General features: G+C 41.6%; 4 protein-coding genes across 9 annotated transcripts in view; 3 read left to right on the forward strand and 1 right to left on the reverse strand.

Annotated features, from left to right (window-relative positions):
• The first annotated feature begins 6,448 nt into the window (after nucleotides 1-6,448).
• Nucleotides 6,449-16,213, forward strand: LOC131235043 (phosphatidylinositol transfer protein CSR1). Of its 4 annotated transcripts, none has more exons than XM_058232136.1 (6): nucleotides 6,464-6,646; nucleotides 10,151-10,303; nucleotides 10,815-10,961; nucleotides 11,391-11,543; nucleotides 12,512-12,634; nucleotides 15,950-16,213. In XM_058232136.1, exons 1-6 carry the CDS (start codon nucleotides 6,521-6,523, stop codon nucleotides 16,025-16,027), a joined length of 780 nt encoding a protein of 259 aa, XP_058088119.1. In that variant the 5' UTR covers nucleotides 6,464-6,520; the 3' UTR covers nucleotides 16,028-16,213. The 4 variants fall into 4 exon arrangements, with proteins under 4 accessions (XP_058088120.1, XP_058088121.1, XP_058088119.1 ...); XM_058232135.1 differs by having other exon boundaries at nucleotides 6,465-6,646; nucleotides 11,388-11,543; XM_058232137.1 differs by lacking the exons at nucleotides 12,512-12,634; nucleotides 15,950-16,213 and adding an exon at nucleotides 11,160-11,235 and having other exon boundaries at nucleotides 6,449-6,646; nucleotides 10,815-11,073; nucleotides 11,391-11,524.
• Nucleotides 16,214-24,618: 8,405 nt separating this feature from the next.
• Nucleotides 24,619-26,292, forward strand: LOC131234881 (uncharacterized). Its single transcript, XM_058231869.1, has 2 exons — nucleotides 24,619-24,835; nucleotides 25,701-26,292. Exons 1-2 carry the CDS (start codon nucleotides 24,624-24,626, stop codon nucleotides 26,122-26,124), a joined length of 636 nt encoding a protein of 211 aa, XP_058087852.1. The 5' UTR covers nucleotides 24,619-24,623; the 3' UTR covers nucleotides 26,125-26,292.
• Nucleotides 26,293-32,496: 6,204 nt separating this feature from the next.
• Nucleotides 32,497-49,871, forward strand: LOC131235233 (protein PHOTOPERIOD-INDEPENDENT EARLY FLOWERING 1-like). Of its 2 annotated transcripts, none has more exons than XM_058232374.1 (20): nucleotides 32,497-32,687; nucleotides 35,127-35,221; nucleotides 35,471-35,551; nucleotides 35,688-35,795; nucleotides 36,307-36,387; nucleotides 36,511-36,599; nucleotides 36,739-36,881; nucleotides 36,959-37,014; nucleotides 37,930-38,065; nucleotides 38,177-38,502; nucleotides 38,590-38,724; nucleotides 38,813-38,851; nucleotides 40,142-40,210; nucleotides 40,403-40,465; nucleotides 40,547-43,670; nucleotides 44,622-44,686; nucleotides 44,789-44,859; nucleotides 45,616-46,396; nucleotides 48,185-48,705; nucleotides 49,384-49,871. In XM_058232374.1, exons 2-20 carry the CDS (start codon nucleotides 35,162-35,164, stop codon nucleotides 49,823-49,825), a joined length of 6,390 nt encoding a protein of 2,129 aa, XP_058088357.1. In that variant the 5' UTR covers nucleotides 32,497-32,687; nucleotides 35,127-35,161; the 3' UTR covers nucleotides 49,826-49,871. The 2 variants fall into 2 exon arrangements, with proteins under 2 accessions (XP_058088357.1, XP_058088358.1); XM_058232375.1 differs by having other exon boundaries at nucleotides 48,185-48,699; nucleotides 49,378-49,871.
• A 21,044-nt stretch (nucleotides 49,872-70,915) lies between these two features.
• The window catches only part of LOC131234780 (universal stress protein PHOS34-like), a 4,310-nt gene continuing 3,618 nt past the window's right edge, over nucleotides 70,916-71,607 (reverse strand). For both annotated transcript variants that reach the window (XM_058231736.1, XM_058231737.1), the window contains exons 3-4: nucleotides 71,475-71,593; nucleotides 70,916-71,217 (exon numbers count right to left, since the gene is read on the reverse strand). In XM_058231736.1, coding sequence (XP_058087719.1) covers nucleotides 71,142-71,217; nucleotides 71,475-71,593 — 195 coding nt within the window. In that variant the 3' untranslated portion in view covers nucleotides 70,916-71,141. The remainder of the gene's footprint in view (nucleotides 71,218-71,474; nucleotides 71,594-71,607) is intronic.

The raw sequence follows: 71,607 nt of genomic DNA on the forward strand, positions 1-71,607 counted from the left end.
TCTCTCTCTCTCTCTCACTACCCTCTACAAGTGGACCCCACATGGAGGATTGACCGAGGATCGAAACTAGGATTCTTCTAGTTCAACACGCGTGTAGAGCCATGCATACCCACACGCAGGTGGACTCCCAAATATGTAAGTTTTGTGTGAGATCTGAGCCTTCGGTAAGGTTGAAAATAGTATTTTAATTCTTATTCTAAAAAAATCAGATAATTTCACTGTTTAGGTGGGACACAACTTACAGAGAGAATTGATAGTTATATTTTCTTTTGTAGCCATTCATTTGTTTTGATATGCTATTGGTCCTCTTGAGGTGCCAAATAGCACGAACGTTTTTTTGCAAGAGGATCTAAGCAGCACAGCTCATCTGATGGAAACCTCAGATCTCATGCATGTATGCTGTGAAACTTCCGCGCGTGTGTGGATGTGTAGGGCTCCCTCACACGTGAGTAATTAGTAAACATCTCCTGTAGAATAATTGATAGTTAAGTCTCTTTCTTTGTTTATGAGTCTATCTCTCTTCAAAAAGTACAATCCTATCCTTTCAATTTTTTTGCCTGAAACTGAAAATAGACGGTCAAGAAAACAAATCTTAAAGGCTCACGATTTGGGAAATGTTACATCCACGTCCACTCACATCAGACCAACGGTCCAGATCATTCAACCATGGAACCCATTTTGACCAGACTGAAAATCCCAAGTATACTTTTGTTTGGATCATGTCATCCTACACAGGAAAAGTGTAGATGGATGGATAGTCCAATGGAGTAAAAGATTAGTAGAGATGCATCTCTTTACCCTCCCTAAAAACCAATTAATTGGTGCACATGGGACTGAATCTGTACCGTCCAATAGTGGGCCATGGCCCAAAAAACCACATCAAATGGAATTTTCAGAAACATTTCCATCATCCAACTTTGGATGCTCAGCAAAAGTTAAGAAATCTCTACCGAGAAAAAGAAAAAAAAGAAAAAAGGCATCCTATCATTGCAACTTATGAGTAATGGTCCATCAATTGTCCATTTGGATTGGCCCACTTATGCTCTAATCTTATTCATTCATAGGCATTTTAAAAAAAACATATATGGGCCCAACGAATTTATGGCCATCCTAACCGTCGATTTGATATCCCACGATTGATCAGTTGAATAGTTGATACCATACAAATTGATTTGATCGGACCATCTTGACCATCTAAACTGGAAAACACACTAATTTAATATTTTATTTTATTTTGACTATCCAAACAAATCTACCACTAAAGAATATTTCTATCTTTCATGTATTGAGAGGCTAAGATCATTCATACACTCTGATTTTTATACAAAGGACCACTGACACGTGGACACGTATGTGTTAATGCGTGCGTGTGTATAGTTCTCTTGTATGGGAAGTCAAAAGATTGTTTGGTTACATAGGACCCAAAAGCCGCAATTGGCCCACTCAAAAAAGGGCTAACACCTATGTTCGTTTGGCACCACTTAAAAAATGATGATGACTCATTTTCTTCACATGTGGCACTGATGAAAAGCTATCTAGACCATCCAAATTGTGGGTCCTGCGGTGAATGAATCATATCTCTAAAATCATACTGATTAAGCAATCCTAACCAACCAATTAATGGCTATCAAATGGATGGTTAAAAGTAAAATAATAAGTGGTCCAAATTAAAGGGAAAAAAAAAATAGATGGGTAATATTATCTTCTCAATGCAACTTTTCTATTATGCTCCATCCACAGTTTGGACGGTCCGGATTGCCTTACAACCATGCAATGTATGCATTTAAGTACCCACCATCATTTTTCTTTCTCTAAAAGTGGTGCAAAATTAACATTGGAGCACAACCATCTTGTCAATCAAGGTCCATCTCTCTCTCTCTACACTTATGTGTGTCAAAATCTCTAAGTTCCCAAAAGGCTACTAAGGCATGGGAATGTTGGCATGAAAGAATGATTATGTCTAGGGCCATGGCCAACTTTCTTACTAAAAAATAGTCAGTTGTCCACCAAAGAGTCTGCAAAGAGACACAAACCATAGAAAAAATGTCTCTGACCATCCCCTTTAAAATTGAAAAATAGTACTCACCTCACCATACTTATAAAAAATAAAAATAAAAAAGGACTGCATGTCTACCAAAAAAATGTTCTATGCCATTAATTAGGTATGTGGCACGCTAGGGCATCATGATGATGTTACCCCATGGGGCATCCCAATCTATCATCATGTGAATGGTCATGATGTTACATTACCTCTACATGCCTTCCTAATATATATGATAGTGTGCATCATCATCATGATGGTTATGGAAAGTCAGTCCACATGAAGGAATTGGATGATTCCATCATTTGAGATGATGGTGGGACTCCGTTTTTTGGGATAAAGGTTCATAGACTAAAAAGGAGTTTTTATTAGTTCTGACCGGAGTTTTGAAACTCGGCCGAGTTGACTCGACAAGTCCACAAGTGTTCTAGCTTAGTCATTAGAGTTTCTGGGCACATGTATCTTTCTTTCTCCATTTGAAGATCGTTGCTAGGAATCCATGCAGCATTTCAAAAAATCACACTTTCAAAATGGCCAAAATCCCATTTTGAAATGTTTGTTGAGACACCCGCCAACCAGTGGATGGTGGCCGATGTGTTTGTGTATAGAACTGTTAACGGGCCCGGCTTGGGTTGGGTTGATCTTAGCCCGTTTAGGATTTCAAGGGAACTTTTGTCATTTATCATGCACGATCCAAACTCAGCTAATCGCCCCAGATCTTGTGCCATTGTGGGCGGGCTCGGCCAGTTCGTTTTGATCCGACGTGAGACCGGGCCAAGCTTGGGCCTAGGTTTTACTTTGTGAGCCGGGCTTGGACAGACCTTGGGCTGGCCCATTAACAGCCTTATTTGTGTGCGTATGCCAATGCTATGCACCGACGGTCGGTGTAACCACTGGCTAAAACGGTTACTGGTTCTTTTCCACCACATGATTTCCATCGTATTCCTGAGAGGAATCCACAAATGGCAATCCATCCATCGACGCGCCAATGTGGGCCCCACAATGTTCGAATATCTGAAAATCTGGTTTTTGGAAAATATCCCATCCCAAACTCTACCTTGCCCTATGTATTCATCAGACCCCGATACTTGTAATAGAGTATACTAACGTTTTATTTTGGGTTTTGGGTTTTGGGCTGGGTTAGGTCATCCGGCCCAGCTTATCGATAACCCATGCACAGGGGTTGGGTCCGCTAAAGCCCAACCAGCGGCTAACCCATTTACTTAAATAAACCTCATTTTCTAGCCCAAGCCTGGCATGGTCACCCATAAAGCTAGGTAACGAGTCAAATCGGACCGAGTTAGGGTTGACCTAACTCGACCCAGTATGAAATAGACCTTATCCGAACTCAACCCGACTCGGTACGAAGTCCAGCATGCCTAACCCGATCCGAGTATGAGTTTGGCCTCGACTAACCTGGACCGAGTACGATCCAATCTCAGGTACCAAGTCAAGTCAAGTCAGCACTGAGTCGGATCGGGTGCGACAAGTATCTGCGGGTTGAAATCAAAGCACAGAACCTAGGTGCACCTACAGGAATTGCAACCACTCCATCAGCAACACGGCATCTCAGATCTGAAACATCAAATATAAGGTTTTTAAAAAAAAATAAAAAAAATATGTGACTCGGATTTTGGATCGAGTTGAGTCAGTACCAAGTCGGATTTCATGTCAAGTGAAATTGAGTTACTGGGTGACCCGAACTCAACTTGGTTTGAGTTTGGATGGGATGAAGTCTACTCGGTTTGAATTGACTCACTTAGTCTGGTTCAGGTCATGTCAAGTCTAAAGGAGTTGGACGAGTTGAGTCTACCAAGCCGAGTCGAGTCAAGTCATCCCATGCCCAGCTCTAGCCACCCACTATAACAGCCCAAACTCAGATCAGAAGTGGGCTGGGCCAGTTGACTGGCTGTACACCAAGAGTCATGCCCACATCTCATCCTAATGAGGCGTCTTTTTCAAAATGGGAATTTTAATCCTCGTTTTTCAAATTAGTTATAGATTCCCGCCACCATCTTTGGACGGTGGAGGACATGTATTGACAGTAAAACAAAGGTGGTTGAATAAGAAAGGTCCATGATTCAAAGAGGGCCTCTTAAGGTTCAATTCGTATAAGTGGGTCCTTGTTTCGATGGACCCATAACAGGACATGAAATGCGTGCGTTCTTGGCCTGAATCCAGGCTTTGGGGGCACTGACATGTCGTTAAGGTGTACTAGATGCAAGGCTGACCCATCCGAGTCAACTCAGATTTTGTCAAGTACAATTCACTGACCCCCTTAAAAATGTCCAATTTGAAACATGATTTCGGACTAGATGATTTGGTACGAGTCTCTCAACTCACCTGACTTCAAAGAAAAGAGGAGATCAGGCAAATAGTGTTAAAGTATCTTAATAACTTACCAGACTTCAAAGAAAAGAGGAGATGAGACAAATAGTGTCAAAGTATCTTAACATATATTGTTACGGGTAAAAATGAGCTGGTTAGATATAGGAGGTCAGGTCAGACATTTGTGCAGGTTGTATGGTCGGCCCACACCTATCATGATTAAAGAACTCCTCAATGACCAGGAAGCGATACTGTTGTACTTTACTGTACGACGTTGAACTCGACACCAAGCTCTTCCATGGCCTCGTCCACGTCTGAGCTAATGTTCGGATACCTAGGCAGGCCGAGCATGCCCTGCCCAGAAGACTCCCAAGGGAGTCCCTGCACGACACGATAAGATGAAGAGAATGATTATCTACGATTTCGTTTACATTCTATTAAGAAAAGGGAGTTTGGTCTCGGTGCTCGAATACATCATTCATGAGGCAAGTCGGCAGGTTGGTAATTTACTCGAATGTTAAAGGAGAGGCTCGGCCACGGCATCATCAGAAAGCCAAAATAGGCCTCAGCCTTCTAATACATGTTTCCTCTAATTCCAACTATTCAGATTTTGTCGAAAAGATTTGTTCAAGATCTAAGTCGAAGATCTCGGAAGATATTCACGGCACACTTGGGATACGATTCCTTATACAATACTCACCTATTAAATATGAAGATTGTCGTTTACGCTACCATCCCTTCCAACTATAAATAAGAGCATCTCAATTGTGAAAGGTACATACAATTCACACCCAAAAATTCAACGTTCTATTAGACCCAACTCCTACGTTCTATTAGAGCTAACTTATATATGTGACTTTATCATTGGAGAATCCAATGTTGCAAGCAGGGTCTCCATCTTTATCTTCTCTTACACGTCTCAGGTGATCTAAGGAAGACGTCCAAATTTATATATCAACATATATATTAATGCAACATTTTTTGACAAATGATTATTTAACATGATACCATACCAAAAGATCCTATGTTCCATAGCAAATATGCCCTGATGGATGGATAGGAATTCAGGTTTATGTGAAAAATGGGCTGGATCTTACTTTGTGCACAGCCGAACACCTGACGCATGTCTTCATGCCTGGGCAAGTGGACCTAACTATGGGTGGCCCATGTAAAAAGCTTAAACCAAAACAGATGCTAGTGAAACATCAGATTGGTGTCCTTGCGGCTGCTCTTCAGGGAAAACGGATTAGCTGTTACCCAGCTCACCTAAGGGCATTATCCCAAAACTTATATCCAAATTTCTGGTGGACCACACTACTGAAAGTGGCGAATGAACCACTAAAAACTTTTTGCATGCCACAACTTTTGGATTAAACTAGTCTATGTATTGTTCCTTTATTTAGGGTTGACCTCATTAATGAGTTAAATGGCAAATAAACATCATGGGTCTACTAACAACGCCCTCGAGAAGTTTTTAATGATGAATGTTCAATCATCACTCTAGCTTGTGGTGTAGTCCACCTGAGATTTGGATATATTTAATTTTTAGAATTAGTACCACATGCTAAAATGGGCTTGGAAAAATGGATGAATGGAGCGGATATACAACATATTATCAAGGTGGGGCCTTGTCTATTTAGGCGTTTTTGGATATCATTTTAGAACGTGATCCCAAACTTAAGACGATCGAATTATCAGGTGAAACACACTATTAAAACCGTGGTGGATGAATATTAAAAACTTTCTATGGGCCACAAAAATTTTGGATTAAGCTGGAATTTGTATTTTCCCTTAATCAAAGTCTGCTTGGCCATATCAGGATGGCAAATAAAATTTCAGTGGACCTTAGGAAGTTTTTTACGGTGACCGTTCAATCACCACTTTTTCCTCTGGCGTGGATTTGGATCTACTTAACTTTTGGGACCACGTCTTAAAATGGGCTGGAAAACAGATGGACGGGGTCCCACGGTCAGGGCGATGTTACCGGGTGACCCTATCGAACGCATATGTGTATGCCACGTGTACAGTGGCGTGCGCACGAGCATGGAGATCATAGTCTGGCAGAGCATGAAATAACTCCCCGTCTCCCCCCATCCAGAAAACCCAGTCCGGTGAAGGGGGAAAAAAAAACCCACCATTTTTGAGAAAGCGATGGCCGTCCGTCTCTCTCATCCCTTCCTCTCCTCCTCTCTTTCCTTCCCCGCCCGAAGAAGATCCCTTCAAATCTGCAAATTTTCCGTCCAAAATCCAATCCCGAGATCGATCGAAACTCAAAAGGTATGCATCTCTCCACTGCAAGCTCTCGATTCGGGAATGCTGTTAGGGTTTCTTGCATTTGTGGTAATCTATGGTTTTTGAAGTCCAAAAAAGTGCTTCTGGTAGCGTAAAATCTACTACTTTTTAAACTTACGGTGTCTGCTTTGTTTCTTTTGATGAATTTCTGTAGCTTTTTTTCCGCAATCATTTGGAGAGCTAAGATCTAGTACGAATTCTCCGTGCCAATTTATGTTATGCCTAGGTGGGCCCACATACAATCACGGAGGACCACTGGCTATGCGTGGTCCACCGTAGATTGCACATGGTGTCAATATCTCCTTGATCGAACGATCACAGCCATTCCAATAAGGGGCTGCAAAATGTTTGGTAAGATCATTTCTACTATTTGCATTTCCTTAATTGTATGGCTGTGATTATCCAATCCATGGTTATCTTTGGATCATGTGGAATCTATGGTTGGTTCCTCCTATCCAATGGTCTTTCTTGATCATTGGTGGGCTCACTTGGGCCCCACATAGGAGTTTGTACTGTAATAGTATGGAGAATTTTTCTAGATCATACCTCATCATTTCAATCAGTTATTAAAACTGCTGATGTACTCACGATGTTTTTTTCCCTTCATAGTCACGTATGTCAGGTTTATTTTTAATCATGGACCGCACTCTAGATGGTTCATGACTGATTATCCTGATCGGCTGGCCGATGTCTGTCTAATTATGTTTGAAAGTTTTCAATCAATCAAATTCAACTATTAAGTGCCATTAAAATAATGGTATATAGCATCCAATCGGTCTGATTCAGGACTATGCCCCATTATAGTTTGACCCACAACTTGGGCAGTTTGGATCGATGTGTAAGCCATGTTGGCTATGGACCTGCATATTGATTGCCATAGTCTGCCATATCAAGTAACTCTGCTTTTATTTTACTAATTCACAGTCATATTGGTTTGCTACTTCCTGTCATCCTCTATGAACAGTCTAGTTGCCAGAAAAGGAATAAAAATAAAATTAAAAATAAAAAGAGCTTTCTCTATGAAATACATGTTGGATTGGGCCTGTGGGGCCCACTTGCGGGCAACCACTAGTGTGTCCCACACATAATTTGAAATTGAGTTTTAAATTCAAAATTAAAACTCAAATTTGATTCTAGAATGGGGTGAGATTGGATGAGATGGAGGTAACCCTTGCCTCATCCAAACTCTCCGGATTCCTCCCTTGTAAATAGGAGAGGGATCCCTTGTATTATTCCATGTCCTCAAACAATAGTAGGAAAGGAGAGTTCAATACCCATTGTCCATCTGGCCCGCCCCATAGACGATCCAGGCCATTAATCACAATTTGGGGGCCGTCTTAACTATAGAATTAGAGGGGTCATAAAATCCTCTCTGCTCCCATAGTGGTTAGGCAAACCTCTATCCTTTCATTGTCCATCTTCAGCTTTTGTAAAGGTTGCAAGATTGTGTAGACTATTGGACCCACTCATCTGTCCAACTTTCAGTACACAATGCTTTAGCTACTGTCTTTCTTGAACAACATTTATCAATTTTGTTAAATGGCAGAAGCGATCCTGTGCGACCCAAGGGGGTTGTGTGCTTATGTGATGGCATAATCACATAAGCTATCGCACAAACCCCCAAAGCTCTTTTTTTTTATATTTTTTTTTAAACAATGAAAATTTCAAGTAAAAAAAAAAGAAGAAAAGTTATGTAGAAATACAAGTATAGGGAATTGTTTTTTCTTTTCTTTTCTTTCTCCATAGGTTTACTAGACTATAACAAGTCAACTACTCAAATGATTGCATATACTAAAAAATGTGAAAAAACAACATGGAAATTTTTATGGATGTCAGTTTAAGAGAAAATGAGAGTAATAGAATGTGAGAGAGTAAGAGAGTTAAAAGAGGAGAGGGAGGGAGGGAGGGAGGGAGAATTGTGAAATAGCGGGATAGGCAAAAAATGAGATGAAGCAAAGAAAAAAAAAGAAAAGAAAGAAGAAGTCTCAGTTGGGAGGTTATGCCATTGAATACTGTGCATAACTATTGCTTATGTGGTGGCATACTTCTCTGCGCAACCACATAAGCCCCAAGGCACAAAAGGCCCTATGTGCCACCATGGCATATGTCCATTAGTACAAAATGTCATATGCAATGGCATAATTGCTCATGTGATTGCATATGACAACACCGGCATTTATAGAATGTTTATCTTGAGTCAGTCAGCCTTAAGAGATGGATACACTCTGAACAACACAAATTCTACCTCCATGCACTAGAGCATTTATAAGTATGAGATGGGAACTATGTCTAGATGTGTTAAAGTAAGCAATTATAAAAGTTTCCTTGCCCAATATACGTGGATAAGCCCCTCAATGTGAAATGAAAGCCATCTATCAGTGGGACCCTCCATATAGATGCTCTGGCCCAAAAATCTTGCTGGTTCACTAATCAATAGGGCCGTAGTGTTGGAAATGAATGTCAACAGGTTAGGAAAACTTGTCCAAGTTTTTTTTGGTCAGGCACTTGTTTCATAAACCACTGCACATTGATGAATGAAGCAACCTGATTTCTGGGCCAACGAATCTACGTAGTGGGTCCCATTAGATGGATGGCACCCAAAATTCTGAATATTGGTATCAGGGGGCATATTGGCCCAAAAGTTTTATGATATGGTGTGTATCAGACCTGTATCAGTTTTTATTTATTTATTTATTTTATATAACCCATAAATTTTTGAAAAGTTATTAGGAAAATAGAAGGAAAATGTAAAACACCAAAAACCATCTTTTTTAATAAAAAAAAACACATAAACAAATGTTTATCAAATGCTGTTTGCGGGAGTGACCGGTTGAAAGTCAAATAAACTGCCCCCCCCCCCCCCCTCCCTCGTATGTAGTCCTTAGCTGGGTGTTGCCACAACCTTTCCCTCCATTTGTAGCCTGCAGATGACATTTATGATACCCTTGCAAAAGAAGGGTACAACTGGCCAGTGACAGCACTTCATGTATCGAGATGAAATTCAGTGTATTCTTCATGAAGCAAATGACATTTACCCTTGCAAAAGAAGGGGATAGCCACCCTACATGTATGGGGCTATCCCTGCTCCTTTGTATTTCGGTGTTATTAATAAAGCTTTGTGGTTTTTGAAAGAAAGGAATATCTTTTTCTTTCTTAATAGTGTTTGCAAGTATTATTTCTATACTCACAATGACAAGTCATGCTCAACTTCATTGGTTTTTTTTTTCCCTTTCTGTTACTAGTTTCGAACTATTGAAACACAACCTTGTGAATGGCTCCTTGTTCTAATGGCAACAGAATATGTAATTTTTGGTTACTTGATAATTAGTTTAGATCAATTTCTTTGCTTAGTTTTCGGGAGAGGGAGACCTTCACCTTCAATTTAACGCCCTTATTCTCTGTTGCTGGTTTTAATAATGTCGTTCTTAATAGCATTGAGATAAAGCTTTGATAGATCCTTAACAGCCTTGAGTTTATTGAACTCTGCAGCTAGTGTTGGAGGTAAAAGAAAAGCTTGAAATAGAGCATCCCAGCCTCCCCATAGGAAGAAATGGAAGAGATGATGAAGATATGATCCTATGGTTTCTGAAGGACCGAAAGTTTCAAGTTGAAGATGCAGTCTCAAAATTAACAAAAGCTATTGTATCCATGACTAACACATCCTTGCTTTGTGGAAGATAGTCTAAGTCTAGCACTATTTGTGAAATAAGATTTGTTAGCATTGTTCCAAATGATTCATTCAAGAAAGAACCTTCGTTTTTTTTTTGTGAGAAAGTTAAGCACCTTGATTTTGGTCTTAAATTGTTGATATTGGCTGGCATTGTGACCGGTCAGAAAAGTATGTTGACTATGTTCAAATTCTTAAAAATAAGTCAAGGGTATCCATTGTTTCATTTTGAGGTCTAATCTTTTGATCAAAAACTTAGATTTTTCAACATCCAGTCATCTTCTTGTTGGAACCTAAACTGTATATAATGCTATCTAGTAAAAAAATAATTGTATAAAATGCTAGAATTTATATCTACTTTTCTCCTTGAAAATTCAGTGACACTTAGGTGAAAGGCTTTAATTTGTGCTATGAAATGAAATGAAATGGTCAAACTTATTTTTCCAAGCACTGAATTATTTCTTTAGCTTTCCTTATCTATATAAGAAATGGCGTCAAGAATTTGGCGTGTCGGAATTGTCAGAAGAATCCGTGAAGAACATAGCTGGAACAGGAAAAGCCTACTTGCACGACTTTCTCGATGTCAATGGTAGACCAGTACTGGTAGTGGTAGCATCCAAGCATTTCCCAACAGTAAGTCTGAAAGTTGAGTTACCACAGAATCTTAGCACCTTTTTGGGCATACTTGAAAAATGCAGGCAGACCTGTGCATCCACCTCCCAAAATAAGAATTGGGAGATAACAGGTCGAGCCCATTATCATTACATTCTCATTTTTGGGTGTCTTTTCTGACGGGAGTGTTACAGTGTCCTGGCATCCTGCATTTTGCAGCATGTGAAGGCCTCCTCCACAAAAGATGCATGGATGATGGGTTAGACCACTTTCCATTCTGCATTTATGATCACAGGTTATGTTTATCATTTTCTAAAACTGACAATCTTGTGGCAGTTTAAATTCATGAATATTTCTGGAACTATGTTACTCTGATTTGGTTTTCAAAATTAACCAAACACTTCCTCCGGCAGTGGCGTTAATGACATGCCAGTAACGGTTTGACAGCAGAACCAGGATCCCATTGAGAGCCAGAAGCTTTGCGCCTTCCTGATCGAGAAGGCATTGAGTAAACTTCCTACTGGCAAAGAAGAAATACTTGGAATCTTCGATCTCCGCGGATTCGGTACAGAAAATGGGGATATTCTGTTCCTGAAGTTCTTGGTAATTCTACTGCCTGCTCTCTTCTTTACCTCGATACTTATTCTGTTTCAGTTTTTTTCACCTTTCCTGCTATTTAAATTGAAACTAGAATTGGGATTTTAATCTCAAGTGGACTTGCATTTTGGAATTTCTCGCTAATTGGGAGGAATGACCATTACACTTCACATTTTGTGACAGTGGCAAATAGAACCTACCTCTTTGAAATGACCTGGTGATAGCAGAATCAGTTGTTTGATTGATTTCTCTTTTTCAGTGATTGAAAGACAAACTCCTTTTTTTTTTCCATTGCTTTTGACGGATAACAAGATACAAAAGGTTCTGGATAAACAATTTTGTTATTCAAGGGCCTGTCTGGGGCAAGAACAAGATATTCCGAATGGTAACGGTGGCCGTAACGGCCACCACCATTGTCATTATCATACGGGCTGGTCGTTTTTATGTTTGAAAAGAAAAAAAGCCTGTATCGGCCTTTACTGGTCATTTTTTCCGTAACAGCCATTACAACCCCATAATGTGTAACAGTTGCCACTGTTACCATTACAGAACACCATAGGCAAGAACGATTGTGTTCCCATTTCTCATCGTGCCATAAGCAGGGGAGCTGGCCCTGCCAGGATGAACTTGGCATTTGGTTGTAGTCTATCAGGAGCACCCACACATTTCTGGAATGCAGGAACTTCCTCTTTCTTTTGTTCTTTTAAAATTTTAAAAAATAAAATAAAATTCATGGTTCAGAGGTGTGAGGGTCCGTCCCGCTTCTCAACAGCTAAATGCTGAGTCATCGTTGGACGTCTGGGTTTCTCAGCCCAAATAGACTTAAAGTGGTCAGTTAAATGGTTTTCTCGCACCAAACAGACTTAAAGTTGTCAGTTAGATAGTTTTCTTTGGAGATTTGAAAATTAAAATAATGAGCTACTAAACATATCATGCAAACTCAATTGGTTGATTTGATTTCTATTTTTTGGCAGATTGATATGTTCTATACATACTATCCGAAGCGGTTGGGTCAGGTCCTTTTTGTGGATGCTCCATTTGTGTTTCAGCCAATTTGGCAGCTGGTCAAGCCGTTATTGAAATCATATGCTTCTTTGGTAAGTGCCCATTCTCCAATAAAATCATAATGATTTTGCATTACCAGTTACTTTTTCAGTCGTTGTTCTTTTGTGGTAAACTTGTTCAAACCATGGACTAGTTTTTCATATTTCTTTGATTGACCAGAATTCTTAAAAAGAGGAATTATATGATACGGGCCCCCAAGGTGTTCGTATAGACCATGCCCCAAAAATATGTACAGTTTATTAACGACTCTTTGGGCTTTATGGTGGGAAAGAAACCAGCGCTGCTTCAGCAACAAAATGAATGGACTGGCGCAAGTTTTTAATAGGGCAATTCTTAATATGAAGGATTGGGTGGAAGCATAGATTTTTCAATCTCGTCTTCCTGTTCTCTCGAGGGAGCTTTTGTTGGGGATGTTGTATTTTTGTATATTAATATGCTTTGGCTTTGGCTTTTTTTTATAATATATCATCATTGTTCAATATATATATAGAGTCATGCTCACCTACGCACGTGCACACTTTTGCACACGTGTCATGGGCGTCTAATCCGAACTGTCCATGTGATGCAGAATCCCATGAAACCCCAAGGGACAAACTTTCACCCTAATCTAAAATTCTGATGGGCCATATTAAAGAGAAATGCAAATCAAGGGAGGAAAGTGTTTTCATTTTTCATGGCCCACCAAAGTTTTTGATCAAAGTAAAAATTGGGCCCGGGGGGTTTCATGAGGTGCTGCTTCACGTAGACTGTTCAGATTTTGGAGTCACATCACATATGATGAGTTCTAAAAAAAGTTCGCACGAGTTCCATGCGAACTGGTGCGCAGCTAAGCATTCGTCTATATATATTTATATATATATATATATATATACACACACACACACACACACACACACACACACACACACACACACAGCTGGAGCCCATGACTTGATAATCCAAACTGCCATCTGATGGTCCCTCAGCAAATAGAACAGGCCCCAAAAATATCCTATAAAATGCCCCTTGGGGGACTAGAGCCTCGGACTGAGGTTGGGTGGAAGCTTGTGTCATCAGATAATCTGGCTAGAAGAAATAAAAGTATCTTTTGCCAAGATGAGGAAAGGAAAGGTTGTGGGGACCGGCGATATACCTATGGAAGTGTGGATAATGGGCAAAATTGTAATAACTTGGTTACTTAGCCTTTTCTGTAAATTTTTACTCGCAAAGAAAATGCCAGATGAATATACACCTATGGAAGTGGGGAGGATAGTGGGTGAAATCATGGTAGATTAGTTTACCGGTCTTCAATAGAATTTGCAGGCAAAGAAAATGGCAGATGAGTTAATAAGGAGATGTTCCATAATATCTATTTATAAGATCAAAGGAGACGCATGAAGTTGCATGAATTTTCCAGGGATCAAACTTATGATTCACGCTATGAAACTCTGGGAGAGGGCTGTGGAACAATGATTAAACCAGAAACAAGAAAATAAAAAACCAGTATAGCTTCATGCCAATGAGATCAACAATGGAAGCCTTGAAGATATTTTTCTACTTGGACCATTGATAGAGAAGTATGGATGTAACAGGAAGAATCTCCACATTGTTTTTATAGATTTGGAGAAAAATCTTTTGATTGAGTACCTAGTGTGCTCGTGTGGTAGGTGGTGCAGAGGAAATGGGTCCGAGGAGGATCCTTAAAGACAGGTACAAAGATGTTGTTACAGGAGTGTGGCCTGCATTGAGACGGATGAGTTCTTAATAGCCCATAAAGGGTCAGCATTAGCCCTTACCTTCTTGCCTTTTTATAGATGAATTAACCGCTAGGGTCCAGGATGAGTTCCCTTGATGCAAGTTGCTTGGGGGTGACATGGCATTGGCTGCCAACATTAGAGAGAGTGCACTGCAAGTGGAGGTTTGTGGGAACTCTTTGAGTCTAAAGGCATAAAATTAGCAGATCCAAAATGGATTATTAGGAATATGACTTTAGTAAGAACAATTACTAGACAAGGCTTTAGTTAAAACCAGTGGTCAATAAATTCCTCAATGCAACTTTTATTACCTTAAGAGGGCAGGGAATTTTTTTTAGTACCTTACATCCATTCAAAAGGATACGGTTGGAGGTAGTAGGAAAAGACTTGATGACCTATGATCTAACTGAACGTCTGGCCCTTGATAGAGTGGAATGGTGGAACAGGATTTATATAGCCAACCCCAATTAATGGGGATGAGGGTGGGGATATTTATGAGGATGTTTCCAATAGAATTATGACTGAGTAGATGAAGTGAACATGTGTTGTTGGATCATTACGTGATTGCCACATGTTTATGAAACTTGAGGGGAAATTTTATAAGACTGTATTTCGACCAAGTACACTATATTATCAGTGAGTGGATGGTGTATATATTATCAGTGATTTTAGTTGTCCTTTCTTGATATGTCAATGCTCAAGCAGTATTACCTAAATCATCCACCCCCTATGTTTTCTATTCTGAATCCCTCAATGTAGATTATCCATTGTTTGCAATCCGGATCGCTATCTTTTACCAATTAGAAACTATGGCCCTTGATAAAGTGGAATAGCTTAAGCTGGCCCCAATTAATTGGGATAAGGCTTAGATAATGATGGTGATGATGATGACTCCTAGTGTAAGTTGACTTTGTAATATCAATCATATTCAGAACATTGAGATTGATTTATATAACATCATGCATATATATGATATTATGTATGCCGGATCTATAATAAATAATAGTCATCATTTCATGTATAAATTACAAAATCATTTTGTATATAGAACTACACTTGTATACGACTAGTGTATGAACTGGAGCAACCTGCATGATCCTGCCCTTAGTGTACCACTCATTGCAGGAAGTAGCATACCCTTCACCTGTACCATACCATGCAACAAAGCTACCCATGACCCAGGTAACCTTGTGCTGAAGTTCAACTGATTTTTGATAAAGAGGAATGATGGCCTACAAGTGGGTGGTACGCTACAACCTGTTCTTCTTTGCTTCCAGAATTTTTTTCCCCAATTATGCCTCAAAAACATTATATATTTCTTTTTTTTTTTTTTTTTGGAAATGATGTCAAAAATATCATATATTTTCAAATGCAAATGGTTTTAAAAACAGGTTGCAGATTAACTAACGAGTGGCTGTACTTGACCAGTCTATACTCTCTAGAAAACAAAATGATCAAAAATAAATTGACAAAAAGTCCAAAGCAGAAAGGATGACAACAGATGCTTGATTTCGAGCTTCATTAAAGAAAGCTGAGGGATTTTCTGGTCTGACATTTTGTACTAGTGTATATTCTTTGAACTTATTCTCGTTTTTCTTTTTCTTTTTTCTGAAGGTGAGATTTTGTTCGGCGGAAACAGTTAGAAAGGAATATTTTACAGAAGAGACGGTGCCAGCAGACTTCAGAGGCTGAGAATGCCTCGACCCAAACTCCAGTTTTTGATATATAAATCTCAATCAACCCTGCAATGATCTTTGGAATGCCAAGATAATGGTCTATTTATTAAATGCTGTTGCATAAGCATTCCTTCTGGGAAATGTCACGGATAAACTGCTCATTTCAAAGCATCATGGCTAGCCTGTCATGACTCACGACATACACGATTATATGTTGCTCTGAAAGGGTGTGATGGATATCCTAACCCAAGTAGGGAGCAACGTCAATTGCATATTCTTAGAGAAAAACTTTGATACTCTAGCAAGGTGCGGCTCTTAGAAATCACACCCGCCACCTATGAGTAAAATGAAACTATCCAAATTATGTTTCCTAGCATGACTGTATCTGAACCAAAAGTTATGGCTATTTGATTGATGACCATTGGATCCGTGGACCTTTATTGGACGGTTGGAAATGAAAAATATCCAATGGTCCTATTTCAATAAAGGGAAAATGTGTGCAATGACTCTCCACTCAGGGATATTTATTATTATTATTATTTAAACACTCACACCCACACACAACACAATGGGTACTTGAACCCTGGCCTAAGGGATATTTTAGTTAAATGACCTTAAAATTATCCAAGTTTTATGTAAAGTGACGTTCGAACAAAAGTTCAAAGGCTACTTTTAAATAACCAAAGTGCCCTGGGGCTCTTGTTATTTGTTCCCATTTAACCGTATCATCTTTCTTGCCAACATGCTACTTGTGTAGGGAGTTGGTTCCATGAAATTGATAGGAGCCACCATGGAAATCCATACTTTCAAAAAATTAGGCTGATCCACCCATTTGGTGGGCCACGCCTGTATGTCGAGTCGGGCCATTGTTTGCCCAGTGATTCCGGCATTTTTTTAGTTTGGTCAACTGGACTTCATGGTGGGCCCTACCCTTTTCATGACATTGATGACCATCCACAGATTCGTTGTTGGTGTAAAATATGGTATGGTAGAGAAAATTTTGATACTCTTGGCATAGAGTGATGGATGATACGCAGGCACTAAGATGTAATTCAAAAATTACATACATAGCATACTAGTATTCAAAATAGACGGACAAAGTTATGGCTCCTAGTTTAGATGTGTCATGGAGCAATATGTAAGTTTATTTGGTTGGCTGATTATCCGGTTCTTGGATATCTATTGGACGGTTAGAAATGAAAAATATTCAATGCCCATATTTCAACAAATCAGGCGTTAGGATTTTTGAGACAATCTGAGCTTGAGAATGTAACTTATCGAGTTCCACAATTTAGTTCGTTTAAATCGAGTTAATTTATGATGTTATACAATTCTTTAAGTGCTTGAATATCAAGTGTCACGTTATGCCAGAGTATCAAATAATTGAGAGGGACTTCATTGACGAAGGTTTCCTAGAATATATCCGAACTTATTCCTACGGTGCGTCTGAGACCATCTTTCAAGGATCCAAACAGTTTATGAGATGAGGCAGACTCTCTTAAATCGGAATATTTTAACCATTCAACTATTTTTTTCTTTTCCTTTGAATGTGAGTGGCCTCGTTGATGTTTGAATAATCAAAGAATTTATATAATATCAATCCTAGTGTTTTGTTAGGATGCCCAATCCACTTGTGGGGCATGCTGTGATGTATGTGCCCTACAGCTACTCTACGCTGTCCATCCGTTTCGGTAGCTCATTTTAGGGCATGATACCAAAAATCAAGCAGAACCAAACCTTGGGTGGACAAAACAGAGGAAACAGTGCCAATTGAATACCTACCATTAAAAGCTTCTTCGGGCCCACTGGAATGTTTATTTTTCATCCAACCTGTTGATAAGGTTACAAAGGCCTGGATGAAGGGGCCAACAAATATCAGCTTGATCCATAGCTTTTGTGGCCCTCAACAAGTTTTTAATGGTCAATCACCACCATTTCCTGTGGTATGGTCCACCTGAGATTTGGGTCTGCTTCATCGTTGGGATCATGACTTAAAATGAGCTGTCAAAACTGATGGACAGAGTGGATGTAGGCTACATAAATCACAGTGGGCCCCAAAATCAGGTATCCACTGAAACCACGCCCTTGTTAGTTGTCCCCATCCAATGTGAGGCCCATCACATAAACGGATTGGATCAAATCGTTTGAAGTCCTGATGTATCCTACTTCAATACGTGGGGATATATTCTTGCAAACTTCCCCATTTACGATGAGTGGATGTGATAATCATGTATGGCTATCCAGACCATCCAAATCCTCGGCCATTATGGATGGAGCACACCTCTAAATCACAACGACCAAGTAATCCTTACCATTAAAAAAATAAATAAATAAATTTTTGACTAACGGTCAAAGGTTGTTCAACAAAAAGACTTACTGAATTTGGGACATATGACTATCATACTTAGAGAATTATTCACCAAAACTACCCCTAGAGAGAGAGAGAGAGAGAGAGAGAGCCCTATATATATATATATATAGAGAGAGAGAGAGAGAGAGAGAGAGAGAGAGAGAGTCATCCCTCATGTTCTTCCTATTAAGAAACAAGTGTCTATGAATCAGAGGTTAACATTGCTCAACCAATCACGGCTTGAATGTGGACGCTGTCACTCTCTTCTTTATTGTCTATCTGCAAACCGTTGATCAAATGGTTGGGTTACCATATCTCAACAATGGGGACTATCTGATGGACGGTCAGGATCATGTTCATATGGTGTGTATTAGCCGCCATCAAGAGGTCTGATAGTGCCTGATCTGCCTGCATTAATGGCATATTGATGTGATATGTGCACTGTCGCCATTTTTATTTATTTATTAATGGTCCATTTTGCCTGATCTGCCTGCATTAATGGCATATTGATGTGATATGTGCACTGTCGCCATTTGTATTTATTTATTAATGGTCCATTTTCTGGAGACAATATGAATGGGTGAGATCTTTCGATCTTGGAGATTTTCAGGATAGCGTACATCCAAAGTGGGTCCGACCAGATCTAGGGCCTGGATCACGGCTAACCATATATTGGCTAATGAGTAGGGCCAGTAATTCCTCTGTTGATACCATCATCCTAGAACAGGTGTACACCACTATCAGGAGACTGCGTGAAAGATACCTCGTTTCAACGCCGAGGTCTTGGTATCGATTCCCACGTGGGGGTGGCTAACCGTGAAGTGTGAACTGACAGTGTTGTACTAACAAGCTAACTAAAAATAAAAAACTATGCGCTTCATCTAGTTAGTGTTGGCCCCGTCATTGATCTCTACAATTCTGCAATCTTTGCCCATTTGGAGGGCCAAAATTGGTTTGCTGGGATCATTCAATTGAAATTTTCTGGCCCATCACATGATGGGTCCCACCAAACCAATGGTCTGGACCCCAAAGCAACATTCTTCAATTGTTTTCTTACCTATGCTAGAAAGCTATCGAATTTGCTGCAACTATGGGTGCACACGGTTCAGTTCTAGGGTGAAACCGAACCATTCCTGCCGGTTCTAGGAAAATCGAAACTAGAACCGGACTGTTTGCACCCTGTAACTAAGTCGTACCGGACTGTAAAAACTAGTTTTGTTCTACATTGTGGGCTTTTTATAATCCAGTCCAATTGCTTGTTTTTTTTCTTTTTCTTTTTTTAATCCAGATCATGTCCATTCGTGTTGTGATCCATTTGATGAATGGTCTAGATATCGTGTTATAATCCAGCCCATGAGAGATGAGAATGGGACTGAGTGGCATGAGGTGCTTGAGAGATTAGTATTTTTTTTCTTTTTATGTTTATCTTTTAAAATATTTATTAATTGGATGGTCCGGTTCCAGGTTCGGTTCTACAAAACCCCAAACTAAGAATTGAACGGAGCTAACTGGTTCTTTGATTTTTGGAACCGGAACTGAAACCGGTGCACTTCAGAACCGGAGTGTGGTCCGTTCTGGCACCCCTAGCTGTAACTGTCTATTTACAGCCCACCCATAGCGTGGCTAACACAATGCAACTTGGGCCCCGGCTCACCAAGTCAACAGTCTTGATCAGCTCACACAAATACCAAGTAAAATGCTAGAAGTAGGTTTCTAGATGGCTGTTAGGATCCATATATTAGTGGGCATATAAGCTTCTTAATCAATAGAAAACAAAAAATGTGGAAACTGATCAAATGGCAGACAAGATTGTCATTACCGGATTCTGCGATCTGGTCCGCTGCATGCGTGTCCCTCGAAGATTTTTGAAATCATTAAGCCAATTGATCAAACCACTCAAACCCCACTTGATCATTTTAATACATATATCAGTACACGTTCATGAAAGTGGGCCATCACCACTCAATTATCATACTTTAGAAGCTGGAGTTTGAGTGTCTTTTTTGTTGTTTTTATTCATATCCGTAGACAGATATCTCTCCCCACTCAATAAATGGCTACAGAATCCTTGTTTGATTAGCTATAAGCTTGAATTTAAGCTCTTTTTATAAGCAATGTGCTCTCTCTCTTTTCCAACTATGAAATGTAGGCCTTACAGCTGCCACACCGTCCGATCAAGCCATGGGGTGGGCCCCATTCGCGGGTTAAATGCTTGACGTTGATTATGGGTTCGTTGGGTCATGATCATTTGGAGATATGGCTTGACCCTTTATTATGGTGGGTCTTGTTGATGAACATCATTCACCTGAATACTAACTTCTATTGAATGTAATCAACCCAAACTCAGCCCAGTGGACCAATGTCTCGAGAAGCTTACCATACTTTTGATAAAGGGAATTTTACTTTAATATGGTGTTTACATTTCAATACCTTTTTAAATTACATTTTCATTAAGCTATTTCATTAATCAAGTTGTCAAAGGGGTACTTTCCGATAGTTTTATATAACTTTGGTAAGATTAATTTGGTATTTTTTTTTTCTAAAATGACAAAAAATGCCCACTAATTCATGAGGTTGCTCAAGAAAAATTAAAAAGGTACTTAGATATAAATATCATAATAATGTGCTACTATATATATATATATATATATATTAGAATTTTCAGTCTTGAATCAAGTCTTCCAGTAAATACTCCTTTCTTTCAACCTTCCTTCTTGTGCAGGAGAAAACCTTATTCTTTCAACCCTCCTTGTGTAAAGAAAATATCCTTCTTTTACACTCTAAAATTTACAAAACAAATCAAAACAAGTTTCACATCTGATGTAAAAATCTTCGTAAAATCAATACATTTCTTTTGTAACAATTTTTCTTTAACTGACCGATCTTACAACATACCTAAAAAGCGTCTTTGCCACTTCTTGATGTTGAATAGCTCCGAGACTTTTTGAAAATTCTACAATTTCCTACCAAGGTCGTTCAGCCTTCCTCTTGTCATAAGAGCTTTCACTTTTGACCCACTTGAACTTTCTAAAGATTTTTTTTATTGAATTTCAACGGCAAGTAATGCATTACAAATTGTATCCCAACCGAGTAGAATTTTCCTTAGTACAACTCAATAATGTAACCAAATTACCATAAAATTGAGGTAACGTATATAACAATGTCACCGCCTTGTCTTGCTATTCCATTCTCACGCCTATGCTTTCAAGTTGATAGATGATATTGTTGACTATATTTAAATGATTTAGAATTTTTGTACTATCATTTATCTATTGGTAGAGGTGTACATAAGTCGAGTCAAGCCGAGCCAAGCTTTGCCCAGCTCGTGCTCGACTCGAATTGCTCGAGTCCTAGCTCGTGCTCGGCTCAGCTCAACCTTCGAGCTCGGAACAACAACTTGTGCTCAGCTCGGCCGAGTTCAAGCAGAGTTTGAGCCTGGACTGACAGAGAGGGAGGAAGACGGGCCGTGTGCCGGTGCGGCCGTGCCGGTAAGGGAGGATTGAGGGAGAGAGTAGAGAGAGGGAGAGGGAGGAGCTTCGCCGGTTGGACTAATAGAGAGGGAGGAAGACTGTCGTGCGGGTAAGGGAGGATGAGGGAGAGTCAGAGAGTAGAGAGAGAGGGAGGAGCTTCGCTAGCCGGACTAACAGAGAAGGAGGAAGAGAGGGAGGAAGAGGTGGGGTAGGGTTAAGGTCGTGCGGGCGGGATATATTTTGAAAAGGAGGTAGGGTCTTTTTTTTTTTTTGGAAGAGTATATATACCCTGTACCGAGTCGAGCCGATTAGAGCCGAGTTCGAGCAGTATTCGGGTCTAGTCAAGTCGAGCTGGGGCAAGATTGAACTCGGCTCGAATTCATTTCGAGCTTCAAAAATCAGCTCGACTCAGTTTGAACTCAGCTTTGATCCGAGTCGAGTCGAGCGAGCTACCGAGCTAACTCTGCTCGTGTATAGCTCTATCTATTGGGTATATAATTTCCTCTTCAAGAAATCTGGTTTGTGAGAGAATTTATTTGATATAAGATTTCTAGCTTTTTCTATAAACTTGTCGTAGTCTTCTCGCTAATTATGTTGAATGACACATGATCCGCCAAACGCAAGCGAATAGTAGACAATGCCTTGAGATTCATCTCATCCTAATCATCATTGATCATAAATTTCGGTTTCTTTACCTTATCGAGCAATGCCTTATGTTGCCCTTGTTGAACCAACAAATCTTGAACTTTTAATTTCCAAAGCTCAAAATTCTTGTCTATCAGATTTCTTCACCTCAAATCTATTACTAGCCATCTCTTCCAATTTATTACATAAATTCCAGAGCACTTATACTACTTGAAGTGATTAAAACTATTGTCAACTACTTGATGCGACTAAATCACGGCTTAAGAAACACACCACCAAAATCAAACACCCATTTGATTCCAATGGCACACGGAATATATGATGATCATGTGTAATAAATAAAAAGAAAATAACGGAGAAAAAACCTAAAACCACAATCACACAAGAACATATGATATACGCGATTCGCCACTTAAGCTACATCTACGGGTGATACAAAGAAAATTCACCGTAACAATAAAAGATTATGAAGAAACAAGGAGCAAAGTACCTTCCTCAACAATACAATATAACCCCATTGATTATGAGTTTTAAAGAAAATCATTCACCATTGCAATGCTATCAATAAATCTTCTTACATTGGATACCTTAAGAAAAAAACATTTGAACACCTCCTAGAAAGCTTCGGAGTCTTGAATCAAGACTTTAGGAGACCAAAAAAAAAAAAAACCCTCCATTAGTTCAACCCTTTTCTTTATGAAAGAGAAAATCCATCTTTTACCCTATGAAATTTTATCTCTCTCTTTTCTTTTTTTGTTTTCTTTTTTTACACACGCACAGACACCCCCACACACTCACGCCATAGTGGGATTTCACCACCTATGGATACTCGAACCCTTGACCGGGTGTTAAAACGCCTGGGAGTCTTATCACATGAGGAAGAGTATGGATCCAAATTTTAGCTCTTTCTAAAGTCTAATGCAACTTGCACTAAATAGATGAAAGTAGTCATTATTATTATTAATTTACACGTGGTGTAAATTGAAAATCAGAGAGTCCTAAAAGACTCATTTTAATAAGTGAAATGTCAAAAATATCCCTCCAAAAGTCTACTAACACATGGGAATAAATCCACCACGATTTTGATGTCACTATTTTCTGCTAAACTAGATTAGTTAATATATATTCCATAAACCAAATGTTTAATTGGACCCAACCCGGACCGGACCCGCTGGCATGGATTTTTAAACCTGATCCTGACTTGAACACGTCCTGATTTGTAACAAGGTCCGAGATTTGGACCCGAGGACCGTTGTAATTGGGTCTTGTCCATCGGGTACCCTGCGGGTCCAGGTATCCATCAATATCCACAAATGGACCTCTATGAAAAGCCCAAGTTTATATGGGCCTTAGTCAAAGCAAGCGTTTGGGTGTCTTCAAATGATGATTTTGGGTGGGTTAGATGAAAATGGATGGCCCACTCAAATGCCAAAATCACCTTAAAAATGGGACTCCATGTAGAGTTTTGTTAAAGTGACCATGGATAGGTGATCCAAACCGTTGATCCGATGGGCCACAATTTCGATGGGGGATGCCCCCAAAATAGCCGAAACTGGAAAAATTCTAACCTTTAGATACTTTCACTGGTTTCCTTAACTATCTATCTGTAATTCACTGATTGAAGGGCTAGGATATCCAATATAAAAGATTTTCAGCAAATCCCTTTTACCGCAGTGGGGCCAATATATCAACGGTTTGGATCACTAAATCATACCCTAGATGTGCCAATTTAGGAATCGAAAATTCGAAACCGTAGGTTTTCCAAAGGACCCAATAATTCTTCAAAATCAATGGATTTGATCGTGCACTCCCATGTGAGTTTGATACATGTTAAAAATGGTTGCTGTTGCTGACTCATCCATCACCTACACGTAGCATGCTTGTATGTCAATCCATGGCATCTAAATTATATGAATCGCACTGATCGGATTATCTCCACCGTCTGATTTAGTTAGTCAGTACATTCATGCCAAGTGTATGGCGATGAATCACCACCATTTAAGAACTAATGAAAAGGGCACCATAACATACAGGGGCAATATAGTAATTCAAAGAGCAGGGAGAAAACCGTAATTTCAGTTCATTCCCGCCATCTATATACAGGTAAAGAGTGGAAGTTCCAACTGGAATTCCCACCACATGAGAAGATGAAGAGACAGCTCTCCTTCTCTCTCTTCTTCTTCTCATTTACTTTCTTGTGCTTATCTCTCTTCTTCTGTCATGGAATTGAATCCCCCCAATTCACTGTTGTTCGCTCCGAATCCGATTTCGAGATCAGATTGCATGGAGAATCGTCATGGATGACGGCACCTGTTCAAACGGATTCTTTCGAAACGGCCACGAAAGAAGGCTTCCATAGGTATTTCTATCTTGCATAGATTTTATTTTTTTGGGCTTTTTGGGTTTTTCTCAGTGATGATTTTTTCTGTTCTTTTATGTGGAATTGGAAGAAATTTCGCTTGGTTTTTAGTGAAATTCGAAAAGTAAAATGATTGAATTAGATAGTGTGTTTTGCTTAGATAACAAATGATACTAAGATTTGTAAGGATTAGTCGATTAATCATGCTTTTATGGAGTTTAATTTGAACTAAAGAATCAATACAGATTGGTTTTTAGTCTGTTACAGAACCCAAATGTGGAAATTGATTGCATGCATGTTATTTGCAATTTGAAGATTGTTCTTGATTTTTTTGGGGTTCTAAGAGCCATCCACCTGGAAAAGAAGTAGAAGAAGAAATATGCTTTTCTATGGAATTAGTATTTAGAACCCATCTTCGATAATTCAATTTCTTCGCGCTTGTTGGGATTTTAATGACTAACTGAATTTCTGCAGAGCTTAATCAAGCAATGTCTGAGTGTTTCCTTTGAATAGAATGTACTTCTATCTATTTCTCTATATGCTTCTTTATTACTTTTAATCATACAATCCAGACTGTTCAACTGATAGGCCACATCATGGATAGACCCTCAGTAAAAAATTTACAGCGATCGGATGTTTCCAACCATTCGATGCTGGCCAACTCAAAAATTTTGAGATAGAACAGATAGCTATGAACTTCTAAATGCCTTTAGTTTTGAGCCACGACTCATCCGTAGGCGGTCTACTTGATAGGATGTAGGAATCAACCGATCCATTTGAATCGTCCTTGCATTTCCCTATTTCCATCATAGCTAGGAATTTTTTTCTGCTTGCAATTCATGAATCCTGGTGTTGCTTTCCTCAGGTTGTATATATACATCCATGGTGGTAACGAGGATTCTTATCATCTTGCAATGACCGCTCCCGTCTTAACAAGCATCGACCCGGATGCCCAGTCATCATCAGAGTATTCTGTGAGATTATATCTGTCCACAAATATTAACGGCGGCCCACCTCATCCCCTTCCCAATCTGAATCTGAAGTTCACCAAATGGGGGAGTCGTTGTGTAGCAGTTAGGAAGTTCTCCGGATTTGCTAAGGATGACAATATCATCAAAGAAGCAGAAAATCTTTCAGTCAGCTTACAAAGATCCAACTCAACCAATCCATTAATTTTAGAAGATAAGCACGCTTACACGATTGCTCAGTACAATTCCTCGTCTCACCTTGTTGGACGCTTGAATGAAGTGTGGATGAATGTTGTCGGACATGCAAATAAGGCTTGCTAATCTGATCAATGGTTATACCGAAATGTAAAAATGCTGGTTTGATGGGTATGATTAAATCAAATGTCGTGTATGTGTGAATATGATGCTTTAAGTTTCAAATGTTCTAATGTCTAAAAGTCGATTTCGGGTTTGTTTCTCACGAATAAAATCACCTTTTATCGAATTTTTACTGCATGATCTTGATTACCGTATTAGAATGCGATAGAACAAGAAAAATGCATGTTGGCTTGGTTTGCGTTTGGGAGACATGAGTTGCAACGGCGCGTGTTTTGAAATACACTAGATTGAGCTTCACATTTGAGTACTTGTTGATTTTGGGTGGGTTTGGATTAGGATGCAAATGGTGATTGCGCCGTATTTAAATGCTACCCACTTCAAATTGAAGATGGAAACTGCAGAAACTACGTTTAGAATGCAGCTGAGAATGTGCATCCAACCGACCTCCAAAATGGCAAGTGAGATCGATTCTTCGGAATGGGTGTTTGGCAATGGATGTTCTGCTTAATGACAATATAGCATCGCTCTTAAGCGTCTATTTGTAGGCTACAATTCAAAAGGTTAAGATCATCCCATGGAAGAAGAGATTTTTGGGGCATGGTCCCAAAAATCTCATTTTGAATATGGACCTGAAACGAGACATACATGGAATTGGCTTACAAAATGGCAAAGAGAGTTTGATTCTTCGAAATGGGCATTTGGGTAATGAATATTCCGCTTGATGCAACTATAGTAGAGAGTTTAAGCATCTATTTTTGGGCCACGAATTGAAAGGTTTAGATTCTACATAGTAGAGCACTTAAGCATCTATTTGTGGACCACAAACCAAAAGATTGAGATTGTACCATTGAAGAGATTTTTGGGATATGTGGTGTTGATGTCTTAAATCTTTCAGTAGGGTCTATCGATACCATCAATAGAACATTCGATGGCATTGATAGTTGTTCGATGCTATCAAGAAAATCTGAAAAATTCTATGTTGTTTGTTGGACACTTTGTGGGTCATACTCGATGTTAACGAGGGGGTTCGATGACATAGATGGGTCATCAACGCCATCGAAAAAATCTATAAAATCCATATTTTAATGCTAGAATGTTTCAATGACATTGACAGACTGTTGATGCCATCAAATTGCCATCGAAGGTGCAATCAAGCGTGCGCGCAAGATTGCGTAAGTGCGGGATTTATTTCCTCTCTCGATTGTGATTCTCATGCAAGCTATATATATGTGTATAATTAGGATTTAGGTAATAAGAGGGCTTTTTAATTCGTTCTAAGGTTTCAAGGCCATAACTTGGGGAGATTTGAGACTTGTTCAAATCAGGTAATCTCTATCTGTTATAATTTTCTACTTTCATAGTGCATTATTGTCGCTTTGTGTCGTGGTTTTTTCTCCTAAGGGTTCTTCCATGTTAAACTTGATTTGTTTGTGTTTGAACTTGGTTGTGCGATTGGAGTACTTTGCTTGATTCATGTCTGCGTGCTTGTGCGGTTCCCTAACAAGTGGTATCAGAGCGTAACATTAAAAAGCATATTGAATTTGAAAGCATATTATCAATGACTTTTATTCCAAAGTTCAATGTTGAGAAATATTTCGAGAAAAATAATTTTGAACTATGGAAGGTCAAGATAACCGGTCTCCTAGTTTAGCAAGGATTGAACGATGCTCTCCTTGAAAAGCGATCGAAATCTATGACAGATGATGAATTAAACAAGATGGATAAGAAAGCAAGAACCTCTATCCAATTATGCTTAATAGATGAGGTCCTCTATAATGTTGAGAGTGAAAACTACAGCGAGTACATGGGCGAAGTTAGAGAACATCTATGCGAAGAAATATTTTGAGAATCTCTTATACTTGAAGCTTCAGTTCTTCAATCTGAAGATGGCGAAGGGGGTTGATGTTAACACCCAATCCATAGCTCAACTGGTAGACTGAGTGGAGATACCTCGTTTCAACACTTGAGGTATTGGTATCGATCCCTGGTGAGGGTGGCTAACATGGAGTGTGTGTACTGACATGGGTGTGTACTAACAAGCTAACCTTTTTTTAAAAATTGCTGGATATAGAGGAAATGATGAAAGACAGGGACCAGGCATGCATCTTATTGAATTCTCTCCCAGCTTTGTATGAGTCGTTCATGGACTCATCATGCACCAGTAGAATTACCATCAGCATCGATATCATTAATGAGAAAGAAAAGCGGTGACATGAGTGCCTCTACAGATGCACTGGTTACGAGGGGGTGGAAGTCTGAACGGGACAATGGATCTTTACGATTTACGTCTAAATCTAAAAGTAAAGACAAAGGTAAGTTAAAGTGCTGAAATTGTGGGATGTCTAGGCACATAAAGAAGAATTGCACAAATCCTAAGGCAAGAAAAGAGAATTCATAAAAATTTTCCAGGGAGGTCGACACTGCTTAATCCAGTCAGAAAGTGAACAGTAGTGACGTGCTCACCGCGTCAAAATCCCAGTACTTCGATGAAGAATGAATTTTGGATATGGGGGTTTCGTACCACATAACCCCTCATTGGAGTTGGTTCATCAGTTACAGTGAATGCGATGGTGGCCAAGTTTTTATGGGCGATGATAATGCCTGTAAAATAATTAGTATTGTATCGGTGCGCATCAAGATGTTTGATGGCATGAAGCGCGTCTTGACCAAGGTTAGACACGTTCCTGAGTTGATGAAGAGTTTGATATCTCTGGGAGCACTCGAGGCGCTTGGGTGCAGATTCACCAGTTTTGATCATGCCCTTAAAATTTTGAAGCGACACTCATAATTATGAAAGCACAACAGAACAGAAATATTTATAGGTTGATTGAGAGCGCTTCATCAGGTGAAGTTGTAGCGTCTATAGCAGATTATACGTCTGCACATATGTGACATGTACACTTGAACCACATGAGCGAGTAGTGTATGAAGGTACTTTTTGCTGTTGTTTAATTTCAGTTTTTAAAAGCATTGATTTTAATATATGTAAGCATTGTATATATGGTAAACATTTAAGGTTATCTTTTAAGTATGGTAAACATGTTTATAAGGGTGTTCTTGATTATGTGGATTCTGATGTATGGGAGCCGTCACCTGTGGTTTCTGGTGGAGGGTCATTATGGTTTGTCACATTTATTAACGATTATTTCAAGAAAGTGTGAGTTTATATTATGAAAAATAAATTCGATGTTTTCACCAACTTCAAACAATGAAAGGTGATGGTGGAAAAACAGACACGGTAAAATATGAATGTATTAAGGACAAATAATGGTATGAAATTCACTTCCGGAAAGTTCAATCAGTATTGCAAAGATGAAGGGATTGAGATCGACTTCGGATATAAGACTTCATATGCTACTGCCTGTATCAACCAAGCACCTAAAATTATTAATATTCTCTTTTCAACCCCTCTGTAAGGTTTAAGTATGGAGATCTTAACTATGTATTTCATTAGATCTGAATAGATTTTGGATTTGGGCATTCACATACCATCACCTATATCCACTAAGTATACAATATTTTTAAGGTTTATGAAAGATGTATATTGACTAAGTATACAATATTTTTAAGGTTTATGAAAGATGGATGATTCGTGACTTGCTAAGTATCTAGATCCTGATACATCAAAAATATGAATAAATTCTACTTTTATATCTACCACCCCTCCCTCATACCTTCTCCCTAGCTCTCACCCTCACATACACACATATTTATAGTTCAACTCATGCAATCACCAAATGGTCTAACCCAAATACTCAGTGGACAATTGAAGAGAAATTCTCTGCCAATGCCCATAATTTATTTGTCATCCAACCTGCGGAGAAGGTTACACAAACGTGAATGAAGAGAAAACGCAACCATCAACTTGATCCATCACTTTTGTAGCTTGGTAAGTTTTTAATAATGGTGGTTCCATCATCACTGTTTCTTATGATGTGGTCCACTTGAAAATTGGACGTGCCCTAATTTTGGCCTCATAACATAAAACTAGCCGGAGAAATGGATGGACGGCGTGGATGTGGTGGGGCCTACATAGCACCTACCAGTAGCGACCTTGGTACGGGAGAGGTCAGAGGTCACTACCGAATCCGAGTCCGATCTGGCAGGTTATTTCAGCTCTTGGCATATTCAGGTGGGCCCAACATGGTCGATGGATGAAATACCTCGCACGTGTGCCTCGAAGGCCCCTTATAATCATATTCGCGAAATCTTCTAGCATTGCACTAACCTCATCAAAATAACTCGGATCTCTTGGGCCGTTCCAAGGAACGCGGATTCGGTGAGGCCGGGAAAAAACCTAGGCAAGGCCGTGATCGTGGGGCCCACCTTGATTTATCTGTTGTATATCCACGCCGTCCATCCATTTTGGCAGCTCATCTCTGAGTGTAAACCCGAAAACGAACTAGATCAAGATCTCAGGTTGACTACACCATAGGAAATAGGAAATAGTGGTGATTGAACGCCCACAATTAAAAGTTTCCTAGGGCCCACCGTAATGTTTATGTTCCATCCAACCTGTTGATAAGGACACATAGACATTAATTAAGGTAAATCACAAATATCAGCTTCATCCAAAACCTTTCTTGCCCCCAAAAGTTTTTAATGGTAGGCATTCAATTACCATTATTTCCTATAATGTGGTCCACCTAAAATTTTGATCCACTCTATTTTTGGGACCATGATATAAAATTATCTGGAAAAACGTATGGACGGTGCAGATATAAAAAAGATACATCAAGGTAGTCCCCACGATCACAGCCTCACCGAAGTCGGTGTTTCCCGGGCTCACCGACTCCGCGTTCGTTCCCCAGTCCAGCTCCTAGGTATACCAACAACCCGGTGCAAGTTACTCTGTCAGAGTGTGATGGATGATATACAGGCACCTTAGAAATTACATACTTGGCATACAAGTAACTCAAGCTACACTTTCCAAACTGTGGGTCTTCAGTTTAGATGTATCGTGGTAAAATTATTACTCTTATTTCAATGGGCATTTTTTGGACGGTTAAAATGAAAAATAGCCAATGGCCCTATTTCAACAAACAAAGTCCTCGATGAATCAGTGGTTTAGATTGCTAAACCAATATGATTTTAGGATTATGATTTATTTACAATGGATTTTAAAATTTAGTCGGTTTATTTCAAGTTAATGAGTTCCACGTGTAAAATTCCTGAGTGATTGCGTATCAAGAGGTGTGAAATGTCAGTATCAAATAAGGGGAGTTGTTTGATACTCCAGCTCCAAGCTACACTTGATACGCAGGCAATGCAAAACTACACACGTGGTATAAATAAACTCAATTAAACCTATTAAATCGTGTAAATCACTGTATGTAAGTCTAATTTTCAAAATCAAATTCATTGAATGTGTTGATAGATGTCTTAAATCGGTAAATTCTTGGGTTCAATGTTATCGAGCATGCTTCGACGTCATCTAAGTTAGTTTGATGCCGTTGGAATTTTTTAGAATAAATCAATTTGGTTGCTAGACAATTTAGGTATCATTTTTTATATTGTCGAAGGTTATTTGATGCTGTTGAAAGCTTAGTCAATGTCATCGGTAAAATCTAAATTTTCATGTTTTGATCGTTGGAATGTTTTGGTATTATTTTGATGACTATGAAGTGAGTTCTATGTCATCAAATGTTAAATTCAATGACATTGAAGTCCTACAAAAGGTGTCATTGAATGTATTATTGTGTTACGTAGATTTGTAAATCTATGGGATTTGTTTCCAATTTGATTGTGATTCTTCCAAATATCAAATATTTGGGTGTAATTGGGATTATAAGGTATCTAATACTTTCTAATTAGTTTTAGTATTTCAAAGGCTTTCAAGGGAGATCTGGGCCTTGTTCAAATTAGGTATTTTTCTTTGTATATATTGTAATTTTTGCTTTCCTAAGACACATTGGTGATTTTTTTTTCAAAAGAATTTTTTCACATTAAATTTATCGTGTTTGCATTATTCTTGCTTGGTGTGATTGAAATACTTCACTTGATTCATCTATGTATGGTTCCTCAGTCTCCCAACAAAATGATGATAACCTCCTATTCATGGACACTTGTTCATTGAAATAGGATCATTGGATATATCCTTGCTATCTAACCGTCCAAAATTTCTCCACTAATCCGATATTCAGTTAATCAAATAAGAGTAAACACTTAGATCATGATTCATATAAACATTTATCCATAACTTGGACATTTTAATATTAATTACTTATGTTGGGGTGCAAGTTCGAAGTGCCTGTGTATCATCAATCATAATCTGCCGGAGTATTTAAGAGTTCATCTGCTAACTAATGGCATTTTCGTTATTAGTACCGACGTCCTTGTGTATTTCCCTGAACCACCAAACCTTACGCCCTTCGACGCATCAAAACGCCTTCTCTCCCCTTCAGGAGAGGGAAAACGAAAGAAGAAGAAATCGAGAGAGATAGAGAGATTCGGATCTTCGAAACGGGCCTTCTCTCCCATAGAGATCTCTAGAAGCTTCTAGAACCTTCCGTTTGTAGAAGCCTCCCTGTCTCGTGTGTGGCGTCCGAGTCACCCCTCCATTACCGGTATTCCTCTCTCTCTCTCTCTCTCTCTCTCTCTACAATTTCTCTTTCAATTTCTCGAGATTCGTTTAATTTCTCGTCGATATTTTGATTCCATTTCTCCTGGTAATGAAGAAAAATAGGACGTGTGTGTCAAAACAGGGGGTGCAAATATCAGCTCATTGTTTTTACTCGCTGTTGCTGTTATTTTGAGGTTTCCTGGCCCCACATGCAGCACACGTGCTTATTTTGCACGTGTACGGGACATCTGAGTTGTTCATGAGGTGGGCCACGCTTCAAAGATGACACGTCATCGAAATCAGATCGGTCCAGTCTTCTTTCGGGCCACTTCTATATGGGAAGACGGTTTTGAAAAACCGGCGAATGGTCGAGATTCAACGAACAAATGTGGTCTGCCTGATGAGGGGACCGTTCGATTTTTAGTTGCAGGGCGTCTTGACGGTGGATTGCACCTTATTCACGGCTCTGATGTCCCACACATGTGCTAGAGTGGCACACGACTCTATATGTAATGGTGCATTTGAGCTGGGAAACCTCCTTACTTTTGGAGAATGGCATTTCCACAAACATACAACACACATACAAAAAGAAACCTTTTTGTACTTTTGATGATAGATTTCAAGGACTGAATTACTATTGTGGTTGGGATGATCGGCTTTGTGGGGGGTGGAAATAGATTTAAGGACCGAATTACTATTGTGCGTGGAAGACATTGGTATGCAACTGTTATTGATTCTCTTCTTCCTTAGGCACTATTGAGATACGCTTACCGAAGTAAGATATGAGACTTTTTCTTTAGGCCATCAACCGATAACTCAACGTAGCTTGCACCTGTTTCCTCTTATGGCTTCTTCGTTATCAATGGTCCCTTCACAAACAATGGGATTCTTCATTGGGCACATGGTAGCAAGGTGGCCCTTGCCTCCACACTTGTAGCAGGTGACATTATTATGATTCCCCTTTGATGTCTCTCACGCTTCATTTCCCACCTCAGACCATTATTTTGTAAGGACCTTTGGTTGTCGCCTATGGTTATCATGGGAGATCGTGGATGGTTGCTTCGAGACGATGAATACCTTCTCATCTTCCATTCTATGCCATAGGAAGTCATGTCTCAACTTCTGAAGCCTTGCCAACACCGAAGCCTGACATGAAGTAAAGAGGGAGATTCGATAGAGCTGCCTTTATAAGAGTGATATGCCCACCAAAAGATAAGTGTCTACACTTCCATCTGGATAAGTACATCTTGAACCTATCTATCACCTTGTCCCACAAAAAAATTTGGGGGCTTGCCTATACAAAGAGAAGGCTCACAAACAATGTGTTGGGACTTGGGAGAGCACCTGCTCCACATCCAAAGGACTCGACGAACTCCCCTATCTCCTCTTCCTCCATATTCACCCTGAACATCTTACTCTTTGCCATATTTACCTTGAGGCCCAAAAGAGCTTCAAAACACCGAACAATAGTTCTCAAATTGCCCACTTTTTTTGGATCAGCATCGCAAAACAAAAGTGTATCATCTGCAAATTGAATATGGGATATCGGAGTTTCCGTTTCTTTTTTCATGATACGTCGAGATGGGAACAATGTTCGTTCAGGTGTTCCCATCTCAGCACCACAAAGTGTGGGGTCCATGTTGTTTTGTTTAATCCACTCCGTCCATCCATTTGCTACGTTCATCTTGGTGAGAAGTACCTTATGAATGGTTTTGATGGGATATAAACATAATCTCTGCTGTGGAACCGTCCACTTGCCAGGTCATCTTCGATTTGTGAGGAATCCACTTGTTTGGGGCATTTAGCAACATGGTTTTTGAGGGATTTGTATTCCAGAGGAATCAAAATTCCCAAAACCTTACTTTTTGGATTTTTAGCTAAGGGCTGTTTTGCAAAATCCAGGGGATTTTGATTCCTCTCCAACGGTCATACTTTTTACCGTTATAGAACTTTCTTGTTTGAAAAGGGTATTCACACCCACATGGAGGCTTTCTTGTTTGAAAAGGGTATTCACACCCATGTGGAGGCCAGCAACAGTCTCTCTCTCTCTCTCTCTCTCTCTCTCTCTCTCTCTCACACACACACACACACACACACATTAGTTTCCAGATTCTTGTTTGGATTGCCACCACAGCTGTCATCCACAAATCCATTGTTACATGGATTTTTTTCTTTAACGTTGAGATCTCCTACCGTTTTCAGCCCGGATACTCTCTAGAAGTTCTAGAAATTATTAAATCAATTTTCTTTCCTTTGCATGATGTGATCACGCTGTTTCATGAATCTGACTAGCATTTTATGGTAATCCTTTTTGCAGAACATGCTCAGGTATGGCAGACAACCATTTATCATAGAATTGTCGCTTTCTTCGGCCTTCCACTGGTAGTAAGTCTTTGTTTGGATTTTATATAGGCCTGCTTAAATTTTCCTTTGCAATATGCAGGCTGTGCATCATAGTATAATTTTTAAAAGAAAACCATGGCTTCGAAAGGCCCTAGGTCTAAACTCGACCATGAGACAAGAGCTAGGCGTCAAAAGGTTAGTTTTCAAATGTTTGTACCCTTCATTCGTTATTATATTGTGGACCGTCTCTTGAGAATTTGATTCCATTGGTGGTTTAAATTACTGCCGCCAGAAGCTGGGCTTCGTGCTTTGGTCATGAATTGCGAATTTGCCACATCTTTTTTACCATTAAGAATATGTATGGTGCTTTTCTGCTAGATTTTTGTCAGGATCATTGACGATGAAGTTTCCTATCTTATTTATGATCCTTGTCTGGTATCTTAGGCTCTTGAAGCTCCAAGAGAACCTCCTCGCCCCAAAACACATTGGGATCATGTTTTAGAGGAGATGGTTTGGTTATCAAAGGTAAATATCTAGTTGATCCTGTGGCATCTGATGCTTTTGCTATGGATTATTCAATGGAAACATGAGATGAATATAATACGAAATATAAAGTGCTGCCTTACTAGTCTGCCTAATTCGGTAAGCTGTTGCTTGACAGGACTTTGAAGCAGAGAGAAAGTGGAAATTGGCCTTGGCGAAGAAGGTTGCTATTCGAGTCAGTAAGAGCATGGGGGATCATGCCTCAAGAGGAGAAAAGAAAGTGAAGGTTCGATCTTCCATCCTATAACCTAATAATAATATTCAAGAGTACCATTGATATCAAAGTATGCATCTTTAGTAGAATCAATATGCATGGGCCAGAATGAGAGGAATAATTGCCGTTTCAACGATAAGAAAGGTTCTGTCAGTGGGGTTCTATGTAAAGTCTTTCCAGTTCACCAAGGAGTGGGCTCCTTGATTTCTTGTGGGTTGGGTTTTGAGCTCTAGAGCACTTGTGTGTTCTTTCTTTGTTTGCTGCTTTTGTTGCGGTTGCCTTTGTTGTTTTTTCTTTCCTTTTTCTTTGGCTTTTGCCTTAATAAATATCTTAATCTTTCGAAAAAAGAAAAGTGAAAAAGAAAAAAAAAAAGGAAAAGAAAAAGGGCCAGAATACCTTCTCAGTGCTGTTATCCATCTTTCATTTCCTTGACCATATGACCATCTTTTAGATTTAAAACCTTCAGAGTTGATGTCATGTTGTTATTTGATGGAGATTAGTCTTATTTTTTGTCGATATTCAGGAAGGAGAGCAGCGGTTGAGGAAAATTGCACTCAATATTTCTAAAGACGTGAAGAAGTTTTGGATGAAAATAGAGAAGCTGGCAAGTTCATTTTTTGCGATAACTAACAATTTTGGAGATTCAGTTGAAGTTACACGTTTTCTCTCATTTTTCATTTGAGGATTTTTTGAAATAGCATCCTTCCTACACAAAATGCACTTTCAGGTTCTGTACAAGCATCAGCTGGAGCTTGAGGAAAGAAAGAAAAGGGCACTTGATAAGCAGCTTAATTTCCTTTTAGGCCAGACAGAAAGGTAGGAGATTATATTCCACAATCCAAGACCTCAGTGTTGGGAGCGCATAGTTCCAAACATTACCCCACCTGATATTATTTTTTTTGGGATGTGCATATGTAAAGGGCAACACATACATTCTTCCATTGATTTGTTTCAGGTACTCCACAATGCTTGCAGAAAATCTTGTTAATGTGCCACTTTCTCATAAAACAGCACGCTTAGAGTCTGAGACGAAACTACCAAGTGATCGAAAGAGAGGAGTGGATGAAGGAAATCTTATAGGAAGCACAGAACGCCCTGGTAATAAAACAGTACTCTCTATTTCCATCATGTCTCTGATTTGTCAACTCCCTTTAAATCCTCATATCTTTGTACAGAACCTCGGTCAGATAATGCAGATGGCGACTATGGTATACAATCTCAAGATGAATCTGTGAGTAGCTATTCTCTGCCCAATCATAATTACATGATGTTAATATTGTTCGCGTCTACACATTCATGCTTGCCCGTGTGCATGCGCAGGTGTTTATTTTAGTCATCTGGATTGTTGGGTGGCCTTCTATCATTCTTGCATTATATGTGTTTGACTTTGTTAATTGGAATTGGCTTTTATTCAATGTGTTGTGGACTCTGAGTGGAATCTGGCCTTCTATCATTCTTGCATTATGTGTGTTTGACTTTGTGAATTGGAATTGGCTTTTATTCAATGTGTTGTGGACTCTCAGTGGAATCTGGTCTGCCCTACTTCATGAAGTCAGAGATTAAATGGCTACTCTTGACTATTTATTTATTGCTATGGAAACTATAGCAACTATTGCTAGAGGCTATCAGCTATCTGAAGCAACTTATGAGCTTAGTTAGCTTGTAATTTTTCTCTGACATGATAACCTACAATTCTGTGAGTTCAAATAGAAAGACACATACTCTACTGTATACAACCTTGTACTAGCCTGATAACAAGGAGGTTGGTCCTGGAATACAAGAAAATTTTGCTAGGCATCTTGGCCGCTCTATACTATATGCCTCAAAACAAATAGATTCTTTTAAGTCCTATCAGTATTGGTATCTGCACCAAATTGTATCAAAAGGGAATTGGCCTAAGTAGCTCAGTATCATGAATGATAACCTTCGTTTTTGGTAAATATATTTTCTTCTTATCTCTGTTTTAACAGTGGCTCCAAAATTCTATCCTCCTCCTGACATTTTCCTGCAAATCTTGTTTGGCGATTTTAATATCTTAGAATGGAGCGACAACCTTGGCCTTACTTCTCAATCTTCTTTGAGTTCTTTGTACGTATTGGTTGCAATGCGAGAAGATGATTGTCCATTTGTTAATGTGCTATCACAGGAAGACGATGAGCATACTATTGTGGAGGATGAAGCTCTTATAACTGAGGAAGAACGGAGAGAAGAATTGGAAGCTTTGCAAAATGAAATGGATCTACCGCTTGAGGAGCTTCTGAAACGATACACTAAGAATAAAGGTAACCTTCCATTATTTTGGAAATTGATTTTTGTTTCTTATATGTCACACTTGTTATTGACTTTACTGCTTTATCATCCACATAATTGTTATTTGATATAATCGTTCTCAGTTAGCAGGGAAGGAAGCCCAGGAAGTGGTGAAGATGTTACTGAAGCTGCCCAGAAAGCAAAGGATAAATTCAGGTGTAAGAAAGATGTGTGTGGAACAACACTCTTGAAGAAGGTGGAAGGGAAATTACTCGAGGGAGCATTGATTAGTTCTGATTCCTCTAGTGAACTTCCAGATCTAGCAAACCAAGGAAATGGCTCTTTACCATCCAAGCTTCTTGAGAAGTGCTTGGATGCTGATAATGTTCCTGCATGCGAGGAAAATCATCTTCCTATTGGCAGGAAGATCAAATCCAGCAACTCAGTCCCTGCTGCAAGTCAGTTCTGTGTAAGTTGGTCATCCTCTTCATGGACATTGACAAAGTGCTGAAAATTTACTGGATTACTTATAGTGTTTTTTCCTTTTTCACAACAGGGAGAAAGTAGCAGTGAATTTTCTAAGCTGGAAGACCAGATTTCAATCACTAAGACATGTCAATCCAAACTTAGCTCAAAGGGTTGCACTGTATCAGATGAAGAATGTTTGCCGCTAGATTCTGTTGATGAGCTGGTGAGTGCACACCTCTTTCTTTTAACCATTTTGTAGAGGCGTTTATGATAAACTGCTTAGTAATTGATTTGATCTTTTTCTGTTACAGGATGATAGGGATTATGTTGTTGCTGATGGAGAAGAAAAGGTAAACATATCATTGAACTTTGTCCACACTTCTGCTGCTTCTATAAGGGTTGATTCATTAGCCAATTAATTATTTGGTTGTCAGTGTAAGCGACCAGTGGATGCCATATGATTCACCACCGCCACCAAAATAGCCTCATCATAGCCTTGTCCCAGCTGTTTTGGGTCAGGTTCAGCTTTATGATTCCTGTTTCAGTAATCATTCCCATCTAAGTCCCTATCATCTGTAGGTGAAGAACCCTTCATATCCCTTCTAACCACCTTGGATCCAGGTTCTTTTATGTCTTCCCATCTTCCTCTTTTTGTTTCCTTCAACCCTAATCAAAGTTCCCCTCCTTACCAGTGTGGCAGTGCCATCATCTATCTTCATTGCTTGTGACCGAACCATCCCAATCTACTCTCCATTTTTTTGTAGGCTTAGGATTACTTCTAGGTTCACTTTGTCCTTGCTAATATTCGCACACATCCATCTCAACATTTTCATCTCCACACCACTCATCCTTTGCTCATGTTGCTTCCTAACTTCCGAACACTATGTTCAGCATAGCTGTATTATAGAAAATGTTTCCTTAGTTTCATTGGAATGTGCTGGTAACACAATACTCAGAGGCTCATGTCCACTTCATCCAGCCAACTCTAATTTTATTGGAGATGTCCTCATAGATCTTTCATTCAAATGGATGCCATCTGACTATGGGATTAAATTCTTTGAAGAATTATAGAGAGACCTTTGGAAAGACAAGAACTATCATAGGGATACCTTTTTTCCTTTCAAAAAATTTAAAAATAAAAAATCATATGGAAGCCTTTTCTGGAAAATATGCAGTTGCAACTCAAGAAGAAATAAAATATACTTAAGAGGTTACCTGTTTGTTTCGCTATGCATGGGTGCACCTTAAGTGTGATCTCCCACAGAAAGTGGACACGGCATCTGGTACAATGGTCCATGATTGGGGTCAAGCATTGGGTGCTCCAACTGGATTGGCTGCATTAAAAAGATCTCACTGACAGATGATTGTAATTGTTTGCCATGTGACCTGCAAATGCACGGTAAGGAGAAAATTGGCAATGGTTAACATTAACTGGGAAAGGTCCACCAACCCGATGCATAGGATCCTCCAATCCGAGTTCAAACCATCATCAAATGTTTTCAGTTGCTTAGATACATAAAGCTATGCTTGCAACTTAAGTTTTCTTATTCACGTCCAGTGGTTAGTGCTGGTTCATTTCATCAGAATTTGCTGGATTGCAGTTTATTTACATCACTCTTGATTTGACTTCTATTATGCAGGATGATGAGACAACCTTGCTAGAAGAGGAGGAGCTGGCAAAAGAAGAACCAAATGACCCCCTGGATGAGGTAAAGATTGCTTGAAGTCAGTTGTGTGTGCCCTTGTATCCCTGAGGTGTACATAAGATCTTTTCATGACCATTGTTTTCTTTCTCATGTGTCTTTTTTTAAAAAATTTTTTGAAACTTCCTATCTTGTAGTCGTGCCATTTTTTTGCTATACTTTTATTTTAGTTTCTCCAATCCAGCTTGTACTTTACAGATAAAGTTACTGCAACAAGAGAATGAAATGACCATAGAAGAGCTGCTTGCAAGGTATAAAAAGGTAGGAAGAGTCATATTTCTATTCCACTTGCCAAGACTAGTCTTTGGGATTATTCTTCAGTAATCTGCTTCTATTCATCAGGATTCCTACACTGAGGAAGACACCCAGACGGAATCTGAATATGCATCGACAAGTTCGGAGGAGCAGGCAGGTCATTCAGCAGATTGCGACATTGAACTGGAAACCCGAAATGTTTCGGTGGATGACAATGATGACGATGCAGTTGAGCAGGGTGGATCTGTTGAAGCCATGGCAAGACATAATGAAGTGAAACTCGACAATAATTCTGAAGAAGGGAGAGAGAGTGAAAATATAATTGCTGATGCAGCCGCTGCTGCAAGATCAGCACAACCGACTGGGAACACATTCTCGACAACCAAAGTACGTACAAAGTTCCCTTTCCTTATTAAACATCCTCTCCGGGAGTACCAACATATTGGTCTGGATTGGCTTGTCACGATGTATGAGAAGCGACTCAATGGAATTCTAGCTGACGAAATGGGCCTAGGGAAGACAATCATGACAATTTCTCTTCTAGCACACCTGGCATGTGAGAAGGGTATATGGGGACAGCACCTGATAGTTGTCCCCACCAGTGTTATGCTCAACTGGGAAACCGAGTTCCTTAAATGGTGCCCTGCTTTTAAAATTCTGACCTACTTTGGAAGTGCAAAAGAACGGAAGTTCAAAAGGCAAGGCTGGCTAAAGCCCAACTCATTCCATGTATGCATCACGACATACAGACTCGTCATACAAGATTCAAAAGCTTTCAAGAGGAAGAAATGGAAATATCTAATTCTGGATGAAGCCCATTTGATTAAGAACTGGAAATCCCAGAGGTGGCAAACTCTGTTGAACTTCAACTCGAAGCGGCGGATTCTATTGACAGGGACACCTCTGCAGAATGACCTCATGGAACTCTGGTCGTTGATGCATTTCTTGATGCCACATATTTTTCAATCTCATCAGGAATTCAAGGACTGGTTCAGCAATCCAATTTCGGGTATGGTGGAGGGGCAGGAGAAAGTAAATAAAGAAGTTGTTGATCGCTTACACAATGTGCTCCGTCCTTTCATACTGCGGCGGCTAAAAAGGGATGTGGAGAAGCAGCTGCCAAAGAAGTACGAACATGTGATATATTGTAGACTCTCGAAAAGGCAGCGGAACTTGTATGAAGATTTTATTGCAAGCTCAGAAACACAAGCGACATTGGCCAGTGGAAGTTTCTTTGGGATGATTAGTGTCATAATGCAACTTCGCAAAGTCTGCAATCATCCGGACCTTTTCGAAGGCCGCCCAATCATAAGTTCATTTGACATGGTTGGTATTGACGCACAACTCAGTTCCTTGGTTTGTACAATGCTTTCTTCTGGCCCATTCTCTGAAGTTGATCTCAGAGGTTTATCAATTTTATTTACTCATCTTGATTTCAACATGACATCTTGGGAGGTTGATGAGGTAACAGCTATTGCTACCCCTTCTAGTTTATTCGAAGAGGTTAGCCCAGAGCCTGTAGACAAAGCGAGGAATTGTCACAGGACTCATGATCATCAGAGGAAAGCACATGGAACTAATATTTTTGAGGAGATTCAGAAGGCACTTCAGGAGGAAAGAATGAAGCAGGCAAGAGAAAGGGCAGCATCCATTGCATGGTGGAATTCATTACAGTGCAGGAAGAAGCCTGTCTATGGAACAAACCTAAGGGAACTTGCTACCATAAAGCACCCTGTTTATGATATTCATCAGCAGAAAAGGAAACCCTCTTGCTACATGAACTTCTCATCGAAGCTGGCTGATATTGTCCTGTTGCCGGAAGAACGCTCTGAGATGATGCTTGACCTGATCGAGTCTTTTATGTTTGCAATTCCGGCAGCACGAGCCCCTTCACCTGATTACTGGTGCAGTAAATCAGGTGCTCCTGTGTTTCTGCACCCCTCTTATAAGGAGAAATGCACGGAGGCCCTTGCACCACTTCTAACACCAATCAGACCTGCCATTGTTCGGCGGCAAGTATATTTTCCTGATAGGCGACTCATACAGTTTGATTGTGGTAAGCTGCAGGAGCTTGCAGTCCTGCTGAGACGTTTAAAATCAGAAGGCCACAGAGCGTTAATATTCACTCAAATGACAAAAATGCTCGATATACTGGAGGCATTCATTAACCTGTATGGTTACACGTATATGCGTTTAGATGGTTCCACTCAGCCTGAAGAGCGGCAAACTTTGATGCAGCGGTTTAACACAAATCCCAAATTTTTTCTTTTTATTTTATCTACTCGAAGTGGCGGTGTTGGTATTAACTTAGTTGGAGCAGATACAGTCATCTTCTATGACAGCGACTGGAATCCTGCTATGGATCAACAAGCACAAGATAGGTGCCACAGGATTGGGCAAACACGAGAAGTGCACATTTATAGGCTGATTAGCGAGAGTACAATTGAAGAGAATATCTTAAAGAAAGCAAATCAGAAGCGAGCACTCGATGATTTGGTCATACAGAGTGGCAGTTACAACACTGAATTCTTTAAAAAGCTTGATCCAATGGAATTATTCTCAGGTCATGGAACGCTTCCCGTCGAGAATCTGCGGAAAGGAAGCTCAACTGCTGTTGAAAGCTCTAACGGTGGAACGGAGGAGGTTCTTTTATCGAATGCCGATGTGGAAGCTGCTTTGAAGCATGCAGAAGATGAAGCCGATTATATGGCTTTGAAAAAGCTTGAACAGGAAGAGGCTGTGGAGAATCAGGAATTCACAGAAGATGCCATTGGGAGATTAGAGGATGATGAGATTGGAATTGAGGATGATGTAAAGCCTGATGACAAGATCACTGAAGAACAGACTGGTTCTACTGCCATTGTAAGGATGGATGTGGGTGCCACCTCTAATGGTGGTAATCTGAATGAAGAAAGAGCTCTTACTTTAGCCACAGAAGAGGACGATGTTGACATGCTGGCTGACGTGAAGCAGATGGCAGCAGCGGCAGCAGCAGCAGGTCAAGCAAGTTCCTCTTTTGAAAATCAACTCCGTCCAATTGATAGATATGCAATGCGCTTCCTGGATCTTTGGGACCCGATAATAGACAAGTCTGCAATAGAGCCTCAAGTTGCATTTGAAGAGGCGGAATGGGAACTGGATCATATTGAGAAATTCAAGGAGGATCTAGAAGCTGAGAATGATGAAGATGAGGAACCATTGCTATATGAAAGTAAGTACCTTCAAGAACATGGTGTGAACTGGCACATTTATGATTTGATAGCACTGTATACATTTCGGTTCTCATATAATCTCTAGTCATTAGTGCAAAGTATTTTGAATCATTGTACAAAGCTTTCATTGTTTTTGCCTTAAAAAAAGGGGCTCTCTCTAGTGGTACCTTACAGTGGTACCGGACAGATGTGGGGCGCAGTGATGTTTCATATATCCAGGACCAGTAACATGTTCATGGAATCCAACCCATCTATCATGTGTCACCTAAAAAAACCCCAAGCCCCTCAAAATCATCCCAATCCAAAACTCAGGTGGGCCAGAGCACATGGAACATGTTGAGAGGGAACACACATTGTTTATTGAGTGGGGAACCTACTGTGTTGTATGTATAGAATTCAGTCTAACAGACTCTTCACCCAGGCCAGATGAAGGGTCAGGCCAAAAATCAGGCTGTTTTACGACTTGGGTGTGTCCCTGTGAAATTCAAGGGTGGGCATTCCCTCTCAGCTTGTTTCCTTTGCTTTGGCCCACTTCAGTTTTGGATCAGGCTGAGAAATGGGCCTTTGGGTTTGTTAGGTCATGCATCTAATGGATGAGTTGGATATTGCAAATTCATCACGTGTGCCCTGCATCTGGCTGGTACCACCATAAGGTTACGGTGGTAACAGTACCACTGGAGCCGCCCCTTAAATAATATTTTCATCAGCAAGTCATATACTTCACTTTTATGTTCTCCTGTCACCTATGCAGCTACCTTTTGATGTCAAAAGGCATTCTTCTCTGTCTTCCAGTTGGCTTTTATTTTTATCCCTTCTCTTCAATGAATATCTTGATTTCCATTTGAAACCATTGCCTGAGTCAGGCTTCAGTATCTTTTCAGTTTGTTTATGTACACTTTTGGTATTTCTGGGTTTATGTGTGAAACTCATGAATGGTCTACTGATTGTAGGATGGGATGCTGACTTTGCAACCGAGGCATACAGGCAGCAAGTTGAGGCCTTAGCTCAGCGTCAGGTTCGCCAATGTGACTTTAAATTGTTCTTGGTTGTGCAGTCTTAATAGTTGATGCCCATGTAGCATATTTTGATGCTGTTGCATCAATGGCTTGATTTGCAGTTGATGGAAGATCTAGAATCTGAAGCTAAAGAGATGGAAGATGCAGATAATGAAAGAGATGAGTCTAATAGGTAAGGCAGCTTCATCACGTCAGATTCCTAACAAACACACCTTTTCGTTTCAATTAAGGCAACTTCTCAAAAATTGAGAATAGGAGAGTTTTTCACTCAAGCAATATGAGGTTCACAAAAAAATGCAGGGAGGAAATCTCATTAGATATAGACAATAGGTGATCATGTCGGAAAATGTACTTGAATAATTTTGGATCACGAACTAGAATACTGCATATAACAGGCCAATACTAATTGATGGCTGTAGGAATCTTTGGTTGCTCTGTGCAGTTAAAACTTGGAGCTAAAGTAATAAACTTTTATTTCATGGTTGCATCTTGTCAAAATCAAGATACTCTGGCAGAGTGATGATTGATATGCTGGCACTAATAAATTTTATGAGTGGCATACAAGTAACCCAAATTAAAGTGGCTAGATTGTGTGATGCAAACTTTAATGCATCAACTTCTGAGCGCTTGTGTATGAATCATCGCACCTGGTAGGGTATATAAAATAACACCCCTTTTCTCTTGCCACTATCAATGCATTGTGCACCTGGTATTAAACCCATCTCACCAACCTTTTGTGTCGTCTTGTCTTTTGCTAAATCCTTTTGCATGTTAGCTTTGGGCTGCAGTGTCCCCAAACTGAACTTGTCTTAGGGACGAAGGAAAACATTCCTGAGGCAGGAAGTCAGGATGAATTTTGCCCTGTTTTAATATTCCTAAAAAAAGGAAAGAAAGAAATGGTTTCTCATTATATGTTTATTGTGTGCAGGAATGAGGCTGCAGTTGAGAGGAAACCAAAGAAGTCGAAAAAGAAAACAAAGAAGACGAAGTTCAAGTCTCTGAAGAAAGGAGCTCTTGCGTCTGAACCAGAAGAGTTGCACAAGGAATTACCAATAGAACAAATATCTGTTGATGATAAGGCTCCTTCTCCTGAGGCTCTCTCTCCAGACACCATGCCACATTCTCCTCCTATTCAGAAGAAGCGTAAGAAGTCTCAAACAGCACCAGAGGAAGAAAAAGTCTCAAAGAAAAGCTCAAAGAAACTCACAAAGGCCACCGAAAGCAGTCCCATGGAAGATTCCAGCACTTCGGATAAACAGCACGTCGAAACCAAAAAGCTAAAATCTGGTGACCGAGTGACTGATCTGGATTCCAAACTGACGAGCCGGAGCAAGATGGGAGGGAAGATCTCCATTACGTTCATGCCAGTAAAGCGTGTTTTGACAATCAAGTCGGAGAAGTTAAAGAAGAGGGGAAATGTTTGGTCGAGAGATTGTATTCCGTCACCAGATTCCTGGTCGTCACAGGAGGATGCAATACTATGTGCTATCGTGCACGAGTACAGTACCCACTGGAGCTTGGTGAGTGATACGCTTTATGGCATGACTGCTGGTGGGTATTACAGAGGACGGTTTCGCCATCCTGCCCATTGCTGTGAGAGATTCAGGGAGCTATTTTTCAAATACATATCATCTACTACAACTGACCATCCTAACAATGAGAAAATCAGCTCTGCCGGTCCTGGAAAGGCACTTCTCAAAGTGACAGAGGTAGCTCAACATTCAGTTCTTTTAGAGCTCTGTTGGATTTATATTTTGGGAACGTCTCACACGGAACTAGTAGATGAAAAGAAGTGCAACTAGATACATGTGGGGCCCACCATGCTGTATGTCATCCAATCCTTCCAGCAGTGTCATCCCACCAGGAAAATTGGATGGTCCCATTGTTGTCATATAGCAATTATGCCATTGCATATGCCATTTTGGGAAGGGCTCGCATGGAACTAGTAGATGAAAAGACATGCAACTAGCTACATGTGGGGCCCACTGTGGTGTATGTCATCCAATCCATCCAACAGGGTCTTCCCACCATGAAAATTGGATGGCCCCATTGTTGTCATATGGTGATTATGCCATCAAATATGCCATTTTGGACTAGTGAACCGCATAGTATGGAACTAGTAGATGAAAAGACGTGCAACTAGCTACATGTGGGGCCCACTGTGGTGTATGTCATCCAATCCATCCTGCAAGTCTTTCCCCCATGAAAATTGGATGGCCCCATTCTTGTCATATGGCGATTATACCATCAAATATGCCATTTTGGACTAGTGAACCGCATATGCCATAGTGACATGCGGTTATTGTGTCGTTGGAGCTTATGTGGTCGTACAGAGAAGTATGCAACCTGCTGACTGCATAAGCCACACACACACACACACATGTTGGGAGATCGCATAAGCTATAGTTATGCGGTTATGATGGCATAATCTCCCAACAATTAAATTTATGACCGTTGAGACTTTTTATTATTTTTAATCTTCATTTTCTCTCACTCTCTCTCACACTATTACTCTCATTATCTCTTAAAATGACATCAGCAAAATTTATATGTTGTTTTTTTCACATTTTTTAGTATATGCATTCATTTGAGTAGTTTTTAGTTGGACTTGTATAGTCTTATAGTCTAATAAAACTATAAAAAAACAATTCCCTACAATTGTAGTATTTTTACATAAATTTTTATTTTTTATTTTTTATTTTCAAAAAAAAAAAGAAAAAGAAAGAAAGAAAGAAATTGTTTGACGGGTTTTGCCATTGCATATGTGATTATGCCATCACATAAGCGCACAGCCCCGTTGGGTCGCACAGCATCACTTATGTCATCTGATAATAAAAAAATCCTGCCGATCCAATCATCATGTCGACCACATGACAGAACAATGAACGACTACCCACCACCCATAAATCTCCAAAGTCATGTCTTTTGAGTTTCCCACTTAATGGTTGAATCAGCATGATTTTTGGGGAATCCCATTTTCATTATGTGGCAACCTTGTTAGACTGGTTGGATGCCATAAATACACCATGGTGGGCCCTACACCACTAGTTGCATTTAGAACAAGTTGTAGGTGAGACATTTCCTTTGTTTTTTCAGTTTAATCCCGAGTGATGACAAGTGATCACTACATGGTTGTACACTCTTTTGATTAGATATTGCTTTGGCCATCAAGGGCCAGTTTGGATGAGAATTTCAGGAGATGGGTTTGATGATATAGGGAGGCCTGAAGTCCCCGTGTGCTAGCTGGTTTTTTCGTGGGAAGAAGCTCACAAAACACAAAGCCTGTAATTTCTCCAAAGTTTAGAAATTACAGGATTTGGGTTTTACAGGAAACTTCCTACGAATGGTTAGGAGGGATCCAAGCTGTTTCTCAAAGATTATTTTTTCCTGTCCAAACTGGCCCTAATTTCTCATCTAAAAGTTGTCGAGGCTGCTCTTTTTAGTTTGCAACAGCAGCAAAAAATGGAACTGCTTACCACAGTTTTCTTCACTGGCAGGATAATGTCCGCACATTACTTGATGTGGCAAGTGAGCTGCCTGATAATGAATTGCTCATTCAGAAACACTTCACAGCCATACTTTCTTCAGTCTGGAGGGCAAAAATGCGGTCAGACCGTCATCAGAGTATGTCGTCTTCCCGGAACGGCTTTTATTCCACTGGCAGGTATTCCTCTTATGCCACAAGCCGTATTTCTGGAAAGTCCAGAACGGAATCGGATAAGATGAAAATGCCAAATTTGGGCCAGAGCAGCAAGGTAGCAGCGGTGCTCAACGGTGCTAACAGAGCACCACGAGAAGATTCACTGCCTCCATCCAGCAGGCAAGAAGCACCAGCTATAGCAGAACGATTGGAACTAACGTTGGAGTTCGGGAGAAACCGAAATGAATGGGGAACCCATTTGCCATCGGTCATAAATATGTCAGTATGGGGCTCAGATCCACCACGACTGACAGATGAACCACGAGGGAGAAGTTTGCTACCAGAATCTTCTTGCAACATAGCTGAGAACCGCTTCAGGCAAGATGCAATACTGATAATGTTTTAACATCTCGGGCTCTCTCTTCTTCTTTTTTTTTCTTTTTTTGTTTTTTGGTTAGCTTGTTAGTACACAACACTGTCAGTTGACACTTCACTGTTAGCCACCCCCACTTGGATCAATGCCAAGACCTCAGTGTTGAAAACAAGGTATCTCTCACTCAGTCTGCCACTTGAGCTATGGATCGGATCTGGGTGTATCTCGGGCTCTCTCTCTCTCTCTCTCTCTCTCTCTCTCTCTCTCTCGTACAAGTGGAGCCCATTTTATACAGACCATTGCTCCAGTGAGACCTGCTGCAGTTAGATATCTGTCAAGTCTCATATCAGTCGATCCCATCCACCGATCTTGGGCTGTTTTTCAGTTGAATATTGACAGCTATTTGCAGAAATGGAAAGGTGGGACTGTCCAATCTGGTAGATCTTTGGGCATGGTCAATCCACTGGGGAGCTCAATAGGCCCCACTTTCACAGGCAGTTCTGCAAGCATCCTGTGCATGTCTTTGGATTGAGAATTCTATATTCATTATTCTAAACTGTCATAGGGTTTTGCTGCAACAATGGTACTGTCTTTGATATTGTCGAAATGTTTGTCATTTTCAAAATGTATTTTCTGATAAAATCTGGAGTTCTGATGATATCTTGTCCCTTTCTGACATGCAGGATGGCATCGAACTCTTGCTCTGAGGGTGAAGGTCTGGGCTGGGCTTTGTCAGCTTTTCCCACCTGCGATGTTGTTCGATCCCGACCCGGTTCAAAATCTCAGCCGTTAGGCAAGCACAAGGCTGCTTCCGATTCAATCAAGCCCATGAAGTCATCCAAGCTCCTGAAAACTATGGAACCAAATGAGTCGCCCACCATGATCAGTAAATTGGCACTTCCATCACCTGTAACAGCTTCCAAAAGTCCCATTTTGAGTCCCAATCCACCTCTCTTCGCTGCAATCCCTGAGAATGATGATTTAGATCCTTTCTTCCCTGGAGTGGACAGTGCTCTTCCAGAGGCGGGGAGTTCCGAATCTGTTCCGTATGAGTATGACCCTAACTTTATCACAGGCCTTGAGGATTGGAAATCGTTACATGATGACATCATGGACATAGGATGAAGCTCTTTGATATCTCAAGTACAAATATGTTTTTCTTTCTTTTTTTTTAACAAAAAAAGCAGATGCCGGAAGATGGGTGGGCCACCTTCGTACCGAAATTCTATCAACACAACAACAGGCTGGAATGCACCAACTGGCTGCAGTTATGGTTGGTTCACAAGCACTGATTTTTGCCATGATAGTGAGCAGAATGGCGCACTTTTCCATGTGGAGACGTGCACAAGGGCGTGAGCAATAGTGGTGGGTCTTTTAATGTAAAAAATGTTACGCTTTTGTATGCTTGGGGAAGCTTGTAATTTTATAACCACAGGAAATTCATTCTCCTTATTGTGTTTCCACAGGAAATTCATTCTCCTTAATTGTGTTTCGGCCCCAAAGGAAATAGAAAAAAAAGAGGCCATGGAAATGGGATGTATGTTTCTTAGTTTTGCATGTCGATGAATGACCCCGATGTGCTTGATGGAATTTATTGACATCTGGACCCTGAGTAGGTACGGGATCTGGTTTAAGGGTTCTGCGGCTTTCATGCAGTGGGCCACAACAGGATGGGCCAAGTCTATGTTGAACAATATGAGCAATTCAATATGGGATTTTTGCTGTTTCATATGGATTGTTGGCTGCCGCTTTTTTTTTTTAAACAGCCATTTGTGGATGACTTATTTGTATGGTGAGGATTGTCTAAAATGAAAGAATTCCATGCAGCATCTGTCATCCATCAGGCTGGGATGGAAGTGGCCTGGTCCAGCTCTTGTCCAGCTTGTTATGGGACGTATATGGGCTGAGGCCATAGGTGGGCATCCAGTTGAGTCGGACCGAGTTGGGGCTGATCCGACTTGATCTGGTTTTGAAATAGGCCTGACCTGAACCCGACCAGACTCGGTACTGAGTCTAGCATGCCTGACCCAATCCGAGTCCAGGTCTTGCCTGTACTAATCTGGACCGAGTCTGACCCGATCACTAGTACCAGGTCGGGTCAAGTTGGCACTGAGTTGGGCCAGGTGCAGCGGATATCCACGGGCTAAAATCACAACTCAAGATCTAGATTCACTTGCCAGCAGCCTCTCCATCAGCATCTCAAATCTGACAGTTACACACACACACACACACATAAATGAGTCGAGTTACGGATCGAGTCAAGTCAGTACCGAGTTAGATTTTGGGTTGAGTCGAATTCGAGTAACTTGACTCGGTTTTAGTTCAGATTGGACAAAGTCAACTTGATTTGGATGGGCTCACCCACTCGGTTCGGATTGAGTCGGATCTAAACGAGTCGAGTTGTCCTGCGCCCAGCTCTAGCCGAGGCTAAAACACATTCTCTAGCTGTCCATTTGTTTGTATTTTGTTTCGAACCCTAAACATGAAATCACCGGGTTTTTAGACTAGAAGATCTTAACAGTGTAGCCTTCTACACCATTGATCTGATGGTGCAGATAGGCTTGGGCTGTGTGCTAAAAAGCCCTCCAAATAGGAAGATCCTAACCATTGAATCTTTGGCCTTCTTTTCACTGAATGAAAGGACAGGATTGTCCTGTCAGTGAATCATTTTGTACAAATGATTCAAGCATGGGCTGTCCAAATTGGGATTTAACAGGGCGCATGGACAGGTCGATTATCAGTCCGGACGGTCCTTTTGACGATCCCTACTGCTGCAGCCACCCTATAAAATCACACACATCAGACTAATATTAATCGTCTGATTATTAGCCGAGAAAAAGGGCAGTTGGAACAAACAGAGGTCTCTTTTTCTTTTTTTTCTTTTTTCTTTTTTATATCACTCATCCACAGGCCAGTTATGTGATTAGGATCACCTGATCTTATCAATTCTCTGCCACGTGTGTAAATGGCGGCCTATGGATGGTCCAGATTTAGATTCGACCATCCGCATACCAGATAATGCAAGATTCTACTACATCATTGGTGAAAAAAATTGGGATTTCATAACAGAATTTTTGGAAATCCGACAGAAAATCGCAAATCGCATATGCTGCTCGTGCAGCGTCGCCTGTCCGGCTGTGTCCAAATCAAGGATTCCCCCAATGTTAATGCATCTGAATAGAAACTATGATGTATAGCGGGTCACGGATAATTTCATGGCCAAGATGGACCAGAAAAGTCCCGATCGGATGTGGAGGTGATCCAGACCGTCAGAACTTAAACGGACGTATCTTGCAAACCGGAATGAGCTATCAAACGTACCAGATATGATTTTGGGCGAGGATGAGCTACTTTAGCCACCCAACCCTACTATGCTTGGTTGCCCATGCTGGATTTGCAAGATTCCATAAGATTGACAGTAGAAATCCCTGTTATTTTCGTTTTTACTATTTATAATAAGTATTAGTTTAATTATAACTCTTCATAGAGAGAAAAGCGCTTAGAATAATTGGGAGAATAGCATGGTTGAGAAAATAGGACACTTAGCCGAAAACCATGAGGTCTAGTGGAAATCACGGCCATCAATAAATAGTAAGTTTTATTTTTAGGAGTTTTAGTTATAACATGATTTGGAAACTTCTTTGTAGGGTTTATGTTATTATTTAAGATGTTGTAAGCTCGTTTTTCATCATCAATCAATTTATTGTGAATTTTTTAGAATTATTCTATTTTCTTATTTTTCTTCATGGATTCAAGGCATTTCTCTGAGGAGTCCAGAGAAGTGCCGTGGATTTGGAATTGTTGAGGTCAAAATCTCGACCACCCTCCACTTAATGTTGCGAACCTCAATCAAACTCTGGTCCTGCATAAAGAGGTGAGCAAAGGAGACCCTGGCTCAGCTGGGGGACCCTCCGATGCCTAAGTTAGGCTAGGGAATCTGGGTCTAAGTCGAGTAATGTAGAGAGAGGATGCAAGATATTGCATACCTGTGGTAATAGGATCCTCTGGTATTTATACTTGTGGGTAGAGAGGATCGCGTCCTTCAATTTCGGCACGATTTACTCAATCATAAAGATACCGTAATCGTGGAGATATTATTCGTAATCTTAGGGTCATGTGATGTATCGTGTCTTAAGGGCGTGTATCCTTGAGCGAGATCTTCGATCACATCCGCATTTAGGTTAGTCTTCAGGCTCGGCACACGGAGTGTCCTCACTCGGGCTCGACCTCCACCTGTCCAGACCCAAGGCTGAGTACTAGTATTTAGAGTGTCAGCCCAGGCTTGACTTCATCTTGTCTAAGCTTGAGACCGAGCAGTCGGAGTTTACTGTCGGAATGCTTGGGGTCAGAGTTCATAGGATGTCGTCCTCAGACGGCGATGAGGATGAGGACGAGAGCTCGCCTCGGCCTGCTAATAGTCGTAACTCAGAGGTCGACTCACACTTGATGTGATATTCTTCTTCCGAGGCCTCGATAACTGACTCGAGTAACTCAGACCGACCCTGATTATCCTTGTTCAGATTTTTCCATAACAGAAGCCCCCTACTCCATTGGTCCGAGTCCGGACTTAGAGAGTAAATGCCTGGCAAAACAAAACGACGTCTCCACACCTCTGCTCATGATGACGATTAAGATGACCGAGATGCAATCAATGCGACGATTGTGCTTGGGATCCCACGTGTTGTACGACAGTTGCAAATCTTCGGACTGCAGCCTCTGGGCGAAGGACACGTGGCGATGGTTACGATTCACAATCGGCTGAACGACGGAAATGATGCCACGTGCTCGTAGGAAGGCGAGAGGCCGTCTGCGCCATGAATAATATTTAATGCTGAGATGACTCAGGCACGAGAGCGCAGGTTTAGACGTATAGCTTTCATCCAGTGTCCCCTAGTGCCAGTGCCAAGCAGCCTTGGCTTCGAGAACGGCTGTTTGCAATGATGACACTGATTAATGAGGGGGTTATATAAACCCCGCCCGTTCTCACTCTCACACTTTTAGCTCTCTCGCTTCCCATTTTCTTTGCTCTTTTCTTTCGAATCGCCCTCGGCCGGAAAAGAGATTTTCGTAACTGGATAAAGGGTTTTCGACTATCAAAGAAGAAATTCTGCTCGGAGAAAGCTGCCGAAGTTGGGGACATCTCTGCCAAAAAGTCACCTGCAACACTATGAGTCTTCTATCACTTAGACTTTTTCCTTACATAATGTCGAGCAACTCTGACGAAGTAGAAGAGGTCCGAAGAGCCGGTTCTGACTCCGAACCAGAGACCACCGCCTCAGGGCCCGGAGAGTCTGAAGGCCCTTTTAAGGCAACACCCCTTGGCACTTCAGCCCCGACCTAGAGAATCGCGAGTCAGAGGGCCAAAGGCTAAGGCAAGAGATCGAAGAGGGCTCTCAGAGATCCCGCGGGGTGGTCGAAGGCATGACCATCGAGAGGCAGGCCGAAGCCGTTGGTCCTCGGGGGCTCGATCTTGGTCGAGTCTTAGATGACCCAACTCCGCGAAAATTATCAGATTCCTGACTCGGTGCACATCCGAGCCCCTGCCCCCATGGACCATACGGGCCTTCCTGCCGAGGGGGAGATCGCCATCTTCATCAATGCCCTGCAATGCGGGCTTCAATTTCCCATCCATCCATTCATACGTGAGCTGACCGCGCGGCTCGGAGTGGTGCCGGGTCAGCTGGTCCCGAATGCTTGGAGGACTATTGTCTCCACCTTTATTCTTTGGCATTGGATGGAGAGTCAGAGGTTGATGCCAGAAGAGTTTCTGTTTTTGTACGTGGCCAAGTATGACGGGAATAAGCTGGCCTAGCACTACTTCTCAGCTAGGCCTCCATGCATCTCGGGGCCTGGTTACCAAACTCCCTTCTCCCAATAAGGACTGCAAGGGAATTGGTTCTGGGCCTCGAGGGAATGGGAGGCCCCAGCCTCCGAGTTGGGCGGACTGCGAGTTCGGGTCCCCACCAAGTTTGCAAACCTAGGTCGGGCACTCCTTTACATCGCACTGTATGCTTGACTTGTCCTTCTGTGTTCTAACTTGAGCTCTGTCTCTGCTTACAGCTCAGTTGAAAGGGGCCCCAGACCTCTCTCCTCTCCAAAAGCAGCAGGTTGCTCGAGCCAAATTACTCACCGAGGACCAGTGCATCTGGTTCAAACTCATCACCGAGGAGAACCTGGTGTCGTTCGGTTTCTCCAGACTCCAGCCTACTCTTTTCGCTTTGGGTAAGCGGGGTAAGGGTACTGAGAGATTATTTTTTGACGTTCAATAGATTTTACTTGGACTGATTTTCCTCTTTTGAGCAGGAATGGAGCCAGGCGGTTGGAAGAGGAGGAGGCCAATCGTGCCGCGCCCTCCGATGGACGTTGTCCTCTCATCCGAACCGAGGACGAAGGTGATGCCGAAGAAGAGGAAAACTTCTGAGGCCAAGGCTATTCCGACTGCAACCATGACCTTCTTTGCTCCAAGGGCTGGACCTTTTCCCGCTGCGACCATAAACTTCTCAGCCGAAGCCGCGCCCGTCATGGCCCCAGCTAAAGTTGTGCCTATCGAGGTCCCCACCGATGTAGTTCCCGCCATTACTCCAACCCCAGCTCTTGAAGCATGAGCCTCCGAGAGTTGAGCCTATCACCATCTCGATGCCGTCTGCAGAGGAGCAAGCCCCCGAGTTTTCGCCTTCAGCAGTTGCAGGTCCTCCCGAGGTAGGGGAGAGGTAGTAAGGGAGACTCCTAGTACAGTCGTCCCCGTACGATCCGTAGCCCACCAGGCTGCCACTGAGGCTAAGCTCTTAGTCGGCCGAACCGATGCCCTTGTCAGATATGGCACCATGCCCGAGGTGACTACCCAAGCTTCCCCGACCAGTGGGGTCGGAGGAGCTTCCGAGCCCACTCCAGAGACTCTGCCTCCAGGTTATCACATGATTTTGCTGAACCCATGGGCGGCCAAGCATGTACCAGAGTCGAAGATATCCGACATGCTCTCCTAACGCCATGTCAACTTCATAAATGATTACGTAGCAGTCTGTTACTAGTCACTGCTAATGATGGTGGAGGTGAAGGAGAGGCTGAAGGAGATGAAACAACTCGAGACAGAGAAAGCTGAGCTTGTGGTAGAGAAGGCAGAGTAAGAGGCGCGGAGGGACGAACTCGAAGCACAGAGGGCCGAGCTCGAGAAACTGTTGAAGGCTTCGGCTGCGAAGCGAGAAGAGCTGAGAAGGGCTGTTGCGGAGGGTCGAGCGAGGGAGCTAGCGCTTAAGGGCGAGGTTAACCAACTCCAAGCTCGCTTGGACGTGGCTGACTCGAAGTCAAGCACCTACGGGAAGCTGTTAGGTGTCTAGAGGTCCCTCTTGAGGATGTAGAAGGTGATGCCACACGATTGGAGCGAGACCTTGCAAAGGTGAAACACGAGACTGTCGAGGGGTTGACTTAGCAGCCTATCGTTCTAGAGGTCGTGCCTTCTATGGATCAAGAGAGGTTGCGAGGCAAACTCGAGGCCCAAGCGGCCTCGCAAGTTGTCGTGGCAGTGGCAGAATATAAGAAGTCGGCGGAGAGGGCCAGAGAATTGAACAAGCTGTATTTCTTTAGCTATAACACCGGATTCGACAGTTGCCTTGCCAAGGTTAAAAAGCTTCATCTGGCCATCGACCTCGACGCTCTCACCGCGGACAAGGCTGAGGATGCTGAACCAGCTGTAGCAGATAAGCCTAAGAGTGCCCCTTCTATCGCAGAAGCTGCCCCTGACGCTCAGCCCCCCAACTAGATGGTCGGTCCCTCTACTCAGAGGGAATGAGATTATTATTTTGCATACCATGGATAATTTTTTGATAACTTTTGGATAAATGATGATCTTTTAATCCCTTAGTAGAGGGCATATTCTCATGTGTTGATTGCTACGATGATTTGTTGATGTTAATGGCTGACCCCTAAAGGGGTCAACCCCCACGAATGGCGCGCGACCCTTAATTATTTTTGTAGATCTTTTAATATATGATGAGCCGACCCCTTCTTTAAGGTATCGGTTCACCTCTGGGTTTTTTCTCTGCATATGAGAGGACCCCTTGTAGATTTTCATGGATTAACGAGCCGACCCCTTCTTTAAGGGATCGGTCCGTCGAGCTCGCATATGCTTTTGAGAGGTAGTTTTTTCCGTTTGTAGATAGACCGCACTTGTAGATCATGTAGAACAAGAATTTTATTAAGAGCCTTAAAAGGTTTAGCAGATCCGAGCTGTACATTTATTGAGGGCAGTAGTTTTTTCTTCAAAGATAGTAGATCTTCAAGTGCTCAGCATTCCAGGGGTGAGGGAGTTGACGTCCTTCGAGGTCTTTCAAATGGTAGGAGTCTGGGTTGGTTGATCTAACTACGTGATAAGGCCCTTCCTAATTCAGTCCGAGTGTCTCAGCCCTCGGCTCTGCCTTATCTTGAAAGTCACACCGGAGGACTAAATTCCCTAGCTAGAATCACCTCGTTTTGACCCTGAAATTGTAGAACCACGCCACTTGCTGATGCCGAGCTACGACTTGGAGTCTGGCGACTTCTCTGGCTTCTTCGAGCAGGTCGAGATTTGCTGCAATCTGCTCGACATTCTGATCCTCCTAGTAGCTTCTGACCCGGGCTGTCGGGAGGCCGATTTCAATTGGGATGATCGCCTCCGAGCCGTAGGATAGTTAAAATGAGGTCTCTTTAGTAGACGACTGAGCTGTAATCTTGTAGGTCTAAAGGACGAATGGGAGCTCCTCTGCCCAGTTGCCTTTCACTTTTTCTAACTTAGTCTTTAGATGGTATTTGATGACCTTATTTACAGTTTCGACTTGTCCATTGGACTCCGGGTGCCGAGGCGAGGAGTATGCATTTGAGATACCGAGCCCCCTGCACATGCCTCGGAAATGAGCATTGTCGAATTGTCTGTCATTGTCCATAACAATGGTGTGGGGGATACTATACCTATAAATAATATTCTTCCGGATGAAGTTGGTAGTCTTCTTATTGGTAATATTAGGTAAGGGCTTGGCCTCAACCCACTTGGTAAAGTAGTTAACAGCAATGATGGTGAATTTAGTCTGTCCCTTGCCCATCGACAGAGTTCCGATGATGTCGATCCCCCACTGAACAAACGGCCATGGTCCGCTCATAGCGGTCATCTCTTCCGCAGGCTGCTTTGGCATAGCGGCAAACCTCTGACATTTATCACATCTCTGGACGTAGCTTTTGTAGTCTTCCCGAATGGTTGGCCAAAAATACCCCTGTCGGAGTATTTTCAGAGCTAAGGCATGGCCGCCGGAGTGATTTTTGCAAATTCCCTAGTGGATCTCTCCGATCACGAAGTTTGCTTCATCGAGTCAGAGGCATCTAAGGTAGGGCTGTGAGTGGCCCTTCTTGTATAGGACCCCATCCAAGACCATGTATCGTGCAGCTCTAATCTTCAGGCGTCAAGCCTCTAGCCTGCCTTGGGGTACCTCACCAGATGTGAAGTAGTTGTAGATTAGGTCCATCTAACTCGGAGTGGTCTCCACTGGATTGACAATCTCTTGATCAGTCCAGTCGATGCTCAGACTATCTAGAAATTCCACAGGGATGATCCAGGGGATCTTTTCTTCAGCAGCCAAGGCTAACCTTGCAAGGCCATCAGCCTAAGTGTTCTCCGTCCTCAGAATCTGAGTGATGACACAACTCCAAAACCTTTCTATCAGCTTCCTTGTCTCCTTGGCCTCATACTCGGCGGAGATATGGCTTACGACGAGTTGGGAATCGCATCATACCTCGAGAGACTGAACCCCCAAACTAGCTGCTAGCCTGAGTCCAGCCAACAAAGTCTCATACTCTGCTTCATTGTTGGAGGCTTTGAAGCCGAGCCTGATCGCGTACTGAATGGAGGTCGAATCGGGTGTCACCAAGATGATCTCTGCCCCCGCATGCTTGGAGTTGGACGAGCCGTCCACATAAAGGATCCATCTACCCTCCCTGTTTAACGCCATGTCCTGGACAAGCAGGGGAGTTGGCAAGGTCGCAGGGACTTCCTCTGTGTTATCGTCTGTCATTTTTGTGTCCAGAGTGGTAAATTTTGTTATGAAGTCGGCCACGGTCTGACCCTTAATTGCGGTCCTCAGACGATATTGGATGTCAAACTCTTCGAGTTATATCGCCCACTTAGTCAGCCGACCCGAGACTTCGAGTTTTTGGAGGATTTACCTGAGGAGGGAATCAGTTAGGACGACAATGATATGTGCTTCGAAGTACGGACGCAATCTCCACGCTGAGAAGACTAAACTAAGTGCTAGCTTCTCCATACTCGGGTATCTGATCCCGGCGGGTACCATTGCCTTGCTTACATAATAGACAATGTTGCTCGCCCCCTACTTCCCTGACGAGTGAGGAATTGACGGCCGATGCAGAGACCGCCAGATATAGGAACAGGGGTTCACCTTCTTCTGACTTGGATAGCAGGGGAGGTGAACCTAGGTATTGCTTCAGCTGCTGTAAGGCTTTCTCACATTCCGAGGTCCACTTGGCTTTCTTGTAACCCTTCAACTACTAGAAGAAGGGGAGGCACTTATCGATAGCTCAGGATATAAATCGACTGAGTGCTGCTACCCGACCAGTAAGGTATTGGATTTCCTTCATAGTCCGAGGCGAACTCATGTCGAGTAGCGCCTTAATCTTCTCAGGATTTGCCTCGATGCCCCTTTAGCTGACTTGAAAACTAAGGAATTTACCTGATCCGACTCTGAAGACACACTTGGCGGGATTTAGCTTCATACGGTACTCTCGAAGGATTGACAAAGTCTCTCTAAGGTCCACAATGTGGTGGGATGCTTTGACGCTCTTCACCAGCATGTCGTCGACATAGACCTCCATGGTCCGACCAATCTACTTGGCAAACATCTGGTCTACTAACCTTTGATATGTCGCTCCAGCGTTCTTCAGGCGAAAGAGCATGACCTGGTAACAGTAGAGACCTTTATCCGTGACAAAGGTCATCTTCTGCCTCTATGGAGGATGCATAGCGATCTGATTATACCCGGAATAGGTGTCCAGGAATGAGAGCTGCTTATGCCCAGCTGTGCTGTCTACTAGCTGGTCAATCCGAGGCAGAGGGAAGCTATCTTTGGGGCAAGCTTTATTCAGATCCGAATAGTCCACACAGACTTGCCACTTCCCTTTGGCTTTCTTCACGAGGACCACGTTAGCGATCTAGTCCGGATAATGTACCTCCTCAATGAATCCGATGCTGAGAAGCTTTGACACTTCATCTGATATGGTCGTGTACCTTTCGACGTCAAACGCTCTTCACTGGCCTGTGATCTGGATCCACATTCAACCTGTGGACTATGACATCGGGAGAAATCCTCTGCATATCTTCATGTGACCATGCAAAGACATCTTTATGCTGTTGTAAGAAAGCCAGCATCTGAGTCCGATGCTTAGAATTTAGCGACGATCCGAGCAGAACAGTTCTGCTCGGGTCGGCTACCTCGAGTGTGACGGTCATCAAGTCCTCCATGGAGGAGTATTCTGTAGGAGCTCTGGGGTCAAGGATATTAACAGTGAGGGTTTGCTTCACCGAATCCTTTCTCACAGCTATTGTATAACATCTCCGAGCTTCACGTTGATCCCCTTGGAGGTATCCGACCTCTCCCTTTGCAGGAAACTTCATCATCAGGTGATAAGTGGAAACGATCGCCTGCATTGCATTAAGGGAATGTCGGCCTAGAATTACGTTGTGCACTAACGACACATTCACAACAATGAAGTCCACTAGGAGTGTGACTTGATGCTACCCTTCCCCTGCTGTTACAGGGAGGGAGATGGCTCCCTCAAAGATCACCTTATCCCCGGTAAAGTCATGTAGGAGAGTCTTCACAGGTCGGAGGCATGACCTGTCGATACCCATTCTCTCGAACGCCTTGGAGTAAATGACATCGGCCGAGCTCCCGGTGTCGACCATAACTTTATGGTTAGTTATAGTCATATCCACCACGAGGGCATCATCGTGAGGATGTTGAATTCCACGTGCGTCATCCTCTGTAAAAGTCAGACTGCAAGGGCTCACTCGGAATTCTTTTCTCGGCCTTTAAGCCAAGTGGACGTAATGCTTGGGGTCCAAGCTCCGAAAGTAAGCTTTGTCAGCCCTATTCGAGTCACCTCCACTAGATGAACCGCCATAGATGGTTCGGATCTCGGCGGGTTCTTCCGCAGTTTTGCTCGGCCGTTCTTATTTCTGAGCTGACTTCTCTTCCTTGGTGTATCATCGTAGATGACCCCTACGGATGAGAGTCTTGATTTCATCTTTGAGATCCACACAGTCGCTCGTATTATGACCGTGGTCACGATGAAAACGACAGTACTTGCACTTATCTCGCTGTTCTGTGTCGGTCTTCATACAGACTAGCCAATGCAGGAGTTTCTAATCCCCGATGTCTAACAGAATTTGCTCAGGAGATGTGTTGAGGGGGGCGTTGGAGCGGAACTTGCTCTCAGGTTTCCTGCTTGGTCAACGCTCACGAGTGGCTCGATCGTCAAGTCTTTTATCGAATGACTGAGGCTCTTCATTTCTCAGTCGCTTCTCTTTGGACGACTGCTCAGCCACTTGGATGTTCCTGCACGAGTTGGAGAACTCCTCAGCATTAGTGTATTTCTGAGCCCTGCTGATGAGCTCAGCCAAGGTGGTCGGTGGATTCCTCCAAATTGAGAAGGTGAACTTCCCCTCTCTAAGCCCGCCGAACATGGCCGAGAGAACCATTTTGTCATCGTAATCTTCCACTAACAACGCCTCCTTGTTGAAGAGGGCAATGAAGTCCTTTAATGACTCCTTGTTCCCCTGTTTGAGGGTAAACAAATGAGTAGTCGACTTCCGACTCTTCTTACTATAAACGAACTAGGTAAGGAACAATTTGCTGAGCTCTGCGAAGGAACCGATCGACTTTGGTTTAAGCTGCCGATACCAACTCCGAGCAGATCCGGAGAGGGTTATCGAGAAAGGTTTGCACATCATTGCGTCCTTAGCCGACTGGATCTGTACCCACGAACGGTATGACTCTACATGCTCCGACGGGTCTCCAAACCCAGAGAATTGGATGACGGGAGACATCCTGAACCTCGGCGGCATCACCTCATCCATAATTTATAAGGTGAAGGGAGGCTCGGTCTCTTCCATCATCGCCTGGACTGCAGTTGGGACAAACACAGACTGTTGATTCTTCTGAAACGTCTTGAACTGGTCGCGGAGTTCCTTAAGTTGAGCTTCCTAAGGATTCTGATTCTCTACTACTACCTCTTGAGGGCCCTCTGTCACCGCGGGTGCTCTGCCCTGGCTTCTCCTTTCCAACCAATGGCGAAGGTCGGTGGGGGCCAAAGCCATAATGATAGACACATAAGACAGCTCTACCTCCCGAGCAAGTTTCGAGACTCAGGCGGATCGATTCTGGGACATTGCATTGTGCACAGGGTCGGGAGCTTGTGCGGACTGTGGCTGGGACCCTCTTACCCGGGAACTGACTCGCTGCGGTTGTTCCTCAGGCGCCGAGGTGGCTTCCACCATATTAAGAAGCGGCTGTTGGTTTTGTTGTGCCTTCATTCAGCTGATCTCATCCTTTAACATCTGGACTTCATTCTATAGCGCCTTATACTTTCCTGCTCGGCTCCGAGTTCGTTGCGATGGCCCTATTGGAGTCGACTCGGTATGCAGCAGCGAAGAAGACTGATGTTATCCGCTAGGTTTAGGCTTCACCGCTGTCACCTTTTTTTACCTCTTGCCATATCTAATAAACTTCTTAGCTTTTTGTTTGCGTTTTCCACGGACGATGCTAAAAAATGTTGATGTCAAAATCTGGACCACCCTTCACTCAATGCTGCGAACCTCAATCAAACCCTGGTCCTGCACAAAGGGGTGAGCAAAGGAGACCCCGCCTCAGCCGGGGGACTCTCTGATGCTTAAGTCAGGCTAGGGAATCTGGGTCTAAGTCGAGTAATGTAGAGAGAGGGTGCAAGATATTGCATACCAATGGTAATAGGATCCCTGATATTTATACTTGTAGGTAGAGAGGATCGCATCCGTCAATTTCGGCACGATTTACTCAATCATGCAGATACTGTAATCGTGGAGATATTATTCGTAATCTAAGGGTCATATGACGTTGTAACATCCCGAATTTTTTGCCAACTTGGAGTTAGACGTCCTTGGGCAATGGGTCTATCATAACACCTAATCGACTTAGGAGGGAGCGATTGAACTTAACGACGTTAAAGGACTCTAAGATCAAGCCATCTGACTAATTTGAATACTAAAGTCTTAGCCTAGGGTTCAGCCATAGAAGCAACCCCTCTTTGCTCTCATAAATCACATAAAAGCCCCAAGGGCTTCACCTAGGGCCATTTCTACTTCACTTATACCCCATTTCTAGTCCGTTATACATTTTTCACTCTTAAGTCATCACCCCATTCTCTTCCCAAGCTTTCAAAACTTAATCTCAAAGTCTCAAATTTCCCTTTCAACCCATCTCCTTCAAAAATCTCACCTTTCACTACCTTACTCTTCAAATTTTTCTAAGTACTTTCATATTAGAAACAAATTCTAAAGTTTAAATGATAAAAAATAATAATTAAACTAAAATTTACTATAAATAGTAAATGTATAAATAAAATGGGTTTTTGACTATTAATATTTTGGAATCTCACAAAATAACTAGGTTATTTAGATAGCTTAGCTTCTCCCACCCCAAAATCATATATTGCAAGTCGAATAACTCATTCCGGTTTTCAAAATACACTCGTTTCAAAAATCGAGTGGCAGAACCACCACCAGGACCACCAAACGGCCGCGGCGGCACCGCTCGGTCGGCGGCGCAACGCCGGTGCACCGAATTTCGGTGAACCCTCGCTGAAATTTTTTGCGTTTTTATTCTAACTTTAAAAAGTCATCTCCCTCAATATAACTCCAATTTAGGTGATTCAAAAGGCAGATTGAAGCTTGATAAGTCTAGCTTCATATAAAAATAAGTAAAAAAATAAAAATTTTAATATGGTTAAATCTAGGATGATGTGACAACCGTCCAAAAATTATTAGTTCCGAGAGCTGCTACTTCCAGAATTTTTAGAATTTTTCTAGAACACAAAATTTAATGAAATTTGGTGGAGATAAAGTAGACTTGATGATGAACTACTGAAAAAAATAATTAAAATAATATACTAACTAAAAGTGCCAAAAAAATATAGAACTACCTGAGGACTGCATCCTGTAGTATAATTTAGGCAAAATTTAGTTAAGTACTAAACTAAATAATCAATGGATTTATCTTGGACCACCATCTTCACAAATGAGAAGATATAAAATTATGAGTATCACTGACTCAATGTCGTCTTAAGACCTAGGAAAAATTCCGTGAGCCTGTCGCTCTCGGGAGTACATTGAAACTTCGTATCGGACCTGGAGCGCACGTCGAAAGTCCGATGAACACGAAACTATAGGGTTATATCCGTCCTAATAGGCTTGACAACCAACGCGGGAATCGAGCCCAAATAGTGTCCAAAAATGAATAATTTGAGTCTTGAGTAAAGTGTGTGAGAAACACGAATATTTTTAAAAAACGTAATGAAACTTAAGTAAATTGGGCCGTTCGCTTATGCGCAAAATTGAATATTTCGGACCATCATTTATTGACCAAACTTCACCCATGGGAAAAAAAAATTTCGCTGCACGAATCTGTATACTTGTGGCCCCGATTGAGGAAGTTCGACCGTTGATCTGACACAGGTCCTTCACGGTCGATCGGCCTATCCAATCACACCAAAATCACATCCTAACATAGATCCATTGTTAAGGAACTTACCCTACACCGTAAGTGAATAATGAGCCTCCCTATGTGCCCTATTTGTCAAAAACAGACGCCCTTTGGTTATAACCTAAGTATAACAGGGCCCAGGGGCCATTTACATCACTTCTGGGCCTATATATAACCCTTATTTCATCTCATGTCTATTCCATACGAATTTCTCCAAACCCTAGGAGAGAGAAGAGAGAAAAGAAGAGAAAAGAGAAAGGATAGAAGAGAAATCCTGGGAGATCGTTGCTGGGATTCCTTCCCACAACTCCATGCACTGAATCACCTCCCCATTTTGCTACTTGGTCCGTTTCAGCTACGATTTTGGTAAGAAAACCTAACCCTAATCTTGATTTAGAAATCTAGATAGCGCAATCGATGAACTAGCTAACCTATTTCATAGTTTAAGTGCCCGACGTTCTGTTTTCTGGAACGTAGAATTCGAACCGAGTCCGAATCGAGTATTCCGATGAAAAGTGCGGATTATAAACATTTAGGTTATAGTTTTCAATGCTTTCAATGTCAGCTAATGATTTATGTCTGACTTGATTGCTGCCATATAATCTTAGTTACGCCGTTTTTGATGTAATAAACATGTATGAACTATGTAGAATGAAATATGCATCCTATGTGTTTGTTGAAATGTTTGAATGAACATGTAAACATGATATGTGCTTGCCACGATTACTAATCTAGGGTTCATGTTAGTCATATGCATGATGACCTCTTGGTGTAAGGAATTGTCATAATATATATCGTAACTAATCTAGTCTATGTATTTGGTAATGTGTAGTCTAAGTGTTTGATAAATTGTCTGAATGAGATATTGTTGATGAATTGTATTTAATAAGGGTATTAAGATAGGATTCTCAATTACCTTATCCAAATGTATAGTTTCCTTCATATAATATTAATTTCGTCTACGTGATTTATGGATAAAATGCAAGTGTTAGGTAATATGATCAAGATGTTTGATGAAATGCTCAAATGAGGAATTGATTTTGAATTGCTTGTTGAATGCTAAAGTGATTATCACATGTATTTACTTACTACATCTGAGTAAGATTGGGGTTACAACGTAGCCTAGGCAATTGGTAACAGTCCCCATCTGAGTAGCCGAATTAGTCTCACCACATTGGGTAATTCGACGAATTCGGGTCGCATGACGACTGTCGACAGTGGTTAGGCCACGAGGAGTGCTTATGTGCTCCATGTCGATTAAGTCAGCATGTGGTCGTACCAATCGAACCTACCTAATAAACCGATTGGCCTATTGTGTGTTTACTATGTATGGACACTACTGCTTGAATCTAAGGTATCCCTTCCAATGTGAAAGCTCACTTTAACCATGGTACCACGATCCGATAAGACTCATGAACCGGGCATGGTGGTATGGGACACCGTAGTCGAGATGTCGGCCTACGTTGGGGTGACGAGCCTCCCCGTTGTGATCAGTGAGCAACCCAAACTCATGAACCGGGCATGGTGGTATAGGACACCGTGTTCGAGCTGTCAGCCTACGCCGAGGTGATTAGCCACCCCGTAGTGACCACGAGTACAAACTCTGAACTTACATATCGACTGCTTTTCATTAGGAGTAATGCCCCATAACTTGCCTATCGTATGCAATTAACTAGGATTGACGACCCTAGATGGATCATTCGGTTTGGGTTAATGATATAAAGGGAAGTACCTTAGCTTCCCAAATCTTCTGTATGAATAAGCTTAATTAAGTACTCGGCTAACATGACCATGCACCGCATTGCTTGTGCTTTGGCGAGGAAGTTGCAATTTAGGGAGTTTGTCATGCACGAAATTGGTTATCAAAGTTGCTTGTGAGGGAGCTTTGTGCGAGGGCATACATTATTACTACACACCATTCCTGCATTAACAAGAGTAGCTAGGAAGTGATTGTTGTATTGCTTTATCATTACTGCTTGATTGACTTGATAACATGTTAACCTTTGCCTTATAGTACCATTGAGTTAATCACTTACTCCCACCCTGGGACGGTATTTTAAAACACCAACCAGACTCTGGTTTAGATGTAGGTGATGGCGAAGCCTATACAACGGAGTTGGACTTCATAGATGAGGAAGAATTCTCCTACGTTCAGCTCTCAGGTGGGTCTATGTAGACCTCGTGCTGATTCGTTAGGATTACAGGGACATATGGATTAGTGGGACACTTTACATTTTGATATTTTGTCTATTTTGAAACCATACATGTATATATTCAGCTCGGTTACATAATCATACTCTGGAGGTTGTGAAACATTTACCGTTCAAATATATATGTTCAGTCTTCCGCTTGCTTAATTAAATTATATCTGAAGTATGATATGCTGTTTTGGTATAATCTCACTCATGTTTAACTCATTAATATAGACAAAATCTTAACATCATTATCCATGTTGCATAAGTGATGTGCTGGATCTTAGGAGTAAAGCTTTGCTCGACCCTCGAAATCCAGGGCATTACAAGTTGGTATCAGAGCATGATTTGGATTAAACTGAACCTGGGTTATCGGTAACACAACACACTCTGACACACTCTAACTTAGGAAAGGGGTGATGGAATCTAGAAACCACATTAGGATCCTAAGTTTCACCAACGGACAAAACCAGATGTTGTAAGTTAGTTCCCAGCAAATACTTGAGGGACTTGGATCACGTGCAGTGATCCAAAGCACCTTTGGGCCGTCAGTCGATGAGTCTAAATCATTAATCGATAAATTCTAAACCGAAAACTAACCCAAAAAGGCGCGAATATGTGCGTATACAGTTAGAAAAATGGACCGTGCAGGCTTAAAGACTTAAAGCACAAAATACGATGGGGCCCAGGGGGTCCCACGTATACATACGGTACCCCGAGAGGGGGTGGCCACCGCCGGACACCCCGGGGGGGTGCAGCGGCACCACCCGCCCACAGCAGGGCACGACGACACCGCGTGGGTAGCGGCGCACCTACGACCGACGGGGCATGTGGGGCCTCTCCCATGTGTGGGGCCCCTCCTTTTAACCCTTTTGCTCCATTTCACCCCCCTTTCAACTTTTCTAACCCTCCAAATATCCCCAAATCCTCCAAAACTCATTTCCTCTCTCAAATCCCCACTTTCATTCACTCAAATCTTCCAAATCTTCTGCATTTTACACCCCTCCACCACCATTCCCTCAAAAAATATCTCTTACAACTCTCCATCTTCATTATTTCCACTCCTTTGGGCATAAAACTCACATCTTTGTGTCTCATAACTCCCAAACTTTTCAATCCACTTCATTCTCCAAACTTTTCCACCCCGATGGCTCTCTTTGAGCTAGTCACCGCCATTTTCTCCATCTTAATGTTCCTTTCCCTTATGGGAAAGAAGAGAGCGGCCTTGGATGAGGCTGGGCCTAGCTGTCCAAGCCACTCTAAGAAGAAGGCGAGCGTCGAGACTAGTGCAAGTGCCGAGCGAAGATCGAAATGGAACCTCGATCCTCGAATCTCGTTGGAAAGGTCTCTATAAGTGGTGCCGAACTTGGTAAGTTTCGTGACCGCAAAGTTGTATTTGAAGCTCATGTTGATGAGAAATTATTTAGGTTGTATTCAGTTATTGACCTTTTGTTGGAGACCGGGTAGGGTCCCATATTCGAAGGAAAGGCCTATGACTATGCACCGCATTGCATGTGCTTTGGCGAGGAAGTTGCACTTGAAGGAGTTTGTCATGCCCGAAATTAGTCGTCGGAGTTGCTTGTAAGGGAGCTTTGTGCGAGGGCATACATCATTACTACACACCATTCTCGCATTAACAAGAGTAGTTAGGAAGTGGTTGTTATATTGCTTTATCATTACTGCTTGATTGACTTGATAACATGTTAACCTTTGTCTTATAGTACCACTAAGTTGATCACTCACTCCCACCCTAGGACGGTGTTTTAAAACACCAACCAGACTCTGGTTTAGATGCAGGTGATGGCGAAGCCTATGCAATGAAGTTAGACTTCATAGATGAGGAGGAAGAATTCTCCTACGTTCAGCTCTCAGGCGGGTCTATGTAGACCTCTTACTGATTCGTCGGGATTACAGGGACATATGGATTAGTGGGACACTTTACATTTTGATATTTTGTCTATTTTGAAACAATACATGTATATATTCAGCCCGGTTACATGATCATACTCTGGAGGTTGTGAAACACTTACCGTTCAAATATATATATTTCAGTCTTCCGCTTGCTTAATTAAATTATATCTGGAGTATGATATGCTGTTTTGGTATAATCTCACTCATGTTTAACTCATTAATATGGACAAAATCTGAACATCATTATCCATGTTGCATAAGTGATGTGCTGGATCTCGGGAGTAGAGCTTTGCTCGACCCTCGAAATCCAGGGCGTTATAGATGAATCGTGTCTTAAAGGCGCGTATTGGGTGAGATCTTCGGTTACGTCTGCATTTAGGTTAGTCTCCAGGCTCAGCACACGAAGTGTCCTCAGAGTGTTAGCCCAGGCTTGACTTCGTCTTATCTAAGCCTGAGATCGAGCAGTCGGAGTTTATTGTCGAAATGCTAGAGGTCGGAGTTCATAGGATGTCGTCCTCAGACAGGGACGATGATGAGGACGAGAGCTCACCTCGGCCTGCTAATAGTCGTAACTCAGAGGTCGGCTCACACTTGATGTGATATTCTTCTTCCAAGGCCTTGATAACTGACTCGAGTAGTGCAGACCGACTCTGATTATCCTTATTCAGATTTCCCCATAACAGGGTTATTCCCCCTAAGGAAGATGGTGCTCGACCTCACGTCCTTCTCTGCATCAAACTATGTTCTTCTTAGAATATGCCTGACCTTCTATTTCAAAGTATCTATTTGGGATTTTTCCTTGTGTACTTCTCTCACTAACTTCATGAATCATGGGAGTGTCTTGACAGCCAGAAAGGTAATTAAGGAGTTCCTTATGTACTTCTCTCACTAACTTCATGAATCATGGGAGTGTCTTCACAGCTAGAAAGGTAATTAGGGAGCCCTAAGGAAGATGGTGATGGACCTCACGTCCTTCTCTGCATCAAACTATGTTCTTCTTAGAATATGCCTGACCTTCTATTTCAAAGTATCTATTTGGGATTTTTGCTTATGTACTTCTCTCACTAACTTCATGAATCATGGGAGTGTCTTGACAGCCAGAAAGGTAATTAGGGAGTTCCTTATGTACTTCTCTCACTAACTACATGAATCATGGGAGTGTCTTGACAGCTAGAAAGGTAATTAGGGAGTTCCTTATGTACTTCTCTCACCAACTTCATGAATCATGGGAGTGTCTTGATAGCCAGAAAGGTAATTAGGGAGTTTTCGTGTGCAGAAGTCCATTGGAGATCTTCGGACTTTTCTTCTCACACTAGAGCCTTCTCGTAGGAGCTAGTTACCCCCGATGTTCACTGCAAGAATTTAGAGTGACTGCCACCTCTTCTATGGAGATGGAGCCTCCGATGCTACGGAGTAAGGCCAAACAACGTCAGGAGATAAGACCCCTAATAAGTTCTTGGGGCGTATTTGGATGCTCACGAATTGGATAAGAAACAGATCAGTCCATTATAGAGGAAATGACCAAGATGCAATATTTTAATTTGTAATGACAACTAAAACTCTAATTTTGTAGTTCTCAAGTTGGAGATGAAACAATCATATAATTGTAATTTGGAATGGAGCTATCCCTGCATTGATTGGCAATTCATTTGGATTGAGCATGCCAAACGCACCCTTTATTTCGATTGGATTGACCCATTTTCTAGGGAGGAAGGTACCACTTATGCTTGGAGCTGACACTATGGATATATTCACTCGAGGCAATCTAATTTTCCCATATTTTCATGTGATTGGTAATGCATTTGTGATCTTTGTAATTGTTTTCGGCTGCATTTGGCTTAGGTCGCGAGAAAAGTAAGTAGCGATTTTAGAGATTCTCCGCTGTAGAGTTTCCAAAATTCATCAAACGCTACTTGTGTGGACACTGAAGAGCCTCTTTCTCTACAATACAACAGAAAGAGACCCATTCCTGCGATTTTTTATTTTTTTTGGGTTTTGGGAAGTTCTTCTAAAGATAGAAATTCTAAAACCATGTTATTTTTATCCGCTGCTAAAATGTCTATGATCCAAATGCAACCATACTGATTTATTAAATTCTGTGATTTGTATGATTCCATCACTATTTGGGCACTTGTTTTAGTTTAAATTACAGTAGTGAGACTTTTCTCACACTCATGAATGTAGGCTACTTGAACCACTTGGATTGTAAATAATTTTGATCTATTTGATCGATCGTATTATAACACTGCCAAAATGGGTTTCTCGCGTAATCAATGAGGTATTATATACTTCTATAGGATGTAGTCTATCAAATTTCAAAAAAAAAAAAAAAAAAAAAAAAAGGCACCTATATCAACATTGTGTATTCATGCTAGTCCACAGGGTGGACATAAACGACAGTTCTATCGAATTCATAGCGAACAGAAATACATATTACAAACCCAAATGAGAATTTATCAAATTGACTATTGTAACTAACTGCAGAACCTATTACAACCAACTTATGACAATACACAGCACCTAAACCTCTAATATCACAAGCATGAAAATTCAGTAACTGTCGATTTACAAGTTCTTGACTACCGTCACGGGGCAAGCTGCATGGTTCACTACATATTTGCTGACACTTCCCAAAAGCACCCTGCAAGACCCATCCACAGTTTATATACATTAGTTGACATGATTAATATCCGTCGCTCCAAGCATTCCCTGGTGTGTTTGGAAGTGCCCCAAATCGCGGTTGGTGAAAACAGAAACCACATTACGCAGGATTCCTTTTCCGACTTCATCCGCCGCAGATCAAAGGTCCCTTTTCTAATCTCTCACTTGTCCACCTTTAAAGAGCAGGTGAATGTAACAATAGGACAATTTTCAAAAAGAAGGATGAATGAAGCTGACCTCTTAACTTTGCTAAGTCCCCTGCTTCCTATAACCAGACAATGCAAGGGGATCTTCTCAATTGCTTTGCATATCTTCTTCCCTGCATCTCCCCAATATATCTTGGCAGCTACTACTACCTGATACGCAAGCC

Source organism: Magnolia sinica, chromosome 19 (assembly GCF_029962835.1).
Source record: "Magnolia sinica isolate HGM2019 chromosome 19, MsV1, whole genome shotgun sequence".
Taxonomy (NCBI): domain Eukaryota; kingdom Viridiplantae; phylum Streptophyta; class Magnoliopsida; order Magnoliales; family Magnoliaceae; genus Magnolia; species Magnolia sinica.

Excerpts from the sequence above, each read along its gene's own strand:
- LOC131235043 (XM_058232135.1), top strand. The coding sequence starts at position 6,521 with ATGGCCGTCCGTCTCTCTCATCCCTTCCTCTCCTCCTCTCTTTCCTTC. Across the intron at positions 6,647-10,150 it reads GATCGATCGAAACTCAAAAG|CTAGTGTTGGAGGTAAAAGA; the intron begins GTATGCATCTCT and ends TGAACTCTGCAG. Across the intron at positions 10,304-10,814 it reads CAAAATTAACAAAAGCTATT|AAATGGCGTCAAGAATTTGG; the intron begins GTATCCATGACT and ends TATCTATATAAG.
- LOC131234881 (XM_058231869.1), top strand. The coding sequence starts at position 24,624 with ATGAAGAGACAGCTCTCCTTCTCTCTCTTCTTCTTCTCATTTACTTTC. Across the intron at positions 24,836-25,700 it reads ACGAAAGAAGGCTTCCATAG|GTTGTATATATACATCCATG; the intron begins GTATTTCTATCT and ends TGCTTTCCTCAG.
- LOC131235233 (XM_058232374.1), top strand. The coding sequence starts at position 35,162 with ATGGCTTCGAAAGGCCCTAGGTCTAAACTCGACCATGAGACAAGAGCT. Across the intron at positions 38,503-38,589 it reads CTGCTGCAAGTCAGTTCTGT|GGAGAAAGTAGCAGTGAATT; the intron begins GTAAGTTGGTCA and ends TTTTCACAACAG. Across the intron at positions 44,860-45,615 it reads GAAAGAGATGAGTCTAATAG|GAATGAGGCTGCAGTTGAGA; the intron begins GTAAGGCAGCTT and ends TATTGTGTGCAG.